We start from the raw sequence: 72,089 nt of genomic DNA, 5'->3' as shown, positions 1-72,089 counted from the left end.
ACAACACAGTGTTGTTACATATTCACAAAATAGACAATTCCTTTTACTGACATGTCAGAAGAATACTACTTTAGTAACTTGTCTACGAACTGCAATAACTGTCACAAGACATTTTAGTAAAAGAAATGTATTCCAGGTAATTGCTTTATTCTAATATATCATACTATATCATATTATACCAACAATTTCTGCAATGTTTCTAGCTATAGAATACTGTTACAGACAATTCCTCTATTGCAATATATTCTAGTGTACCATAGTAGTAATGTATTCTTATTTCCTATCTATCTCATACTAAAGGAGTAGCCAGTCATGTTTCTCTCTTTTTAATTTCTCCAAGTCTTGTGGGTTTCTAATACCATGACGGGAATGGACCCCATTCCTAAGTCAACGTACGATTATAGTTCATGAAATTAGTATTGTTTCACTCTTTGATGTTATCCAAAAGTGCTCTTCGCAGCACCCGCAATGTGCCCAGTAATGATTCCTTCTGCAATTCGTATGGTGTTACATGAATTGATAACATAGCTAAATATGACTGTGAATTCTTTTTTACAAGACCAGTTGCTCCTACTACTATTGGAACTGTCTGGGTATCTTTCTTCCATGTGCTCTCATTTCTGCCTGCAGATTGAGGTATTTTATGACTTTGTGTCTCTCTGTATGCAAGACACTGCAGTCACTAGGTGTGGAGATTTCAATGATCAATGCTACTTTTGTCTTCTTTTCTTGGATCACTATATCCGGTTTTCTAGCATCCATTTTTTGGACTGTTGGTATTGGGTGATCCCATGTGATGTAAACTTCATCATTTTCTATGGCTCATGTTTCCAGTGTTTTTCAGCTACTTCGATACCATAATGTTTGCACAATCTCCAGTGTAACAATCTCGCCACATTATTATGCCTTTCAGTATACAGTCCCTCTGCCATTAGAGAGTTGCAACCAGCAATAAGGTGTGTGACTGTTTCCAATTTGGTTCCACAAAACCTACATATGTATGTTTCTCCCACATGTTCAATGGACTTAGCAAATCAGCGTGTACGTAGCCCACTATCTTGGGCTGCCAGTATTAACCTTTCATTTCTTGATGTAAATTTACCTCTCCTTAAACATACCTGTGTTCGTTCTTGATCAACATGAGGCTCTTCCACAAGTTTTCTATACTTGCAACTATATTTATGTTTTTTCCACATTTCTTGCCTCATCTGGTCCTTCACCTTATATTCTTTCTTTTGTTATTTTTGGAACATTCAGTTGCTGCCTAGTTTTTATCCACTTCTGGTTTGATTTCCATTCCTGCTTGACATCAATATGCTTCTGCTAAATTAAACAGAGATGTCATCTTAGATTTATTCTCCTCATGTTTCAAAACTTTCACCACATTTGGATCTTGTGAGGTCAGTAGATATGTGATTATATGTGTTTATTTTAATACAAATTGTTTTATTTAAGTTACTTAAGTTATCCAAGATATTTAAGCATTTTATGGTTTTCTAAATTCATGTGATGTATTTTTTAAGTTTGTAAAATGTATATCATGTTTTTTTGTCTGGAGGGACAGATTCATATCCCAGAGGTTCCCATCACTCTGGAACAAAATCCCAATCCATGTTAGGCAGAGCCCCTCAATGACCCTCTTCAAGAGAAATCTTGATGAGTGGATGGGAGATCATAGGTTTACCCCTGGGATCTCTTCTATGTCCCTACTAGATAGAGGCACAGTAAACTAACCTTAAAAGGGCTATCTTCTGTGACCTACTATACAGAGGCTTAGTCAACTAATCTAAAAGAGTGGTGAAAGCCAAACACACTCTGGCTAGGCTTATAAATGCCCTAGGGCAGACAGCCTAGTATCAACCTATGAACATTTTATGCAAAGTTTTATGGTTAGTAGTGCTTTTTCTGCAAGCAAGGTTTTAACATGAATATTCATGAGGACTAATGATGTTTTAAATTGGATGTTTTTTATTGGATAATTTAACCTCCTAGAGGATTATAAAAGGCACTAATTGTTCTCTGACCCACATCTGATGAAGTGATTCAAACGAAAACGCTGGTTTTAATGTGTGCGTTTATGTGGTTTTGTGCTTAAATTAAAGTTGGATTTTAAAAAAATTCCGGCTGATTCTTAGGTTCATAGGTAGGTACTAGGCTATTGGCCCCTAGGGCCTATACAAGCCTAGCCAAAAAGGTACCCTGGCTTTCGCCACCCAAGAAAATTATTTTCCTGTGCCCCTGTCAAGCAGAACCACAGAAGTGATCCCCGGGGTAAATACCCATCCAATCATCAAGATTCTCCTTGAAGAGTGCTAATGAGGAGCTCTGTTTGACATAGATAGGTAGTCTGTTCCAGAGTATGGGAAGTCTCTGAGACAGAAATCTATCCCTCCAGCATGTTCTGTTTATTGTAGTGACAAGGTTTATGTCCCTAGAGCGTGTAGCTCGGAGGGATTGGGATTTCTTTAAGTGGAGCATGTCCAACAACTCTGGGTTTGACATAGCTTGGTATGTTAGGCAGAGATCGCCTCTGAGTAGGCGATATGTGATGGAGTAAAGCTGGAGTTTTTTGAGACGGTCTGCTTAAGGCATCTGTTTGAGGCCAGTAATCCCCCTTTGTGAGGTATTTTTGTGGCCTTTCCAGTTGTTGTAGATGTCTTGTGAGGTACATACTAAAAGGGGCGTTGTACTCTATAATGGGTCTAATGAGTGATGAGTAGAGGGGAACAATAACCTCTTTTTTCCTGGATGAGAAACCTTTTGTGATGAGGTGTGCCATGTAGAAGGATTTCCTGACCACTGTGGCAATGTGATTATCAAAGGAGAGACTACTGTCTACCTGTGTTCCAAGGTCTCTTATCACACTTTCGGTGTTAAGTAGACTACCGTCTATGTGGTAGTTCATGGGTACAGAGTTTTTACCAAAGGGGATGACAATGCACTTTTTGGCATTGAGTTTGAGACCATGTCTTTGACACCAGGCATCTGTCTCAGTGAGGCCCTTTTGTAGGATGTCCACATCATTAGGAGTTTTGATTATGGCTCCTAGTTTGCAGTCATCTCTGAATTTAGTTAGCCAAAGACCTTCTGTGTTAGCCTGTACTTCAGAGAAGTAGATACCAAACAGGGGAGGACCTAGGACTGAACCCTGTGGTACTCCACTTGTCACTGGTCTGAAGTCTGATTTGGAGTCTGCTACTTTCACAGTGTGGGTTCGGTCAGTAAGCCAGTTGGCAACCCATCTTGTGACATAGGGATTTATACCTAGTTTAGTGAGTTTATCTATAATTCCAGAATGGGGGAATGGTGTCGAACGCCTTGGCGAGATCTAGGTAGGCTGTGTGAACCACCTTACCCTAATCTATGGCTTTGGTGACTACTTCAAAAAAGTCTGTCAGGTTTAGGAGACATGATCTGCCTTTTACAAACCCAAACTGTGTGGGGTCCAGAGTTTAGAGATCTCCAATGTCTTTGTTTATGAGTTCCATGATGATACGTTCCATGGCCTTGCAGATGAGGCTCGTCAGGCTAATGGGACAGTAGTTCCCGGGGTCTGTTGTGGCCCACCCTTTGTGGAGTGGGATAACTGTCACAGTGCGCCATTCAATGGGCACAAAGCCTGAGGTGAGGCTATGATTGAACATGGTACTTAGGTGGGGTGCCAGTTCATACTGTAGTTCATGTAGAAGGCAGCCTGGGATATTGTCAGGTCCCATAGATGCTGTGTTCTTGGCTTTGGAGAGTGAGGTTTTTACCTGTGCAGCCGTGATTACAGGAACTTTGCATTCTTCCGGTATAAAGATGGGCCCTTTAGGGGGTGAGTGGGGGGAAAAGTTAGCTGAACCTATCTGCCAGGATGTTGGCAATATCAGTTGGTTCTGTATATTTAGTGTTGTTGTGCTGTAACTCAGAGAAGATCTGAGTGTTGCCATTGAGATTCTTGACATAGCTATAGAATGCTTTGTGGTTGTCTTTAGAATCAGTGGCAATTTTGTTTTCATAACTAGCTTTGGAGGATTTTATGAGGGATCTCAGCTTCTTACTGTGGCTGACCAGGGAGTTCCTCCAATCGTGGGATTTTACTCTTTTTTGCAACAGTTTCTTTCTTCTGTTGTAGAGTTTGTTTATGGCAGAAGACCACCAGATTGGCTTCCTTTTTTTGGAGGATAGCATCTTGGTTCTGTTAGGGATAGCACAATCCATGCACTCGTGTAAGTGCTTATAAAGTGCTTTTTTGTAGGATTCAGCAGTTGTACCTCTATTGTCCATCTGCATGGGTGTCGTGAAGTTTGCCACTTCTGTCTTAAGAAGTGTGAAATTGGCTTTGGAGAATTTTTTTACGGTTGTTTTCCTAATGGGGGGTGGGACTGGGAAGTTGATGCCTAGGGTGATTAGCTTGTGGTTGGATCTGACTAACGAGGAGCTGACCTGTGGTGTGGAACACCGGTCACCCATGTTGGTGATGACCAGGTCTAGGATATTGCTGCCCCTGGTGGGGGTGTGGATAAGTTGATCCAAGGTGCTGGAATTGAGGATTTCCAGAAAACATTGGTCCTGTGGTGCCTTGGATTGTCATACTGAAAATACTTATTAACCCACCTCATAGTGGCATGATGTAAATAGTGTAAATAGCCTTCAACACATTTATACTCACTGGCCAAATGTCTCCCTATTACTCAAACCCCCAACCAACTGTTCCTCCCACTCAAGCTCATAAAATAGTGACTTCATACCAGATAACAACATGTATTTAGATAGAAGGAACATGATTATTTACAATCTACTGTTTTTGTATATAGTTATTATTCTTTATATGTAAGCTCTCTAGCCAAAATTAATGTATGTTTGTACTTGTTCTTCCTTTTGCATGTTGTATCTATTATTGTTTGTTTATGTAAATCAAAATAATTGGGGGGAAAAAAGGAAACAATTCCTTCCCCTTATAAAACAACTTAAGAAAAAGCAGATAAGATACATTTACTGTTGCCAGCCAGGCTGAAATTTTTCCTTTCAAACGGGGTTACATTCTTCGAAGAGCTTGACCTTGCACTGTCATATCTACAAACTTAACAAAATTTTTTGAACAAACAGAGGATATGGACTGGTCCATTATATCCTTAAAAAGACAAATGGAGACAAATGGAAATGAGACAAATGAGAAAAAGAAGAGATTAAAGGGGAAAATAAACAGTTTTCCTTTATTCACAAAAGAAATAAGATGTCAAGGATTGTTTTTTTTTTCTTTTTATGTACACAAACGTAGTTTTACTTCTTTACATACCTTTACCTGGAAAACATGAAATGACAACATGCTTAACTATAACATCAATAGGAATCAGAAAATCAACACTCAATCTACTAATGTAAGGTAACTGAATTCCTTTCCTTTTTTCTGTCATATGCTTGTCTAATTTACAGATAATTAAGAATCATTTTTAATAAGTATGACAAAATACTATCAGTTTCCCCTTAAATGAAGCATGCAGCATTTATATTAGGATATGATCTGAAGAGTTGCATACAGAATTGATTACTCAGGAACTAATACTTTATATCTGAAGTAGAAAATAGCTGCAGTATAACACATAGCTGAATTAATTTAAAGTTGTTTTAATTCATACAAACTGCAGTTACATTTTAAAGGGAAATATGCACTATGAGTGACATCTCATACTTTCTTGTTATAAACAGTGTTTAATTAAAACTGTTACTTAAATGATATACTAAAAGAAATGACAAATAAACATCTTTACCTAAGTGTGGAAGCAACTCAATGTAATCATTAACTACAGTAACATTACTGTCTTCAAAACATTTTTTAGACAACAATAAATAAGGTGTGAAGAAAATCCAGCAAGAAAATCAGTTTCTGAAGACTTCATATTGATACTGTTTTGTCACAAGTTTTTTCAGTCATAAGTTTTTTTTCTGTCGAGTGCAGTCATGAGTCATGGAATGATGAACAAACTACAGGCTCTAGCTCTTAAGAATTACAAGCTCTTATAACTAGCATGCAAAAAATATCAGTTAAAATAGACAAACTGGAGAGTAAAATGAACAATATAAAACAAGAAAATAAGAAACAAATTGATTTACTAAATTAAATAATCAAGAAGCAGTCTGACCAAATCACTTTCATGAGGAATCACTGAAAGATGTAGATGGCAGATTAAATGAAAATGAAGGTCAAGTTGAATTTCTGCTGAAACAAAACACTTTTTACTTGGGAAAAGTAAATTATCTCAAAAGCAGGTCCAGAAGAAACGATATAAGAATATATATGGTGTTCCAGAAAAGAAGGAAACAATATGGTACCATTTTTGAATACGTGGCTTCCAAAAACCTTGAACTTGCCACAGTCACTTTCTTTTGGAATAGAAAGACCACACAGGTCTCTTTCAAACAGCTCTTCAATAAAAACCCCAACCACACGGAGATCTATAATTGTCAAGTTCATCTCAACGCAAGATAAAGATTTGGTCTTAAGAACAGCATGGTCTAATTCTTCAATTATTTTTAATGGTAAAACTATCAGATTTGACAATGTCTATACTTCCTCAATAATCTGTAAAAGGAAAGCCTCCAATCCATTAATTAAAAGTCTTAACAAATCAAATATCAAGGCTCAAATCTTATTCCCTATGAAAATCAGAATATTCCTGTCTGAAGGTCAAAAGACTTTTAATTAATTAGATGAAGTTCTGGACTTTACTAAGAGAAATAAACTCATAGACAAACAAGAAGAAATGGACTGGTCCTCAATGAGTTAAAAAAAGACATGCAATCAGAAATGGATGGTCAACAAAACAGAATAACAGTAAATAATTCAAAGGAAGTAAAAGTTTTTTGTTTGTTCATTTTCGACTTTATACCTCTGGTGATATACTTTATTACAATGTATATACATTGCTTTAACAGTCAGAAGCACACCAGAGTTCCCAACTTTCTGTTTTATTAAATTAAAAAAAAAACAGTTCACATAATAATAATGATACTTAAAATAGCAACATGTGCCTGCATAATAATATAAAACTTTGCTAAAACCTTTGTGCAGACTACAGTAAAATGTTATAAATCAAAAGGATATTTTTTCATTCATATAAAAATCTAAGGGCAGTTATTCAGATATTGACACACTGAGCTATTTTGATTAGAATAAAGACAGAAGATAAAAGCTTTGTTTTAGACAGAAGATCTTTTTAAATATGTACATGGCGTGAAATAGTGTTTCAAGTGTTTTGCTAAATGAGTATAAATTTTATAAATTGTTTAATTTCTTTATTTAAATAATGAGTTGAAGTGTCTTAATGCCTAGTAAACTATTTCAGTAGCTGTTTTTTATCTTATGGGTAACATTACCGCTCTTTGTTTTGTCCGTGGACATTTTTTAAGTGCTTAGATCGCATATTAGGGGTTTTGAGCATATTTATAGCATTTGACAACACTTTAACAGCATTTCCCGCTTTCAAACTGTAAAACTTACCTCATTCCATGGTTTAAAATGGAATCATGAGCCATACATAGCTGGATAAAAAGATCTGCGGCTATGCAAATCAACAGAAATGGCATTAAGCTTAAGGTGACCTTTGAACTCAAAAGAGAGCTTCAGAATGGAACACTGCAATGGAAAGAAATTAAACGATTGCAAAGTAACATAACATTTATATTTATGGATCTTATGGGAATGAAAATGTTTTATACATGTTGATTTTCATTGAAACAGGGAAGCTGAAAACAAAAAGGATACAAAAAATATATACTTATTGAAATGTTTCATTAAATGAATGAAACATTTAATAAGGCAGTATTAAAGTAGCAGTAAGAGTATTTAAAGGGCAATGCACACCTAAACAGTTTAAAGGAACCTGCATCATTTTCTATTACTATGCTCTTTGTAACGAGCTTAACAGTTGTTTAGAATTAATATTTAAAGCTTTATTAAATTTACAAGATGTTATATTGAGTTTCATATTTTTTAAAAATTGCTTATACCTAAGAAATGTATTTGAAGGTACATTATAAGAGGTTTGAAGTGAACAAATGTTAACAACAAAGATAAATGTGTATACTTGTTAACATGGAATTGAAGCACCATAAAATGTTTGTCTATATAATAATATATAAATATCTATATAAGCTGGTGTGTATTTTACATGTATTACACAATGCAAGTTTTCTTTAGGAAAATTAAAAAATGTGTTTTGGAAATTTGACAGAGGAAATAACTTGTTTAACAAAGTGTAATTTGGAACAGATGAAAGTATGTTGGTACATTGCATCTAAATCTAATCTGAACATGATGCTAATGTTAAAATGGTTTAATGGATTGTCATGAATTACACCTGAGATTACAAGGTTATATATAGACAGCTTACCTACACATATAACTATATGTATCTATTAAGTCTGCAAACTATATTTTTGATATGGTTTCTCCCCTTTTTAATTTCTCCAAATCTATTGGGTTCCTAATACCATGACAGAAACAGACCCCATTCCTAGGTCAAGGTACAATTAACGTTCCTGAAATTAGTATTGTTTCGCTCTTTGATGTCAGCTAAAAGTGCTCTTTGCAGCACCACCAATCTGCCCAGTAAAGATTCCTTCTGCAATTGTATTTATTGGTAGCATATCTAAATATGATTGTAGACTTTTTTTTTTTTTAAAGACCCATTTCTCCTGCTACTACTGGGACTGTCTGGGTATCTTTCTTCCACATTGCTCTTGCTTCTGCTTGCAAATCCTGATATTTTATGACTTTGTGCCTCCCTGTACACAGGACACTGTAGTCACTGGGTGTGGTGTTTTCAATGATCAATGCTACTTTTGTCTTCTTTTCTTGGACCACTATATCCAGTTTTCTAGCAGCTGTCTTTTGAACTGTTGGTAATGGATGACCCCATGTGATGTAGACTTCATCATTTTCTATGATGCTTTGTGACTCAAGTTTCCAGTGTTTTTATCAGCCACTTCAATACCGTAATGTTTGCAGAATCCCCAGTGCAACAGTCTTGCCACATTATTATCCCTTTCAGTATACAGTTCTTCTGCCATTAGTATGTCGCAACCAGCAATGAGGTGTGCAACTGTTTCCAATTCTGTTTTACAATACCTACATTTGTCTGTTTCTCCCACATGTTCAATGGACTTTGTAAACCAATGTGTATGTAGCCCACTATCTTGTGCCGCAAATATTAACTTTTAATCTCATGGTTTGAATTTGCCTCTCCTTAACCATTCCTGCATTCATTCCTGATCAACATGAGGTTCTTCCAGAAGTTTTCTATACTTGCAAATATATTTATGTATTTTCCACATTTCTTGCCTTCTCATCTGGCCCTTCACCTTATATTCTTTCTTTTGTTTCTGGGACATTCAGGTGTTGCCTGATTTTTATCTACTTCTGGTTTGATTTCCATTCCTGTATAATACTAGCATGCTTCTGCTAGATTAAACAGAAAAGTCATCTTAAATATATTCTCCTCATGTTTAAAAACTTTCACTACATTTGGATCTTGTGAGGTGAGCAGATATGTGTGGAGTCCCACGATGGCAGATCTATACATGTGATCAATTTCAAGGAGGCCCACCTCTCCTTTGGAATGGGGAATATATAATCTTGCTATGCACTGATTTTTATAAATCATTTGGTGAGCATGAAGCATCCTTCTTATTTTCCTAGCTAATCTATCCAACAATTTTTGGAGTCAGTCAATCACTCCAAAACCGTAAGTTAGGACAGGAAAAGCAAATTAGTTTATAGATTGGATTTTATTCCTAGATGTCAACGCTGTTTTCAAGATTAATTTAAGTCTTTTAATTCCTAAGTTTTATTCGCATTTGTTTATGTTTTATTGCTGATCCTTAATTAATTCCCAAATATTTATACACTCCCTCTTTCTCAAGTTCTTTTATATCACATTCTTGTCCCAAACTGATGTTTTCCTGGTGCTGCAGTTTTCCTGCTTTAAAGATTGTTTTTTCACATTTATCAAGACCAAATTTCATTCTTGTATCATCTGAAAAGTTTTAACAACCTGCAGTTGTGCTTTCAGTTCCTCATCTGATAAGCTTAATAGTTTTAAATCATTGACAAAGAGAAGATGAGAAGTTTTAATCGTTTTTGCTTTCTAGGAGCCAAATTATAGCCATGGCCTAAGCTGTTAAGTAAACAGATTCATGGGTTAAGGGCAAGGCAGAATAGCAGCGGTGATAGAGAGTTACCCTGGAATATCCCCTTTTAATTTCTATCCCTGGGACAATAATTTGTCCTTTATCATGGCTTAATTACAAAGTGGTCTGCCACTTTTTCATGGTCACTGCAATGTAGTCGATCAGTGTAGGGTGTATCTTATACATTTTTAAGCACTCTTTATCCATGAATGTGGGATACTATCAAATGCTTTTTTGTAGTCACTCCATGTCATACTTAGATTCTTCCCCTTTTTACAGTTCTCCACTATGACTTTATAACAATAAATGATCCTTTGCTCCATATGACTTTCTTGTATTGCCCTTTTGTTCTGCAGCCATAATTGTGTTTTCTTCTAAATGACTGTAAATTCTGTCAGCATCAATTCCTTTGTATATTTTATACGTTATCAGAAGGCAAGTTATTAGTCTATAATTGTTAGGGTAGCTTGCAGGTTCACTCTTAAGTAGAAGCATTGTTTTTCCTGTTGTTAGCCAGGTTGGTGTCTGTGCGGGATGCCCATATAAATGGTGCTTACTCATGGCTAAATCTTTGTGCAAAGATGTTAATACTTTCAACCAAAAGTTAGGTATTGCATCTGGGCCTGGGGTTTTGCAATTGGAAGCTTTTTTTAACTTTGTTACTTCATTCCATTTCATATCCTGTACCTTTAAACTACTTATTCTTTCTCTTATTTCTTCTACCCATTTAATATCTTTGTTATGTTCCACATGATCTTCATAGATACATTTTGGAGAAGCTATCTATTTCTTCTTTTTTTGCGATCTTTCAATTCCTTTTACCTTGTTTCCCAGTTCTCTATAAAACCTTTTTGGGTCATCAATAAATTGCTTATTTTGTACTTTTCCTTTATATTTATCTTCATATCTTCTAAGTTTTTCTCCCTGTTCTGAAAATTTTAGTTTGATATTTGAGATAATGCATGATAGATCCTGGTCTGTTCTAATGCTGCGCATTTCTTTTATCACATCTATTTTTCTTAGTATTTTTGTTGCTCTATTCCCTCTTCTATAGTTTTCTCACAGTGACACTTCTTGTCTTAATTGCTTTAGTTTTCTCTAGTCCATATTTCCATGATGGGTATTTGATTTCTCCCCTTTCTTTCTCTCACTACCCTGTGTTCTTTTGGTAGATTTAGCTGCACAGTAATATATCCTGTTTCCATCTATTATATTGCTTGGATCTCTACGGACAGTCTTAATTATAGTTTCGTGTTTTTTATTTTAGCTTCTCCAAATCTTTTGGGTTTATAATACCATGGCGGGAATGGAATGAATCTCATTCCTTAGTCAAAGTACTATTAAAGTTCATGAAATGAATATTGTTTCACTCTTTGATGTCAGCCAAAAGTGTTCTTTGCAGCACCAGCAATTTGCCCGGTTATGACTCTTTGTGCAATTCGTATGGCGTTACATGGATTGGTATCTTATCTAAATAGGATTGTAGACTCTTTTTTATAAGACCCCTTGCTCCTACTACTATTGGAACTATCTGGGTATCTTTCTTCCACATTTCTCTTGTTTCTGCTTGCAAATCTTGATAATTTATGACTTTGTGTCTCACTGTACACAGGACACTATAGTCACTGGATGTGGCGATTTCAATTATCAAAGCTACTTTCATCTTCTTTTCTTGGACCACTATTATCCAGTTTTCTATCATCTATCTTTTGAACTGTTGGCACTGGACGATCCCATGTGATGTAGACTTCATAATTTTCTATGATGCTTTGTGGCTCATGTTTCCAGTGTTTTTCAGCTACTTCAGTACCATAATGTTTGCACAATCCCTAGTGCAGCAGTCTCACCATATTATTATGCCTTTCAGTATACCGTCCTTCTGCCATTAGTATGTCACAACCAGCAATGAGGTGTACAACTGTTTCCAGTTCTGTTTTGCAAAGCTTACATTTGTCTGTTTTTCCCACATGTTCAATGGGCTTTGTAAACCAACATGTACATAGCCCACTATCTTGTTCCGCCAATATTAACCTTTCATCTCTTGCTTTGAATTCACCTCTCCTTAGCCATTCATGCATTCATTCCTGATCAACATGACGTTCTTCCAGAGGTTTTCTTTACTTACAACTATATTTATGCATCTTCCACATTTCTTGCCTTCTCATGTGGTCCTTCACCTTATATCCTTTCTTTTGTTTTTTGGCACATTCAGTTGCTAATTATGGTGTCTAGGTGGTAAGACGCATGTGGAAACTTCTGGGTATACATGATATTGTTCTATGTCATGGGACAGAGGGGGTGAATAAATGAATCTTAAGTTGCTAAATAGCTTATCTGTATGGACTCATTATTGAATAGGTGTTATCAGTCATTGGTAATGTTAAAGCAATTGGTTTGCTTTGACTCTATTACTTGGTAAAATTCTACAACAATCTATTTTGTCAGATGTTGAAAAACCTTAAATGTTTTTGGGTATATCACTTGCCTGTAAAAGCATGTAATTCTTTATTTTAAGATATCTAATAATATTGGGAGAATTTCACAATTGAATTAACATGCAGCTTTTTTACATTACTAGTGATACAAACTGAGTGGCTTTTAATTTGTAAGGCAGCCATAGATAGATATATTGTTGATGTTTAAACATAGTAAATTATTATAATAATTTATAGCGTATGTGATTATACTGATTCACAAAATATTAACAAAAAGTATGGATTAAGAAGAGTGATGTCATATACATATGGTTGGCTTAGAAATGTGAATGTTTATTTTAATGTTCATTTGAATTCTGATATACCAGTGGTCGGCAACCTGCGGCTCTTTGATCACGTCGTTGTGGCACTTCTTGTAAACTTCTGCATCTGTGGCCAAGCAGCCGAATTTCTGCTTAAAACCGTCTGGTGCAAAGAAAGAGAAGCTGCAACAGTTAAATGTAAAACTGATCATTTTAATAGCACTCGCTTTTCATCCGAACACAGTCTGGACTTCCTCAAACAGACAGTAAAAATGTTTTTAAAAACCAAGTTATTCAAGTACTATTTCAAAACATCACATGACATGAATTCCCCTCCTTAAAAAGTCAATGTATTATTAAATAATTAAATTCTCAAATGAATTAAATGAATACCAGCATCCACACTTCAACAACATATCAAACATGCAAAGATATACATCAGTCCCCTTCCTAAACACAACAGTGCTGGTTGCGAACATAATTCCCAATATTAAAAGCACTTTCTCATAGCAAAAGAAACTTCACATTTGAAATAATTCAGTCTGTGATGGCTAGTCATCCATTACATAAAAGCAGACTCTTCATAACATTACTAACAAGTGACGTTTCATTACTATAGTAAACACCAGAAACTTTTCCGTTCCGACACTAAAAAGCAGTACACTGGAACTCAATCTGTGAATACATTCATCAAGTTGGCATTACAGCAAATAAACATCCTTACACATCTTAAAGGGTTTTAACCCTGAAGTAGATGCAGCCATGATCGGCAAATACCTTACATTTATTCAGGTATACATTTTAGCAAAGGAACATACTTAAACATCCCAAAGGGTTTTAATCCTGAAATAAATGCACCCGTAATCTACAAACACGTCCCATTGCTGCATTCCTTTGCTGCACACCAAGTTCACGCAATATTTCATCAACTACTGTGTACTCATGGAAGCATGTTGAATACTATCAAAGCACACTCTAATTTTAACCATGAGCAAGTGGCTAACAGTAAACAACCCCCTGCATAAATGCCTAAAATGGGTTTGAATATCCTACAAAGAGGAAGAATAGGATCTAAATGATCCAGAAAGGTGCAATAAAACCCCACCTCACTTTCTAACCATGAGAATTATACCTGCACTGAACTAAGTCTGGAACCTCTCACCAGTCCTCATATAGAACGTTCATTCAAATGGCATTGGAGGTATCAAAGCTCAGTATGTATAAACTGGTCATTAAAAACCTCAACTTCTTGCCATTTGTAAAACCTTTTACATACAAAATGAGGGGACTAACATTCAATTGCAATCTCCTAAATATGTTCTGATGTTTTGAACTAGTACTTGAATAACGTGGTTTTTAAAAATTTTTTACTGTCTGTCTGAGGAAGTCCGGACTTTGTTCAGACGAAAAGCGGGTGCTATTAAAACGAACAGTTTAACGTTTAACTGTTGCGGCTTCTCTTTTTTGAATTCCCGCATTCGAGGCTAAGCAGCTGCTTGCCCTGAGTTTCTATAATGAGCAGTAACTTCCCATTCAGTTGTAGCAAGCTAAGACTGAACAACAGCATGCTTGCCCTGCGTTTTCTGCCTGGCAGTTGGAGGGAAACTTTAACGAGCTTTGGCAGCTAGTGTGGTCGCTGTATGTTTTATAACTCTCCAGCTGAACAGAGTGAAAAAAGGTATTTTATTTGGCAGCAAGGGTGAACTTTAATTGAAGTTAAGATGAAAAGTAGATGCGAAAACGTTTCTGCAGTAAAAAAAGTTTTATTTGTTCGTGCCCTTTTCGTTGATCTAATTTGGAAGAACTGTAAATCATTTGCTGACAACCTTTGTGTCTGATTTTGAGTTTTGTTTGTAAGCTTTTATGCAACATTCCGTCACATCTTGTTGAGATGATAGCTTGGTTTGACTTAAGGATTTTTTGACCTACAGTACAAGGAAGTTAAAATAGAAATGTTAACCCCTGAACTCTGGACAGTAAAAAAAGTGTTTTTCTTTTTTCAGGAGTACTATGCTTTAAAATAATGGACTTCTTGAGAAATGCATGGTTCATGTTGGCTTGAGACTGTATTTCTGTTTGATCATTAGTAAAGATTTAAAAGTTTAAATACCACATCAGGGTGCAGTGATCAAACAAGGAATAATAGTCATTAGGTGACTTTGTGTCTGACTTAGAGAAAAGGTATGCTGTATTAATGCCAGTCTGAAGTGGTAGAACATATTTATTACTTATTTTGAGGGGCCATTATCATGTAATTGTTCCATCTCTCAGAATAAGATGCCGCTAATACAGAGAGGTTAAGACGTGTACAATGAACACAAACGATGCTTTATTTCATATTATCCTCCTGCAGTTAGTGTTATCATGATGTAACTTTTTTGTCCTTCTATGTTACCAAGTGCATGCTTAGTTTTGCAGGTTTTGTTTTTCTGGCCAAGTAATAAGAAACTTAGTTCCTCCCTAAAACTTCCTGTTTTTTAATGTTGTTTTGTTCTTGAATATGTTTTATGTGAAGCATGCTTGTGTTTTTCTTTTTCTTTCTATATTAGTGTTCTGAACTTAATTTAAGGTGTTTGGAGTTTTAGAATGGAGGCATTACCACAAAAATGCCAGTTTATTTAAAAACAAAGTACTGCAAGTTGGATGCATTGCTAAATAAAACAAATATCCATATATACTTAGCAGCTTGGTTTAATATCACTGAGTAATCATATTGGAGATGCAACATGCTGAAGCACACTAAAAGCTTACTGTCTTCTGACACATTCTACAAATGTTCATTATTAACTGTGAATTATTAATGTTGCTGAACCCGACTATTACCATTTTCCTAAGAAAAGTACTGCTAGAGTGGTATTGAAGTGTGGTGACAGTAATGATTCATTTTGTTTTGTCATTTTCTCTTTTCTTTACATTTATGCAACTCTGAGGTACATATATAAATGTCAAGGGGCACAAGGGGCTCATCTTGCACATGGGAGTGCAGAAGAGCTTGCCAGTTTGCCAGGTTCTCACATTTTCCATTTATTTCTATGTAATTTGCTCCTACTGCTTTCTAAGGATCCCACGTCCAGTTCTTGTAACTCTATTACAATATCTGATACTTCAAATGCAGTAGGTTTATAGTAGGAGTGGTTCTATCAAGACTTTTTTAGTATTATTAATTAAACAGCCAGATAATCAGTCAGGATCCATGGAGGAAGTATTTTTAGTTTTGGTGAGCACCTTCAGTTGTTCTTTAGTGATGATTGGGGGGAGATCCTGAGAGAGTCAGGGATAAGCATACTTTGGATAGTCATCTCTGGGGTAAAATTCATGCTGAATTTGTTTGCTAGTATGTTGAAAATATTACTGGATCAGAATAGGTGGTGCCATTATGAATACGTTCAGAGCACTGATGGGTCTTATTTCCTAGCATAGCCTAGAACAGATTTTTCATTTACCAGCGGTATATTTTAAGAGGCTTTTGTTTTTTACTCCCACCACGGTACTCTACTGACGAGACTGCACCCCACATTTTGCAGCTTCCTGGAGGACCTCCACAAACTTAAATATGGCAACTAAGAAAAAACAGCAAAAAATAGAAGATGAACACCGTGAATTTAAAGCTGAATGGGAAGAAAATTATGCTTTTATGCAAAACTCTATGGGTCTGCCAACATGTGTAATTTGCAATGAAAAAGTATCTAATAACAAAAAAAAAATCCCTTGGACGTCACTTTTTAACAAAGCATGATGCATTTGCAAAGAGATATTCTGCTGGAGAAGAAAGAAAAAAGCGGTAACAGAATAAAATCAAAAAATGCAACAATCAACATCAATACTCAGCAGCTGAATACAATCTTCAGGTAATGTGACAGCAGCAAGTTTTGCTGTTTCTCATGAGATTGCAAAGCATGGAAAACCTTTCACGGATGGAGAATATGTAAAAAAAAATGCTTTTTGCATTTGGCCGAACATCTGTACTCTGACTTCAAAAATAAGTCAGATATTATTAAAAAAATTGAAGACACTCCACTATCTGTAAAAAGTGTTCATGACAGAACCATTAAGATGGGCAAGAATGTGACAGATCAACAGATTAATGATATAAAAATCGGCATCTGTATTTTCTTTGGCATGTGTCAAGTCCTGTGACGTGAAGGATATCGCACAAGTTAGCCTTCTAGAATGGTATGTTTCTGATAAAGGTATCCATGAAGAATTACTGGCTTTGCTGCCTCTTAAACGACAAACTCGAGGTGAAGATATCTCTGCAGCAATTTTGGAATTTTTGACTTGTTAGGGAAATTGACATCAATAAATTGGTATCTATCGCTACAGATGGAGCACCCAGTATGAAGGGTAAAAACAAAGGCTTTGTTACCCTCTTCAAACAAAATGTAGAACACAATGTTTTTATGTTCCATTGTATTATTCATCAGGAAGCACTACGTGCACAGGGGTCTACCTGAAAACGCCGACAACGAGAACACCGACACCGGAAGATCGACAACGGAGAAGACCGACAGTTGAGTATCCCGACACTGAGAACACCGACATGTTAAGGTAAGTGTGCGATAGGGACGGACGTTAGGGTCAGAGTGTGGGTAAGGTAAGTGTGCAATACTGACAGAGTTTAGGTTTAGGGGCGGGTTAGTTGAGTTAGGGTTAGGGTGTGGGTACGGTAAGTGTGCGATAGTGAGGGACCTTAGGGTTAGGATTAGTGCATAGATAGTTGTGTTTGTAAGGTTTAGTGTAGGTTTGTAAGGTTTTTGGTGTGCTTGTGTTGTGTGTGTGTGTTTTTTGGGAAAGGTATTTGTTTTGTTGTTTGTCGAGATTTTGGTTTGTCGGGCATGTGAAGTTTCATGTTTTTGAACTTTTTTTTTTCTGTGTTTTCATGTCGGTTATCTCGTTGTCGGCGTTTTCAGGTAGACCCGTGCACAGACATTTCCCATCAAAGTTGTAAAGGTGATGGATTTGGTAGTAAAAATAGTCAACCAAATAATGGCAAGAGGACTTAATCACCGACAGCTTTGTGCCCTTCTTGATGAAGTAAACGATCAATATTCCTACCTTCTTTTGCACAATAAAGTTTGCTAGTTATCTAAAGGAGCAGTTTTGAAACATTTCACTTCATGCCTTGAACATATTAAGACCTTTTTAAGTGAAAAGGAACACGAATATCCACAGTTAAGTGATGAAGAATGGTTACAGAAATTTTACTTTGCTGTTGATATGACATCACATTTAAACCACCTGAATCAGAAGCTACAAGGTAGAGGTAACACTGCAAATACACTTCTGGAAGCCATCCTTTCCTTCGAACAACAACTACTGTTGTTTGTGCAAAACTCGAAAAGTGGAAATCTATTTCATTTCAAAACTTAAAAAAAAAATCTGGAATCTACTGGAAGTGTCACTGATAGCAAGTACTTTCTGGCAGCTATTGCAAAAATGCACTACTCATTTATGGATCGTTTCAAAGATTTCAGACATGAAAAGTTCACTCTTTCGTTCTTGACAAAACCACGTGTGGCAGATGTCAATCAAATAAATTTTTTGCCATTTCCAACAGTTGACAGAGCTCTGTTTGAACTACAACTAACAGACTTAAAAAGCAAAGATATGCGTTCTTCAAAATTTATCTCTTTACAAGTGGAACTTGAAAATCTGGAAAGAGAAAAGGTGACTTTAGCCATGAATCACAAATGGACAGAACTTTCCAACTGTCAAAAGGAGGACCAGCTGATTTTTGAAACTTGGAATAGCCTTCCACATTGTTATCATCAACTCAAAGCAGTAGCATTTGGAATTTTGACGATTTTTGGGTCGACTTACTATTGTGAACAAATGTTCTCCGACATTAATGCTATCAAAAGCAAGCTAAGAAGTCAGCTTAATGATGTAAGCCTTGAAACCTGTTTAAAATTGAAGACTTCCGAATACTCACCGAACATGAAACAACTATGTGCAGAAATGCAGTGTCAAAAGTCTCATTAATTTGTTTTTCTTTTCAAGTTTTGTTTGTGTTAAATACATATGTACTCATTGCGGCTCTTTGTAAATCTTGGGCCAAACATTTTAGGAAAAAAATGTCTCTTTGCTCCAAAAAGGTTGCTGACCCCTATGATATATGGATGCTTATTAAAATTGTCAGTATTTTCATTCATTATCGATAGACAGACCTATTTCATTTGATATTAAATGATTATAAGTTAAATGTGAAATTAATTTTAATCTTAAATAGATTACTATAAATTGTCAGAGGGAGGCTGCTTGGAATAACAAATACTGAATGAATTTCTTCAGAGGTAGAAGCAGAAGAATGGATAGAGAAGCATTAAGGATATTAGTCGGTGATTTGAATGACTATGTCATCAAACCAGGAATGATGCATTCCATGTTAGGGGTTGTAAATATTTGTACCATATTGTTAATGAGTGTTTTCAATTTCTTGTCCATAACAAAAAATGTTAAACTTAAATACTGTCAAATTTCTGAAAATTATTATTTAAATTTGCTAGACTTAACACAATTTAGAAATGACAATATATAAATGTATTTCACTGAATGCAAATGGTTTGAATAATTCAAGAGATGTAGTTTAAGTATCTTAAAAAGAATAACGTTGATACAGTTGTTTTATAGGAAACACACCTAATAAAGAAGGACACTGACAAACTGACATGCAAACAATATTCACAAAAATCCCCAGGATCCACAACTAAGGCAGACAGTAGCTCCAAAAAGACCAAAATCGAGTTTACCTTGGCATTTCTGGAATTCTACTTAAATCCATTAGTACAAAGCTCTTGCTTTTACCTGAAAGACTTATGGGAATTTCTTAATAAAGTGTATGTTTTCCCAGCCATAACAGGAAATTGTACCTTGGTTACCTTAGACACAGTGCCTCTTTATACTAGCATTCCCCATCAGAAAGACATGGATTCTGTGGCTGATTACCTTACTAAACAAGCATGCCTCCCCATAGGATTAAGGCTTACATAGGCTTAATTAAGCTAGTGTTAGGGAATATTTCTTTTTCTCATTTAATGGCACCATTTACCAACAATTACAAAGGGTGAATATGGGTGCCAAAATGGCTCCAGCATATGCTTGCCTGGTTCTTAGTGCTCGGGACTCTTAACACAGCTTGAAGGCTTCCAGTATATTAGTCTGTACAAAATTTTTTGGATGGGGGCTCCCAATGATCTTGACACTTTTTTAGCCAATATTAATGACAACACTGATTCCCTTGAATTTACCCTCTCGTGTAAGGGAGATAAAATACATTTTCCACACATCTCCCTATCTTTTTACCCTTTCACTGAGGAATTTGACTCTTCCATATATAGAAAGGATACCTTCTGTAACAATTACCTTGACATCTCTAGCCAGTCTCCTAACTTTATGAAGAGAAATATCGTCAAAGGTCAATTTGTACGTATCAGCCGGATCATTAGTGATGACACTGTTTTCTTTTTTCCCCAAGAATGCTTGTACTTAATAAAACTTTTCAAAGACAAATATTATCCCAAGAAGCTAGTATTTAACTGTTGGAAAGAAGTTTCAGTTTGCAGGTAAACCAAGCACCCTCCTATTCTTTCAATAAAAGTAAGGGTAATACGTCCAACGACTACACCAGATTTCCCCTCCCAATCTGTTTGGCCTCTGAAGGTATTAGGGACATTACTGTTAAAAACTGGGGAATTATTAAAAGCAGTCAAGAACTTGTCAATGTCCTAGGGGCTAACCTATCTTTTTCATTAAAAAAATCCTCTAAAGACTGTTTTTGAAATCAATCCCACACAAGGTTTTTTACCCAGTGCTGGTTCCCCAAGAATGTTTGTTTACGGTAAATGTATTTGTTGTCACTACACTGCTAAGGGTGATAAATTTTACTATCCAATCGCATGAACATTTTGACTGTAACTCATCTAACATTAACATGTAACTCATCTAACACTGTTTACCTAGGAGTTTGTTGCTTTTGCGATGCTTTCGATGTGAGTAAGACCACTAGAAAGCTTAGCGACAGAATAAAAGAGAATTATCAAGCCCCAAGGAAAGATGATTGCAGGAACATTTTGACAAAATGAAATAAAGTTAGCCCTACTTGCTGTTCTTTCAAATTCCTTGTGTTAGAAAAGGTTTACACTTTATTTGGTGACTGCAATCCACTGCTTGAGGTTACAGAATTTAAATGGCAAGTCAGACTTCGAGATGGCATGCCCCCTGGCCTCAACGGTCATTAAATGTTAAATGCATTCTTAAATGGAATAGATAATTTATGATGTCACACATATGTTAATTGGTTAGGTTTATAAGGAAACCATTTTGTTTTTTACTGGTTATATTTCTAAAAAAGTTCAATGTTAAACTATTATTTATTTATTATTATTTTATTTTACATTTGTTGACCGGGCTAATCTAAATGGATACATGTCCATTTTCAGTAGAGGCCCGGGGAGATAAGCTCCAAGATAGAACAATGACATTAACAAGAATAAATATAAGGAAACATTGAACAAAAAAAATCATATTTACAATGCATATTACAGGTTATCACAGTAAATTCAGCAGTGCAGAATACAGGCATAACAATACAATCAAGATGTTCTAGAGGGGGATAGCATTACGGTTAATAAGGAAGGAATTACAGTTAATGAGTAGAAGGGGTAGGAACAGCAAAGTATTAAGAGATACATAACTAGTCAGGCTTAGTACAGGGGCGTAACCACTGTGTTCTGAGGAACACTTTCAATTTGTTTTTAAAGCATGATACTGAGGGAAGTGAGGAGAGTTCACTGGGGAGGAGATTCCAGGCTTTTCCAACAATATTAGAAAAGAGGGAGTCACCAGCCTTGTTGTTTGGTTTAGTGGTATGTACTAGAAGTCTCTGAGAAGACCTTAAGGATTTCAGGTTTTTATAGGGAGTGATGAGTGTGGATAGAATAGGAGTTTTGGAAGGCTTGTAAAAAGTGTTGTGGGCTATAGATAGTTGATGGAATTTAATCAGATTTTGTAGTTCAAGCCATACCAGCTGCTTTAAATTAATGCAATGGTGGGTTCTAAATGGGTTGGCTGTAGCAAATCTGGCAATGTTATTGTAAGACATTTCCAATTTGCTAAGATTATTTTTAGACAGATTAGTAAAAATGGGTGAGGCATAAAGAAGTGAAGAGATTAGATGAGTGTGTGCTATAGTGGTTTTAGCTGAAGGTAAGAGGAAGGATTTTACCCTATAGAGAGAGCCAAGTTTTTTGTTGACAGTTTTTATAGTGTTGTTAATATGGATATCAAAGTTCAGATTGTTGTCAATGGTGATACCCAATAGTTTGGTGGTTGGATCAGGTGATATAATAGTTTTATTGTTAGAGATAACTGAGAAATCAAGATGAGATGACTTATTGGTGGGAGAGAAGAGGAGGAGTTTAGTCTTTTTGGGGTTTAGAAGAAGGCATCTATGTGTGAACCATTGCTCAACTGTGTTAAATACTTGTTGGGTAAGAGATTGAAGTTCAGAAGAGGAGGTGGCTGAGCATATCAGTGTGGAATCATCTGCATATTGTATGCATGTGGCTTGGGGGATGGCAAGGTGAAGGTCATTAATAAATATGGAAAAAAGTAGAGGTCCTAGGATGGACCCTTGAGGGACACCAAGTTTAACAGGCAGGTGAGTGGAGAGAGACTTGTGCCATAGTACGGCCTGTTGTCTTTTATCAAGGTAGGACTGGAACCACTTTATAGAAGATGTATCTAGTGACAGGGATTTTAGTATTTTGATGAGAATTTGGTGATTTACCATGTCAAAAGCTTTAGACAGGTCAATAAATAGTGATGAAGAAAGCTTGTTAAGATTGCGTTTTTTGTTGATACAATCTGTGAAGGAAAGAAGGGCAGTACTAGTGCTATGTGAAGGTCTGAATCCATGTTGACAGTTGGAAAGTAAATTATTTTGGGTTACATGGTCAAGTAATTGTATGTGAATGCATTTCTCCATGATCTTTGCCAAAGGAGAGAGAAGGGCAATGGGGCTGTAGTTGGAGAGTTCAGTAGAGTGTCCACCTTTATGGAGGGGGATAATATGGGAGATTTTCCATAAAGTGGGGATATGACTTTCAGTAATAGTTCTATTGGTCAGAATAGAAATGGGATAAGCAATAGCGTTGGCTGATTGTTGTAGGAATTCAGCAGGTAGTTGGTCTGCTGAGGGTGAGCATGGTTTTAGTTTCTGTAGAAGGGTTAGAATATTTGTTGTTGGGACAGGTTGAATATGAAAAGTAGGGGGTAAGGTTGATTTATAGGAAGGTAAAGTGAAGTTATTAGGTGATAGCTGACTAGCTAGTGTTTGTATAGCATTAGTAAAAAAGGTATTGAAAGCATTAGCAGTATTCAATAGATTTTTGTGGTCATTACTTTGAGGATTTGGAGTAGTGGATTGACCTGGATGGAGTAGTTGGTTAATGCTAGCCCAAAATTTTTGTGGGTTGTTTTGATTAGCTTGTTGGGATTGTAGGTAGTTTCTTTTATCAGATATTATAGCTTTCTTGGTTTCATTTCTTAGCTGTCTAAATGTTAGTTGGTCTATAGGGTTTTTAGTCTTCCTCCATTTTGCCCAAAGTTTGTTTCTAAGATTTATTTTATGTTTGGTTTCTTTTGAAAGCCATGGAGCAGATTTGGTTTTAATTCTAATTAATCTGGTTGGAGCATGGTGGCTGAGAATGGCAAGGAAGTTGGAGTTAAAGTAACTAACGGCTTCATCTAAAGGGAGGTTTTGTAAGGGAGACCAGTTGCAAGCTCTTAGTTCCATTTGGAATAGTTCAGGGTTAAAGTACTTTTTAGATCTGATGTTTTTGACAGATATTGGAATGGGAGAGTTGATTTTATGTCTGATGATATAGGTAAGAAAGTGGTCACTTAAATCATTAGGGAGGGTTCCTGAATCATAAATGTGAGGATGACGGTTTATGAGAATCCAGTCTAATAAGCTTGATTTATTGTTAGATTTATTTATTTTGGTGGGGGAGGTAATGGTTTGGGAATACCCATATAGGTTAATATGGTTTGTGGGGAGGCTGCTGTAGTAGCAGCTCCAGTCAATGTTTGTGTCGCCTAGGATTATGGTTTCTTGGGGCAGGTATTGGGAAAGCCAGCAAAGTATGTTTTCCATGGTGGCAGTGTTGTTACCAGGTGGTAGATATATACAGATAATATAGATGGATTTGGAATTGTTAAGATGAAGTTTGGAGATAAGAATTTCTGCATTGGAGTCTATAGGTGGTTTACAGTTGCGAGTGGTTAAATGTAAGCTAGATTTATATAGGATAGCAACCCCACCACCTTTCTTGGATACTCGGTCTAGTCTCAGGATATTATATCCAGGTGGGATGATTTCATTGTCTTTGGTTACAGGTTTTAACCGTTAAGCAGAGAATATCAAAAGAGTAGATTTCAGTTAGAGCTTTGAGTTGAGTTACTTTATTGTTTATGCTACGTATATTAAGATGAGCAACTAAAAGGGAGTTCAATGGTTTAGACAGGGCATGAGTAGGTGATTCTTTGTGGTTGAGGAGAGAGAGAGGAGTTGTTGGTGGGCCTGGGTTAGGGTGGATGTCACCATCCTTTAAAGAGAGTAGTACACTTAGATAGTTTGGGTTGGGGAATCTGCTGTATAGAGGTAGGCCTTTCCTGGGGTTCTGATTGTTGTATTTTATGTGTAGTGTTCTATGGTATTTAGGAAGTATGTAGTTAGATGAGGATGTTATATTAGCATGAATAAAAAGGAGAGAAGAGTTTGGAGAGTTGGTTTCTTTCTTGGGTTAGTTTAGGTATGGGCCTAGTGGGTTTTCAAAGGAGGTGAAAAGATGGGTGAGGATCAAAGGAGGTAGTAGTGAGAGTGTGAATAAGAGTGGGACATAAGATGGGATGGGTTGTTTATACATTGTATGAATAAATATAGATTGTAGGTAGAAAAATAAATTCACTGGGTGGAGATGAAAGAAGGGAGTAGGGTGCGGTGTGATAAAAGGAGAGTGGTGAGAGGTTAATATTAGTGCAGTTGAGTAACTGGAGAGTGTTTAGAAAGTAAAGGTAGGAGGAAGAATGTGCTTGAAGAGTATTGGTAAGCGCAAGAGGTATGTAATGAGAGTAATGGTAAGAGGAATAGGTGTGGTTAGAGAGTAATGGGAAGAGGTGTGGTTAGAGAGTAATGGGAAGAGGTGTGGTTAGAGAATAATGGGAAGAGGTGTGGTTAGAGAGTAATGGGAAGAGGTGTGGTTAGAGAGTAATGGGAAGAGGAAAACGTGTGGTTAGAGAGTAATGGGAAGAGGAAGAGGAAGAGGAAGAGGTGTGGTTAGTAAGTAAGGGTAGGACCCCTGGGGTGGGTGGGAACTGGGAGTAGGTAATGAAGCGGAGTGAGCCCGCAGGGCGAACGGAGGGGGTAGAACAGATACTGAAGCAGTTAGCAAAAAACAATCAGCTAGGCTAATTCCGGTGGTAGGTTGGAATAGAACAGGGGCTAGAAAGCTGTCTGTGGTGTGTAGATATGGAGGGGGAAAAAAGAGAGGACTACAAAGGTGTCTGTGTGTTTACGAACAAGAGAGCCTAAATTTCCCAGTGGCAGCATCCAAAATCAGTATGCATCAGTCACTAGTATTTTTAACTTATACTCTGTGCAATAGAAGCAGCATCCAAAATCAGTATGCATCAGTCACTAGTATTTTTAACTCATACTCTGTGCAATAGAAGCCAATGCACTTACATTTAGAGACATACACTCATCTAGGACACCACAGTAGTTAAATCCAGCAGGGAAGGTTTTAGATTTAAAGATGGCTCCAAGCTATGCAAGTAGGGTAAAAAAAACTTCTGATCTGCTGTCAGTGGGCAGGCAAATAAAGAATGACAAAGTCTGAGACAATGAAATGCTAAGGAGAGCCAAATGAGGGAGGGAAGTAACTCACTTCAGAGCACACAACACTGTTAATGGGAGTGAGTCAGCAGAAACCTAAGATTACCCAAGTACAAATAAAGATTTAAAGTCCTGCAAGGAAAATGCAGGGGGGTTTACAGGTCCTAGACTGGGCTAAAACCTTTGGCAAGGATTTCAGGGTAAGTGGTAAAGATAGTCTATTTGGGCTATACTTGATTTCTGTAGCCAAATTCAAACTTTTCCACTGGGAATGACTGTAAAGGAAATTATTAGGCAGTGGGCATAACGGTGGGGTTGGCTAAAGAGCGTTTCAGGTGGGGACAGGGTTGGTCTGATTGCGTGTGTGCTACCCTACATATAAGGAAAGTTGAACACATACGCTGTTCTTCGCAGGGTAATGTTAATACAAGTAAGTCAGGAGAAACCCAAGATTACCCAAGTAGAAATAAAAATTTACAGTCCTGCAAGGAAATGCAGGGGGGGGAATGCAAGTCTCAAAATGGTAGTGTTGTCCTAGAGTGCAAGTCTCAAAATGGTAGTGTACAAAGTGTCAGGAATACAAAGATATTTAAATGTAAACCTACAAAGGGAGCTTGTACGACACCAGAAGATAAACTTTTAAATTATCCTGTTAGCAGCTTGCAGATAGGTCCAGAGAACAGGAATCAGCACACTGTCACAGTATAAATCTAAGTAGCTGGTAGGTAGAGTAAAGAGGGAGCTTGTAAGACACCAAAAGATAAACTTTTAAATTATCCTGTTTAACTGAGAGGCAGCTTGCAGATAGGTCCAGAGAACAGGAATCAGCACACTGTTGCAGTATAACTCTAAGTAGCTGGTAGGCAGAGTAAACAGGGAGCTTGTAAAACAAAGCGCTCAAATACTGTTTTATTATTTGTTAAGCTGGTGTTTGTATATTAAAGTTGGTTTGAGATTAACATTTCTAGTCTAATTCTTCCATTTGCAAAAGGTATTTTGAAGTTTTTATAGTTATTTATTTAACCATCGTTGGATACTTTTGTGATTTTTAATATCCAATACTTGTTGATTCACATTATAATGTTAAAAGGAAAGGCACCATAATACTTTGGAAGAAATCATTAACTATACCTAAAGTAATTGATTTTTACACTAATAAAAACGGTATGATGGGATTAGTTGGGCTTGAAATAGATAAGAAAATGTATACTTTTGTTAATGTTTATGGGATTCCTGAATTTGCTTCTAAAGTAGCAAAAATGTATTTGGACCTTATAGCTCTACATGCAAAAGGTGAAATCCTAACAGTAGGTGACTTTAATTGTATACTGAGAAAAAGATACAACCAAATATAAGAAACCTAAAATAACTGCTACTGCTAAACAGCTAAACAATTTTACAAATATGATGAACCTTAGAAATATTCAAGAGTTAAAAGTGGCAGATACCTTACACTATATTCACTATTCATATATTTTTGGCATTCAAACAAACATAGAAAAAATCTTTACATTTAATGGGTTATATTCAAAAGTCGACAAAGTATCAATAACATCTTGCCCTCTGTCTGACCATAATGCCATTATTCTTAAATTTAATCTAATATCAGCTTATACAGTTAAAAATTAAAGGTTTTGAGAATGTTTTTTTAAATGAATTGAAACTTTTTATAGAACTAATAGCAATGGTGTTGCGAAGTCTCTGGTGTTATTCTATGGGACACATTAAAAGCCTATATTTATGGTAGAATAAAGAGTTGGTATTTGTTTAAAAGAATGGAATGGGACAGTGAATTAAATGTGCTCCAAACAATAATTGATTAAAATTGAAACCCTTTGATAGAATACAACTACAGAACTAAAAACACTGAACCAAAAATACATAGAAATACTAAAACATAAAGTTGCAATAAACTTAGAGGAATGTAAGCTACAAATTTGTACTATAAATCCTAAAAATCTACATAGACTAGCAATAAGATCAAAAATATTAAATAACATAAATCATACTAAAGAAATTAAGTATCAAGTAGATAAACTTAAAACAGTAACAGATTTAAAAGACATTCTAGAAACTTTTAGGAGGCAATATGAAGAAATCAACAATAACAGAGATCTAACTCTAGATAATAGTGATATTACTGATAGCTTCTTAAAGGAAAACAAAGCAAAAAGTAACAAAAGAATAAGATGATAAGCTAGATAAATACATTACTCTTAGAGAACTAAAAGAACAAATAAAAAGTCTGAAAAATAATAAGGCTCTTGTTTAGATGGTTTAATCTCACAATTTTATAAAATATTTTCAAGTAATATATTACAAATTATAATAAAAGCATTTGATGAAGTCGGAAGTTCATTAAATATGCCCATATCAACTAGAGTGGAACTCTATTTACACTGCCCTGCTCACTTGGAATGATAAATTAAACTAGTTATATTAGTAATATTTAGAGGTGTTTAAGTTCTTAATCTTCCCCTAACTGGTCTGTTACATGTTTATTATAGCACCATATTAGTCTTTTCTACCCATAAATCTGTAAGTAGTCATTTTAAGAAGTATTGTCTCTCTTACTGCTATTCCTGTACTAATAGCCTCACTATTGTTTTTTTCCCTGTCTTCTCTGCATATACCAGCTTTGTGTTCCTGCCTGTCCCTGCACTTGTCTATCTGAAGTGCCCTGCGTGGATGAAACAGAACCACAGTGCTGAATTCCACCATAGCCTATCTGCTCTCTGAGAGCCAATTTTTTTCCCTGAAAGAACTTCCATGAAAGTATGTCCTGTAATGGTGTTTTTGCTTAATATTATTACATATATTGGAGTACCTCTGTTAGGTTAAGCTACCTTCCCCATCAGGTTAGCCAGCAGCCACATCCCGTTTTCCTAGCATTAACTTAACCCTAGCTCCTCCAGCCTCAAGGTTGCCCTAGCTCCTTGGTCCCCACCCCACTAATTGCCTAACCAGGATCGCTCCAGTCACTACCCTGGCCTGTTATCCCCCTCGGGGATCATTTTCTTTTGCATCTCTCCTCCTGCCATTAGTGTGTGGCCACTAGATGGCACCTTACTCATAGCCTTCTGGCCTCTTTCTTTCCTTTCTCTCTCATTACCTACTTCTGCTGATGTGAGTGTCTAGCCTTATTTTCTGCTTACCACTTGCTCTCCTCAAGTACTGTCCCCCTAGATTCTATCCATTTGCTCTCCTCAAGTACTGTGTCCCTAGATTCTATCCATTTGCTCTCCTCAAGTACTGTCCCCCTAGATTCTATCCATTTGCTCTCCTCAAGTACTGTCCCCCTAGATTCTATCTCACTCTGCACTCCTTGGACATCCAAAGTCCATCCCCTGAAAGCCTCTAAACTTTACCCACATCCCTACCTACTTACCTTCTAATTTCTCACTTTTACTGATTGTTTTCCTTGTCTTCTTTTCCACTATCTGGCTCTACACGCTCCGTTCGCCCTACGGGCTCACTCTGCTCCACTACCCTACCCCAAATCCCACCCACCCCAGTGCTCATACACTTATACACCACTGGCCACTCCCCTTCCCCTAATTATCTAATTACCTCATTATATACCACAGAACAGTAGAAACATACTCACCCATACCCTCACTATTCTTCACACTACTAGCCCTACTGTACTATCTCTCTACAATCTAGCTCTTTAACTCAACCACTTTCTCTCACTTCTCTCTTTCCTCCTTCCTACCATGCCCTCATTGCATCAGGCTAAACCTACAAACATGTTCCTCTTTTTTGCTACAACACACCTACTACTCATACCCTATATGCGTACTGTATATGAAAACCTACACCTCACTCCATCCCTCTCTCCACTAAGACAAACATCATCTTTCATCCAATCTACTTCCCACAACCATGCTAATATCACGACTACCTCAACCTACCTCTCCCCAAAGTATCACGGGCTAGCCCATATTACTCCCCAACAAGCCAGAAAATCACAACATATTCTCTACAAACTCCTTAGGCTCTCACTTATTTTTCAACAACACCCTTTACTTCACATAATAATAGCACCCTTCTAAATTCCCTCCAACCCGATCCAACCATTCCAATTACCCTTACTAAAACTGCAAACTCATTACTTATAGCCCAACTTAACATACAAAGCTTAAATAACAAAATCAGCCAACTCCATGCACTACTTGACACACATTCCTTTGATGTTCTGTGTTTAACATAACCCTGGCTCAAACCAGGAACGAAGGACAATGAAGTTATCCCCCCAGGTTATAATATCAGAAGATTAGACCGTATAACTAAAAAGTAATATCAGAAGATTAGACCGTATAACTACAAAGGGTGGAGGAGTAGCAATACTGTATAAATCTGAGCTAAGCTGGTCTGTAGTAGACCTACAAATACCCTTAGACAATAATGCAGAACTCCTTTGCACTATACTTCAGGTTAATAACACTAAATCTATTTACATAATCTGTTCTTACCTACCCCCAGGCAATAACATCAACTCCCTTGAAAATATTCTCTGCTGGCTCTCTTCTTCCCTCCCTCAAGAAACCATAGTACTTGGTGACTTCAATACAGACTGGAATTGCTGTACCTCTAACAAACGATCAGATCAGCCCATATAAACCTGTATGGCTTTTCTCAAATTATCACCACCCCTACCAGAATCCATAAACCCAGTGGGAAAGAGAGTACCTTAGATTGGATCCTAGTGAAAAACCATTCCCTCACTTATATAGCAGACACCCTCCCAAACTATATTAGCGACCACTTCCTAACCTATATAATTAGGCAAAACACTTTCATCCTTAACCTAACAACCTTTAAAACTACACAAAACAAAAAGCACTTTAATTCTGAAAGTTTCCAAGCTGAGCTACTAGCCTGTGACTGGTCCCCCTTAAAACAACTCTCCCTTGAGGAAGCCGTATCCCATTTTAATTCCAAATCTTACAAATACTAGAATACCATGCCCCTAGTTGGTCCATCAGAACCAGAAGTAAAGCTGCTCCATGGCTAACTAAAGACACAAGACACAGAATCCTATTAAGAAATAAGATCTGGTCTAAATGGAAAAACACTAAAAACTCAACTGATCACCAGAACTACAAACACTATAGAAATGCCACAAAAAATGAATTCTCCTTGATAAAAAAAAAAACTACTTCCTTAAACTCCAAGACAAACATCAGCAAACCCCACAAACCTTCTGGTCAGCTATTAATAGACTTTTACACCCAGGCCACTTCAAGACACCAACCCCCTCACGCCTCTCCTTAACTAATCCTAAGTAGATTGCTGACACCTTCAGCACCTTCTTTACTGAAACTGTACAATATATTGTGAGTTCCTTACCTCCTGTCAGCTCTACCTTCCCTTTCCCCATGACTAGCAACCCCCCCACCTTTCAACTAAATCCAGTGCCTACATCTCTCATCTTTACCCTACTGACTAAACTTAAACCATGTATCCCATCAACAGATCACCTACCACCTGAATATCTGCAAATCACATCTAAAGTACTCTCCTATCCTGTATCTATACTAATGAACAGATCCATTACTGAAGGTTCTATTCCATCTCTCTGGAAAATCTCTCACATAATCCCACTTCATAAGGGTGGTAACTCCACCGAAATATCTAAGTTTCGCCCCATAGCCCTACTCTCCCCTCTAGCCAAAATAATGGAAAAATGTATCCACCTCCAACTACTTGAACACCTTCTCCAAAATAACCTTCTATCAGATTGTCAACATGGCTTTAGGCCTCACCATAGTAATACCTACAGCCCTACTATCCTTCACTGACTGCATCAACATACATTGTAACAACAGGGTCTCCACAGCACTCTTCTTAGACCTATCAAAAGCCTTTGATATGGTAAACCATCAACTACTACTAGACATACTAAAACAACTCCCTCTCTCAACTCTCACGCTTTAAGATGGTTAAAGTCCTACCTAGAAAACAGAAAACAAGCTGTCCTCTGTGGCAATAACCTTTCCACTCTTCTTCCTATTACTCCAGGAGTCCCACAAGGCTCCATCCTGGGACCTCTACTTTTCTCTATATTCATCAATGATCTAAAACTAAATATTCCTCAAGCCACCTGCATACAATACAAAGACGATTCCACACTTGTGTGTGCTGCCACCTCATCTGCTGAGCTCCAAAACATTACCCGGACAGTATTTAACTCAGTTGAAACATGGTTCTTGCAACGTTGCCTCCTACTTAACGCTAAAAAACTAGATTACTGTTAATTACTCCTTCTCTAAAGTCTCCCCCTATTGATCTCACTGTTAAATCTAGCAATGGTACTGTAATTGTACCTGACCCGACCACCAAACTTCTAGGCGTAACAATTGATCAACATCTTAGCTCTGACAATCACATTAACACCACTATTAAAACAGTTAATAGAAAACTTGGCTCACTCTATAGGATTAAATCCTTCCTTACCTCTGAAGCCAGAATCACCATCGCCCACACCCACCTTATTTTAACCCTCCTCTAAACTTCATCTATTTACACTAATTTTTCCAAATCTAACCTAAGCAAACTTGCAACTTCTTATAATAACATTGCTAGATTTGCCACAGGTTCACCATATAGAACACATCACTGTATAAATCTCAAACAGCTAGGTTGGCTAGAACTCCAAAACCAGCTTCTATTTCAACAAGTTATAATCTCCCATAAAATACTCTTTCATCCTAACAATATTCCTATTCTCAAAAGCCTAATCTCTCCCTAAAGAAACCTCACTACCCTTCGCTCTGCAAATAAATTACAAGTAAACTTCCAGAAATCCTATAATAAAGCAGAGGACTCTCTTTCCTCTAATTCCGTGGGTAAGTTTTAGAATACACTCCCCACCTACCTACAACTTCTTTCATCATTGCCACTTTTTAAGCACCAACTAAAACTACTCATTAAGGCACAATGGCTATGCCCTTGTACTAACCCTGATTAACACTAACTGTGTAGCATACTGGCAATTTTTTTCTCCCTTCCCAACCATCCACCTATTAAGATGACTTAGCATCCTCTCAATAAAGGATCTTGTACATATGCCATCTAGGTTATTTGTGTGTGAATTTTGGTTCAAACAAAATAATTACTTAGGGTCATTCATCTCTTCCCTACCACTCCACAGAACTTAATTCAACCTATATACCTCAGTCAAATTGTTTCCACATCTAGCGTATTGCCACAGTCTGTAAACATATTTTTTGGATGCTACATTATATTTTGTTGCCTGTATCCACCTGTATGCTCAAGTCCACACAAGTATGGGCATGTAATTACGTGTGAGTTGTGCGTTCATGTATTATGTGTGTGTAGGTGTTTAAGCCTACAGCAATATTTTATTCAGTCAATTTTAGCTTGATGTGCATAGACTGTTTTTTTATGTTAATTCCTATTATGTTAGCCTAATGCATTATTGTACTACTGATATTAACATGTGCTATTTTAGGTCTTACATTTACTTTTTTAATGTATATTAGTTTAATCTTGGAGCTTTTCTCCCCGGGCCTCTACTGAAAATGGACATGTATCCAATTAGACTAGCCCGGTCAACAAATGTAAAATAAAATAAAAATAAATAAAATATTCCAACTTCATGGAAATACATTGATTTCACCTATTTTAAAACAAGATAAAGACCCTATTATGTACTTTGTATCATCCTATTTCCATATTACATAAACTTTGTATAATCTTATTTCCCTATTAAACAATATAATACCAAACTTGATTATTGAGGATCAAAGTGACTTTATCTTGGGAAGAAAAGTACAAGATAACATCATCAGCCTTTTATCTTTAATAAATCTTGCCAATAACAATATAAAAGAACTATCAACACTAAGTCTAGACATTGATAAAGCTTTTGATTCAATTAATTGGCTATATGTACAAAAAGTACCTAAAGAATATAATTTTTCTTCAAGCTTTATAGAAATAATAATAAAATTATATAATAACTTTTTCTTTTGTCAAAATTGGATCTTTTCTCTCTAGTTCTTTTAAAATATTAAAAGGAACAAAATAAGGATATCAATTACTCCACTACTGTTTGCCTTATCAATAGAACCCTTTGCAATGTACAGTAAAAATAATAATGAAATAAATGTTTTTTGTTAATAATTATAAAATACAATTATTTGTAGATGATATTTTGTTAACTACGAGTAATACTGAATCTTCATTAGAACATATTACTAAATCAATAAAATGTTTTGAGAAAATCTCTTGATTAAAAAAATGGAAACAATATTAATAAAAAAGCTACAACCACTTTAAAAATTACAACAAATTTAATTCAGAAAATAAACAACTTAAATATTTAGGAATTAATATAAAAACTAAATGGAAAGAAACAGCATTAAATTATAAAAGTTTAACTAATAGCATTTCAAAATTAATTGCAAACTGGAATAAAATGTTCTTCTCAATGGAAGACACGCTTATACTAATAAAAATGATAATATTACCAAAAATATACCTTGCACAGTCATTATTTGTATTAACCCCCATAAAAGTCTATATTATTAACATTTTTGTAGCATCTTCAAAAGACAAGGATATCTTATGACTGAATGTTTAAAGTTGGGAAGAAAATGCCATTGTTTATGGAATTGGATTCTCTAAGATAGCAGATTTAATGTAAAAATCAATATTAAACATTGTGATTCTTTTGCTAAACTCTACATATAGCTCAAATGAGAAACCCCTATAAAGTAATTTTATGTTCAAATATGGTAAGTGAACCAAATATTAATGTTTCATCAAACATTAATGCAATGTATTGGGTTCTAAAAGACTATTGTATAAATAATAGAAACATTGCTGTTTATACGTTTGGTGTTAAACATATTTTACATGTCTTTAATAAAGTAATAGATAATAATTATTTAGTTAAACAACTACTGTTCTTGATGTTTCCTATAGTTTATACTGCTGGTTGTTTAGAATCTTTCAACATAAGTATAATAACTAATCTTGGGAAAATAATCTAAAATTCTGGTATCAATTCTTAGACAGAAATAAAACAAATACTGCAGAAAAATGTTTAGCTAGATAAAATACAAATAATACTAGTTGGTTAGATATACAGATTCTAAGAGAATTTATAAACAATAACACTCTGCAAATACCATTAGCTATGAACACTAACCCATTCCTATAACATTAGAGTATAAAAATAAGTCATACTTATCAATAATTTACAGAATTCTAAGAACTGAACTTGTGGGTTTTGATCTCATTGGGAATATTCTACAAAAATAAATAAGGAAACATTTTCAGAGGTTAATAAAAAGTTGTATCTACAGTCTTTAAGCAACTCCACATCATACATTTATTGAAGAATTTTTACTTGGAAGTTTTTACATAGAAGCTTTTTAACACCATACAAAATAGCACTGTTTTTATAAAAAAGACAATTTAAGATGTTGGAGATGTAATAGTAATTTGGACGCAGACTGGGAGCATATGATTCTGAAATGTCAAAAGGTTGTCCCATTCCGGGAAGAATTCAGAAATTTTACTAAAGCCTTATGGTCAGACAAATGGGAGACAAACACCCCAAGCTCACTCACGAGGTAGAGGAAGAGGACGAGGGAGGGGTCATGCCCAAGGACAAACCATGAACACCAGAAGCAACCAGAGACGCTAAAGAACCAGCCAGAGCAGTATGAATCAGCATAAATAAATTCTGCAGCTTTTAATCTTACCAACAGAAATTTCAAAGCTGAACACCTAAAGGTCCTGAAGAGAGGTTTCACCTTTATACCAGCACAAAGGGTGAATCTCCTAAACCTTATATTAGACTTAAGACTGTACCTTAAGAAATTAAACCTCAAACTCCTGCTTGATAACAAAACTGAGGAACCCTCCAAGTCAGGATCTGTCATATTTCAACTCCCCCCCAGAAGGAAAAGCATCTACAATCCAGCTCTCCATAATACACTGCAGATTTTTTTAAAGTTTGTGATCGTGACCTACGTGAACTCCTGAAAAACAATAACATATAACAAATGGTTTAATCTCACCAACCGAATTTAAAGCCCTGCAAGACTTTGGCAAAGACAAGAACCTAACTATTATGAAAGTGGATAAAGGAACTGCAGTTTTACTCAAGGAACAGGAAGTTTATATGTCTAAGATCGAGGCAGCCCTGATCAACAATAAATTTTACAAAGTACTGGACCTGGATTTTATTGTTCACCAGATTAAAAACATTGATCTGTTAATATTGGATCTTAAGCAAATAACCGCTTAACTTTTGAAGTATACTTGTTTATGCTAGTGCCCAACCCCAGTCTTGGCAAACTTTTCGGCATACCAAAAATGCACAAAGATGCTGTAGACCCCCCCCCCTTTTAGACACATTGTGTCCAACAGAAAAACAAAAACAGAAAAGGCTGCTGAATATCGACTTTGTACTGAATCCCATACTGCAAGCAACTCAATTTTATTTAAGGGATTCCTGGGGTTTTTAAATGAACTTTTCTTCCTTAACCCAACAACTCCGACCAAATGCTGGTCACTCTGGACACTGAGTCATTTTATACAAACATTCCTCATATTGAAGGCCTTGAACTTGTATGGCTTTTTCTTTCCAAGCATACAACCTCCTCCAAAACCAAGACGGATACCATCTGCAGCCTTATTTCCCCAGTTCTTTCTAACAATTTTTTTCATTTCAATGGAAAAACCTATCAACAAATCAAAGGAGGCACCAGGAGTCAAAAATGGCCCGAGTATATGCAAACTTAGTACTAAGCATATGAGAATCTGACACATTAGAACAGCCAGGGTTTCCCTTTCTGACAGCATCAAGTGGATTGGTTCCACAGTCCAATTCCTACACACTGAGATCATGACGCTAACTCCTTGAATCTGGAATCCAATGTGTTCCACAAAAAGATCTACAGGAATAATTTTCTCAACTAGACGAGTCAGCATCCCCACTTTATGAAAGCGAACTGAGGGCAATTTATTAGACTGTCCTGCATTGTCAGCAATAATTCCATCTTCTTACAAGAATGTAACTTCTTGAGCGATCCTTTTCTATACAGAAATTACCCCAAGCAGCTTGTAGAGTGCATTTCCTCTGAGGTTTGCCAAGCAAGCACTATGAAATACAAACCTATACTTAAGTATGGATTTGAACCCAACACTAAACAGAGCTCTGAAACAAACAGAACTCATAGCTTCCCCTACCCATCAGCATCAATATGGTGTTGATTAGAAACATTATTAACAAAAACTGAGACATTATTACAGGTAGTAAAGACCTTAGTTTCATTCTGAGCAACAGCCCAAACTTCTCATATAAAAAGACCAAAACTCTTTGTAACTCATTTGAGCAAAATGACATACCATTCTTAGTTAAGGAAACTGAAAATAAGGGCAGGCCTCCTGGCAAGTTGCCTTATGGCGGATGTGCTGCATGCAGACACATTTGCAGTGGCAAAGATTTTATATTCAAACACTGTAACTTAAAAGTTGTGTTCCACAGCCATTTTAATTGCCACAGTACTAATGTAGTTTACGCAGGTATTTATGACACATGCAAGTCCTTCTATATAGGTAAAACTTACAGAAGGTTATCTGACTGCATTAAACAACATAATGCAGCTATCAGATTTAAAGATCAAATAATTAATTCTTGTTTCTTATAGGCTGTTAACTTTTTAAATACAAAGCATGGCACAATAATTATTATTACTTTTTCTGATGAAGTTCTTGATACAACAAAAAGAATGAAAGTGCTCAAAGCGCTCAACACCTGTTTGGCTCCGTTCTCTTCTTCCTCATCCTAAACATTTTTAGTTATTTAGTTTTAGCTCTTCTTTTTGGTACTTTTTTGTTTTTTAGCATAATATAACAGACTCTTTGATTTTATTTAATGCTCCAATTCCAGTCCTTCTCCTAAAACTCAAGTGCCTCTCCTATGGTCTATCCTAGCTATTGCCAGAAATAACCATTTCATTAAACTGGAAGAGTAAAAGTTTCCTCTTTTTTAGAGTTTACTTGTCTAGCAATAAATGTATGTAATAAAGAATTACAAACTTTGCATAAACTATAAATGTTACTCATAATAAACGATCTTGGCAAAAAATTTAAAAGATTTATTAGAAAAGTACCAATGCTGTCATTTAATGTCAGTTTTTGTTACGGACAGTTTTTGTTACAGATACTGTATATATTTTTTGTACTGGCTTTCTTTTTTGTTGCATTTGATTATTGAATTTTGTAATTTAATTATTTTAAAAAAGTAATAAAATATTAAAAAAAAGAAAGAAAAGCAGTTTCACTAAAACTAATACTAAAACCTAAAAGCTACCCGTATTCCTAGTTCATAGATTTAGATAATATGTTACAGTTCTATTTAATAGTATGATTTATGATGTGTTGGATTGGGGGAGGGGGTGATTGCAGTTACTATGGATATGCGTTTTGATGTTGCTTAACAGTGGAGAGATTGTGAAGTATTAAATGCCTTTGAAATAGTCTCTGTACATAGATGAAATGTTCAGGTTCAATATGAAAGATGTGGAAATTGTTGTGACTGATGGGTTGACCCTATGTGAGGTGCTTCTGTGGTAGTTAGATATGAACCCCTCTCTTCATAGCTTGAGCTTTTTTAACTTTGTTTAGAATACATGAAGCTTTTTCTGGTAAACAGCTAGAATTCAGTTGGAATTCCTGCCTAAATAAGAGAAGAGAGCTGTTCATGTTCACAGATTCTGACTGACAGGCAACATTAGAAGGTTAATTTGATTAATAGACGGAACCTTTTAATTATGGACTAGCTCAAATTTCACTGACTCTACAGTTAGACATACGAACTTGCATTGAAGAAGGGAAATATATGTGTATATGTATATGCATATACATATATGTATACATAGATATACATATATAATGTTAAAGGCTTCATTATTAGAGGCTTGACATACGTGATGTGAATATGTTATCAATACACTTGAAAGTCTCATAGATAAAGCAAAAGAAGCAATAAACTGTAAACTTCACAGAAATAACATAGAAGCATACCTCTCAACCATACCGAATTCCTCGGTAATTAGTGTGTTTGAGGGCAAAATAATGTGGTGCCACGAATTCCCGTGTGGCCCCTTCGATTTTCAATTTTTTTTTTTTAATTTGTAAATTAAAAGTTGTGGCTGATGTCATCACACATCACCAGTGTATCGTGCAAGGCATGCGCGATGACATCAGCTTTGTGCCAGCCTGTCAGAGACTCAAACATTCGTTGGACTGTGTTTCTTTACTTCCTATTTGGACTGATAGACACAGTACAGCAGTGAGTGGGGTGGAGCTGTTATTTTAACTTAACTTTGTTGCTCAAAATTCAAATTCAACAGTGCATAGAGTGAATGAGTCCAATCCGCCCAGTACCTGCCGCCCAACCATGTCCTCCTCAGCATTCTTCTCCCTTCCAGGATGAAAAACATTACTTTTCTCTGGTGGTAGGCAAGTAAAAAAGAATAAAAAATAAATAAAAAGAAAAACATGTAAGTATGCATTTTGTATGTCTATGCCTTACTGAGTTATGCAGACCAGTAACCTAATAGACTGGCTAACATTAAATGTTGCTTGAACTCACATTTGCACTTTCTTTATCAAACTGTTTTCCTACTCTATACTCTTACAACACTTGTCAAAGTTAAAACGTTTTGAATTTTGCACAGCCTGAGCCTTCCCCTTATTTAAAAAAGTCCATGCTAGCTAGCTAGTCTGATTGTGGCATCTGCGCTATTTGTTCCTTATTTTAAGTCGGAGCTCTGAGCTGATTCACAAAGCATATGCATTGCATAACATACCTGTTTATATTTATATGTTTGATAAGAAAGAAAGACATACTGGCAAATATGCCTCTTTTCTTGGACAATCTCAAAATAATGACTGGTTAATTGACTTTCTCACCACCACTTGCCGCACAGTCTACAAATGGAGAGTAGGAGAAATTGGAGAATCAAGCATTCACTACTTTTTACACACTGAAACATGCAAATGCAATGCAATACCCAGTCTTCAGTTAGTTAGTTAAAACAGTAATGCAAGTTATTGTACTTTTCTGTTGTCCTGGAATTTTGTGACTGACTGCGTGTGTATGTGTGGGGGGCAAGAGGGCAGTGAGATAAGATAAATAGGTACTTACGTATTATCGCAACCAGATTTTTGCGATCGTAAAGGTTGCTTCCCGATAGTGAAATGTGTCCGGTAAGATTTTAAAAATGGGACACAATGTGTTTTCTTTGACAAGGAAGGGTCTTTTATGCAGGGTTATGAATACAAATTAGAAAAATAGTGAACTGTCTATGCATGCACTTCCCTGGCGGCAGCATGTCATTGCATCTTCCCGGTTACTGAGATCACTTCCATGATTACACGTAGTAAGAGCACTTTCCCAAAACATCTCATTGCCGGACAATGCTCTCTTCTTCTTCCTGTACTTTGTGGCTGTTAGCAACCGTTTTTTTTTTTTTTTTTTAAATTTTGACCTGAAGATGTCTTTACAAATAGTACCCCCCCCCCCAAAAAAAAAAAAAGTGACCAAAACCACCATCATTACAGGGTCTGCCTTTGCCTTCTCTCAAGGCTGCTTCCTTCCACACTGTCAAAATAATCCGTTCGTCAGAACAACAGCAGGCATTCTAATTCAAGCGTGCGTGTGTGTAAGGCACTCTGAAAACACGAAGTGGGTTTCCTCAAACGTTTGTCTTCCCCTTCACACAGACCCTGTAACGGAAAGGTAGTCCACAACAAATAAAACAGACCCTAAATACCACCTTACAGTGGTTTGTGGCCTAGTTTGTACAGAAGTATTGTAAATTCGCAACCGCGAAAATCTGGTTGCGATAATACGTAAGTACCGATAAATATTATGTGTTCAAAGTAAACACTGGGGATATACCAGATGTAAAAAGGATTACAGCAAACTGCTGTGTTTATTTTCTTTTAACAGGATGAAACAGTTTCTCGGCATGATTGTAGGTGTATAGGAATGTGGTGCCTATTCAGACAGTAGATTAGCAGAAAATACCGTGCTTGGAGTGAAAGTTATACTGCATTAACCTGATGTATATGTTCCACAGATTACAAGCACTAACAGAATTAACTGTATTTAGGGTGCAGTAGCTACAGATAGTGATTTTATAACAGTGACGTCATGTATCTCATTGGATGATGGGAAGGGTTCAGATTCAGAATGAAAGACACTCATCTGGCTGTCTGCCATTATAATCTGGCAGTTAGAGCAGAGAATTATAGCTATGAGTTTTTTACAAGCTGCTTCCCGTGAGTCATCATACTGTAAGTGTCCCAATTAAATTTTTCTTGCAACAGTTATATCAATTATATTAAGTTGGACTTTTCAAGCATACTATGTGCATCAAGACCTCCCATAAAATACAAAACCTAAAGCAAAAAACAGTTAAACATTTTAACCTCACAGAAAGATCCTGAGTGGTAAAAGCTTGTGAGTACACATTGGAATTTGGTACACCTTTGAGAGGAACAAGTTCAGTGGCTTTCTTTAAGGGTGTGACGGGGTTTGTTTTTCTGTGGGTTATTGTTCTTCAAATGAGACATGAATTGAATCCAGACACTTTGATTTGCAGCTAGAGTGATACTTTCTGCTTAGAATTAACTATTCGAAGAACCTGTTACAAACTTAGATGATTAGAAGTTGGTCACATCTTAAAGTGGACCTTTCGTTTGCTAAATGATGTCCTTTTTGTCCCACAGTCATTTCCTTGCATTCTTTTTTTTCCTAAATTTAAAATGGCACACACAGCTTTGATGTTGCCAGTTTAGCTATGCAAAGTTATTGTTAATTGTTTAACCAGTTTGTTGTGGGCTAGTACTGACACATGCACTCAGTGGTGGTGAATCTGGTTTACATTACTTAAACTATTTCTGTACTTCACCCATCTAGTATCCTTCACTTTACTTTCAATTAGTGGAGGAGCAAAAGAGGAATTTCTGAAGCCAAATAAAGTTCTTAGATATTCTGGAAGGCATTTTTAAAAGTGAAGTTTCTGTTAGAGTTATCCCAAGACTTTTTCTTCTGGATTAATGCAGTATATGCATTTCTTGATCTTTCCTTTTGAGTGAAGTTCTGACTGACCGAAATTTCTTCTCTAAGAATTGTGGACATTTTAATATAAACTCACTGATGATGATTAAGGATGCTTTAAAACTTATTTCAGTGTCCACTGCTGGAAGTCTTTTTTTATGCTCAACTCCTGATAGATTTGCTTGGCTACAAACATCTGCATTACAAGCTGAAGCTAAGTGAAACTTGCAGTAGTGAATTTTAGTCTTCTGTTAAGTACAGACTTGCAGTTTTAAAAGTGCTGTATTTTCATTTTTCGTTTCCTAATTGTGTTTCTGAACAGTGTACTGTGTGTCATTATGCAGTTATTTTGCTATAAGAGGGGGTGCTGGTATCACTTCTTTGTTATCTGATATTTAATAGCCTAGAGGGATTCCTCTGTACTTTACGTGCTAGCCACAAAGTCTGAGAAATCATTTTATGCTCAACTCCTGAGAGACTTGCTTGGCTACTAAAATCTGCATTACAAGCTGAAGCTAAGTGAAACTTGCAGTAGTGAATTTTAGTCTTCTGTTAAGTGCAAACTTGCAGTTTTAAAAGTACTGTATTTTCATTTTTTCTGTTTCCTAATTGTGTGTTTCTGAACAGTGTGCTGTGTGTCTCTCTACAGTTAGTTCCCCACCCTCCTTCCCTGTTCCTGTGTTGGCATTTGTGTTGGTGGCTCTGAAATTGCCCGCCCCTCCTGTAAGTCTGTATTAGAACACTCACCTGGGCCCATCTCATTTGCTCACTTAACTGAGTACAGTTAGATCATATTCTGAGTCTAATGTTCACTCTACTTAATACAGAGAGAAGATTTGAGAAGGCCAGCCCACTTAGGTTCTTCCTTCCTCCCTTCTTGCACTTAAAAAAAATTTTTTTTGCACTTTATTCATTTGCTTTTACTGTATTTGTGTTTCCTCCTACTTTATTTTGCTTTTCTTAAAATTACTCAATTTTATTTATTCTTCTGCATTTATGACTGCTTGGTCATAGCCTGATTAAATTGTAACTGTTATTCTAAGTCTTTTGGTTTAAGCACTTGGGCTTCATATAGGCTGTTTTACATTAAGAAGGTTTGTGGTCTGCACTGTTGTGGCAGGACAGGTAGCTTACATCCTTCTAAGCTGGGAATTGCTGATTGAAGGCCCAGTGTCTGCTATTCAAAAAGTGTATTAGTTCTGGCTTAAGCACTTGGGCTTCAGGCCAGTTATTCTACATTAAGAAGGTTTGTGGTCTGCACTCTTGTGAGAGGATACGCTGGATTCTGCCCTTCTGAGCTGGGAATTTTGGGTCATAACCTTACTGTGACTGCTTATTTGAAATGTTTCTTTCTGAAATTGGTGTGCCTTGCTGCTCTAGCTTAGACCAGATTCAAGCCTGCTGAATCTAGCTTTGTTTGTATAACTTGAGCACTGATCCAGGCCATCTTTTTTGGAGAAGGTTCCCCTGCACCCTAGTAAGCAGGGGTGTACACTTAGAACTTGTGATTGAAGACTGCTGGAAAAGGGCTCAGTTTTGAGCTTTTTTTCTGGTTAATTGGGTAACTTGTTTAAATCAGTTTGTTCATTTTCTATTGTTTTATATATATATATTGCACTTTATTCATCTGCTTTTACTGTGTTTGTGTTTCTTCCTACTTTATTACTGGGGGCATTGACTACAACTCTGATCTGCGATATATAACAACAAGTATCCTTTTCTGTGCTTTTAAACAGTTTTTTTAGTGTATCTGCTTTATTTTCTGAAAAATATATATATATATACTCGTTCCCTGCCTTTCTAAGCTAGTATAGTCCAGTTTTCAGGTTAGTACTGAATTCAGGGCTGTGTTACAAATCTTTGTGTTTGCCCATACCTTACTTGGATAGAAGGAAGTTTCTCAGTTCACCTGTGAGAGAGGGGAGCTTTGAGCAGCCTATCTGTCCTTGGAGTAGTGGTTTCAGCCCAGTAATTAGTAGTTTATTAGCCATTTTGGGCTAATTTCTATCTCTTTCATTTCCCTGCTATAAATACGGTATTTGCCCGGTTTTGCGCACCGGGAAGATCCGGTTAGCTAGGGTAAAACTATTCCTGGCTCCACAAGGTCTCCTCTTCAATTTTTCCCTTGGAACTAGACAAACCTTCAACTTAAGCACTCATGCCATTCATTCCTCAGCCCGGCACTTGCTCAAAACTTATAGTAAGCACTTATAAACCCTAGTACTTAACAGTCCTGCACTGTACAGGACAAGGTTGTCTATTCGACCTTACCAGCCATCCAGTAAAACAGTTCACTGTACCTATCCGGGCATGTCCAAAGGGCAGTTTCAGGTGTACTCTCCAGTCCAACTGGTGAATCTGGGCATTTTGAGGCAATGTTACAACTGCCTCATGTACACAGACAACCCCCTCCTCCTACCACCAAACACTAATATATGCGAGAGATGCAGTTATACAGCCAAACTAGAGGCTAAGCTCTCTCAACCCAAGACTGGATCAGAGAGTCAAGAGGAAAAGGGAAATAATTGCATCACACCACCAGTCTTACACAGACCCATTAAACCAGCACTGGCAAAAAACACACATAAATACATGAAAACATACTTGGAGGCACTAAATAAAAATCTGCAAAACCAACAGAGACCTCCAAAGCAAACATCCAAGCAACCTCTACCCCCAACACAAACCATGAAACACATACTTCACAAAACCAGTGTGCCATGCAATCACAGCCCTTAAGGCAAAACAACATACCCAACATACTAGTAATAGATGACTCTATAGTCAGGCACACTGACGTCCCACTCACTAGGCTGAATAAGGAGAAGGTTACTGTTAGATGGCTGTCGGGTGCCAGGATCTGCCACATAACACAAACACTCAGGTCACTCCAGAACAAGTACAAATATGACTCTGCCATTGTCCATGTTGGTGTGAATGACCTGAGCAGTACCTCCCTGGACTACATGAAAAGAGACATGGAAGAGCTCTCTGATCACGTAGTCCAGGCCGGTATGACCCTGACCCTGAGTAGCATCCTGCCCTCACCAAGAATGATACCACGGTATAAAGTAGAAATTCTCGATTTCAACGACTGGCTGTTTTTGGTGTCATACAAAGGGGATCCAGTGTCTGTCCACCTGGGATGACATGCTCGACAAGCCACGCTGCTGCACTAGAGACGGCTTGCACCTGTCACCCTTAGGCTTTTGAAAACTTGCCAAAGCTCTTGCCACCCCATAGTGCCTTTTTTAGGCAAGGCTCAAAAGGCAAAGCCACCGCCGTAAATAGCACAAGTAACAAAAAACTGAGGGTAATGCTACTCAATGTCAGAATTCTAACCCTCAAAAAGCACGCACTCGAGGCTCTCCTCAGTATGGAGAAAATTGATATATGTGCAGTAACAGAAACCTGATTTAAGGCTCCAGAGAGCACCCCAGCACTACCAGGCTACAACTCATACCATATATTTTGGCCACAGAACACAAACCGAAATACAAAAGGCGGGGGCATATCCATATTCATCAAGGATACCCACACCTCCAGGTTAGTGGCACAGCACGATACTTCAGAGATCATCCACGTGCAACTAACAATGGGCAAAACTGCAGTTCAAATTGTGGCTTGCTACAGATTACCCACCATGTCCCAGGACCCCCATTCCGCGTTTCTGGAAACACTGGGAAACATAAAGGTCCTACCAAACACCCTAATATTGGGTGATTTCAATTACCCAAACTAAAACTGGGAGAACTACTCAAGTACTAACTCCCTTGCCCAACTCTTCCTGGAATTTATAAACTCAAATGCCGTGGTTAAACTGGTCAACACTCCCACCAGAGGTGACAACATATTGGACATGGTCATCATCAACATGGGCGAATGGTGTTCCACACCGGAGGTCAACCCTCACTGGTTAGATCTGACCATAAACAAATCACTTTGGATATCCATATTCTGCCCCCACTCCTGGACAAGAAAGCCACAATGAAAACTTTTCAAAAGCAAACTTCACGTTACTTAAGACAGAGGTGAAAAGTTTCAAAGCCCTCATGCTGAAGGATAACACTGTCCAAGCTGCAAAATCCTTTACTAGTGCATTCTACGAGCAGCTACAAGAATGCATGGATTGTGCCATCCCAAGCAAAACCAAGACTCACTCCTCCAAGAAAAGGAAACCAGTCTGGTGGACTTCTGCCATAAACAAGCTATATGATAGAAGGAGGAAACTACTACAGAAAAGAGTAAAATCCCAAGAAGGGAAGACATCCCTGATCAGTATCAGCAAGAAACTACGATCCCTCATAAAATCATCCAAGGCGAGCTTTGAAAGAAAAATTGCCGAGGACTCCAAAGATAACCACAAGTCATTCTTTAACTATGTCATGAATCTAAGTGGCAATGCTCAGATCTGCTCAGAATTAGTGCAGAATGGCACAAAGTACACTGAACCGACCAATATCGCCAACATCCTGGCAGACAGGTTCAGCGCAAACTACATCCCCCTCTCACCCCCAAAAGGGCCCATAACCATACCAGAAGAATACCATACCAGAAGAATGTAGAGTCCCTGAAATCACAGACACTCAGGTTAAAACAGCCCTCTCCAAAGCCAAAAACACAGCATCAATGGGACTGGACGGTGTCCTAGGCTGCGTCCTACACAAGCTCAAAGACAAGCTAACCCCTCACCTAAACGCACTGTTCAAACTCAGCCTCTCCACAGGCTACATACCCATAGAATGGCGCACAGCAATGGGTATTCCGCTCCACAAAGGTGGAGCCACAACAGACACCGGGAACTATCACCCTATAAGCCTGACTAGCTTGGTCGGCAAGGCTATGGAACGCATCATCATGGAACTCATTAACAGAGACATTGGGAACCTCCAAACACTGGACCCTTCCCAGTTTGGCTTTGTTAAGGGCAGATCATACCTCCTAAACCTGGTGGACTTCTTTGAGACAGTTACCAAGGCTATAGACAAGGGAAAGTTGGTACACACAGCCTACCTAGACCTCGCTAAGGCCTTCAACACCATTCTCCATTCTGGTATTATAGACAAGCTCACCAGCCTGAACATAAACCCCTACATCAAGACGGGTTGCCAACTGGCTCATGGACAGAACCCACATGGTGAGAGTTGCGGGAGCTAGGTCCGACTCTAAACCGGTTACAAGTGGCATTCCCCAGGGCTCAGTCCAAGGACCCCTCCTGTTTGGCATATACTTCTCAGAGGTACAGGCAAGCACAGGAGGACTATGGCTGAACAAGTTCGCAGATGACTGCAAACTAGGGGCTATAATTGACTCTCTGGCTGACACAGACATCCTCCAAAAGGGTCTCACTGAGATGGATACCTGGTGTCAAAATCATGGCCTCAAGCTGTCAAAAAGTGCATAGTCATCCCCTTTGGAAAAAACAAAGTACCCACAAACTACCACATAGGTGGTAGTTCTCTAAATACAGAATACGTAATAAGGGATCTGGGGACCCAAGTAGATAGTAATCTCACCTTTGATAATCACATTGCCAAAGTGGTTAGAAAATCATTCTACGTGGCCCACCTAATCACAAAAGGGTTTGCATCCAGATCAAAAGAGGTCATTGTGCCCCTCTACTCATCACTCATCAGATCCATCTTAGAGTACAACGCCCCATTTGGGATGTACCTTACTTGGGATGTACCTTACAAGATACCTGCAACAGCTGGAAAGACCACAGAGGTACCTCACCAAGAGGATCAATGGCCTCAAACAGATGCCCTATGCAGCTCGACTGAAGAAACTGCAGTTGTACTCGGTTGCATGCCGCCTACTCAGAGGTGATCGCTGCCTGACATACAAGGCCATGTCCAACCCAGAATTGATGGACATGCTCCACCTAAAGAAAACCTTATCCCCTCGAGCCACATGCTCTAGGGATCTAAACCTCACCACAACAATAAATAGGATGTGCTGGAGGGATAGATTCCTGTCCCAGAGACTTCCCATGCTTTGGAACAAGATCCCAATCTACATTAGGTAGAGCTCCTCTCTAACATTCTTCAAAAGAGGCCTTGATAAGTGGATGGGTAACAGAAAGTTTACCTCGGGGATTACTTCAGTAGCTCTGCTGGACAGATGCACAGGGAACTAATCTAAAGGGGCGGTGAAAGCCAATACGTTCTGGCTAGGCTTATAAATGCCTTCGGGCAGATAGCCTAGTACCCACCTATGAACCTATGTCTGCTTTTGAGACTTTTTTAAGTGTAGCTGTTTTGTAGCTTATTGACTGTGGATATGAGATCTCCAAAGGTTATAGTCTCTTAAACTTCATTTTCAGAGTGTCTCCTAGAGTTCGTGTTCTAAGAAGCAATGCCTGGGGTGGGGGGGGGGGGGTGGAAGATAGTGCTGTTTTATAAAATGAAACATTTATCTTGTCACTAGTTTGGAGGGGTGGCAAGTCTGTAACAGTTGCTTTAGCTTTTCTTTTGCTTCAATGATATAAACATTATTATATACACATGGATTTTAAAGTAAAGTAAGTTATTTTTGTATCTATATCATAATGAATAAAAGTGCAATGTAATGTTAGCTTTCAAGACAAGTTCAAAGTTTGATACAAGATAAAATATTAATATAAATAAAACATCAAATTGTAGTGTTTATATTTTGTGTTTAGTATTTTAAGATAAAATATTAATATAAATAAAACATCAAATTGTAGTGTTTATATTTTGTGTTTAGTATTTTGTCTGTTCAGTTTGCATTTAAAAGTTGGTATCCCACAATTCCACTGGAGTGGGTGGGGTTAAATAATTATGCATGCACATTCTATGTTAACCAGTGTACAGATTTTTATCCAGTTATACCTATTTTTCATAGGCCTTTGTTTAGATTTTTGATGATTCCAAGTTGAGAGGTATGCATAGGAGGCTTTAATTTAGAGTAATAAAACACTGAACTGACAGAACCCACACTGTAAAAGTAGCTGACTCCAAATCCAGCTCCAGACAAGTGACAAGTGGAGTACCCCAGGGTTCAGTCCTGGGACCACTCTTGTTTGGCATCTACTTCTCTGAAGTATAGGCCAACATTAAGGGACTCTGGCTAACAAAGTTTGCAGATGACTGTAAACTGGGAACCATTATTGAATCCCCAAATGATGTGGATACTCTACAAAAGGGACTTACAGATACAGATGCTTGGTGTCAGAGCCATGGGCTCAAGCTCAATGCCAAGAAATGTATAGTTATCCCCTTTGGGAAAAAACATGTACCCGTGAATTACCACATAGGTGGCAGTACACTAAACACCGAATGTGTGATAAGAGACTTAGGGACACAGGTAGACAGTGGTCTCACCTTCAATAACCACATCGCCAAAACAGTCAGGAAATCCTTTTATGTGGCACACCTCATCACTAAGGGCTTTTCATCCAGAAAAAAAGAGGTCATTGTCCCACTTTACTCATCCCTCATTAGAACCATTATAGAATACAACGCCCCATTTGGTATGTACCTCTCAAGACATCTGCAACAACTGGAAAGACTGCAGAAATACCTCACTAAAAGAATCACATGCCTAAAACAGATACCCTATGCTGACCGCCTTAAAAAACTCCAGCTATACTCTGTCGCATATCGTCTACTCAGAGACGATCTCTGCTTAACATACAAGGCCATGTCAAACCCAGAGCTGTTGGACATGCTACACTTAAAGAGATCCTAATCCCTCAGAGCAGGGATCTAAACCTTATCATCACAATAAACAAAACATGCTGGAGGGATAGGTTCCTGACCCAGAGACTGCCAGACTCTGGAATAGACTGTCCATACATGTCAAGCAAAAGGAACCTTGACGATTGGATGGGAGAAAGGAAATTCACCCCGGGGATCATGTCATTCGCCCTGCTAGACAGGGGTACAGGGAAGTAAATAGTGTGGGAAGAAATAGCCAGGGAATTGTTATGGCTAGGCTTGTATAGGCCCTAGGGCTGATAGCCTAGTACCAACCTATGAACCTATAAACACATAATGACATATTGTTTAAACATTATAGAACAACTATTCATTTACTTTAATATAATCTTGCAAAGAAGGAATACAGCAGTCTGAAAGTACACCAGTTTTATGGTGGGACACACCACAAAACACTTTAAATTGTTGTGCAGCAGTCTTTCATATTTTATTCTACTAGTTGATGAATTTCAAAACTATGCATAGATAAGGAACAATAATAAGAAATATAAGCATATCTTACTTTAACACCTTAATGCATACGTAAAACTGGAAAATGTTTATGTTAAATAAGTTAAGATGTGAAATAATTGTTCTACCATTATATATTAACAACGCTTTAAAGGATACAGGTTTATCTTTATTTTACTGTTAATGGCATCATATTTGACTGTAGTAGAATAGACTGTTTTTTTTTTCTTTTTTTTTTGTCATAGTATTAGATGGATGTGTTTGCTTGGATGGTTAGATTATTCAAGCAAAGAGTGTTAAAATCCATGAGGGGGGATAAAAGGGATTTTAAAAGCAAATTTTTAATGATAATTATATTTTGCAGCTTTTTCAAGTTCCCACAATAGTAACTATTTTATATCTAATCAAACCTTCAAATACTAATGCTCAAATGATGATGACGAAGCAGTTCTTTACTAACGGAGTGTCACATTATCTATGAGAAGTACATGTACACTTTGATCAGTAGGAGAAATGGCATTTATTAACTGTATTTCCATAAATGTCAATGGAATAAATAACGAATGCAAGAGGGGTAGTTTAAACAACGTTGTTTAATTCTCTAGTTATTTTTTTTACAGAAACACACTTATTAACAGAAGACACAAAGGCTAAATACTAAAAACTATACTATATTGTCCACTTCACAATATAATAAAAGCGGAGTTGCTATATTATGGAGAAATTCACCCCCTATGCCTACAGTTATAGAAACTTATCAAGATGGTAAAGGTATGCTTTGTATTGCAACTATGAAGTATAGTAAGAGGATAGTAACTCTTGTTAATTTGTATTGGATTCCTGGAATAGGAATTAAAACAGTTGACCAACATCTAGAAGAAGTAATTCAAAACTTGAAAAGAAGCATCATTCTAGCAAGAGACTTTAATTATCACCAAGAGATACTAATACAATAGATAAAAGGAAAATACAGGCATCTGCAAAGCATTGTTAAAATTTACTGATTGTTTCATCTTAAAGACATAAATGAATTTTCAAAACCAAATTCATTATTTTTTTTACACATTATTCCTTTAGACACAGAACACAATCCAGAACTGACACAGTTTATGTCTCTAATGACCTGATTGATACACTAGGCAAACTCAAAACAGTAACCTGTCCGCTTTCAGATCACAATGCAATTACCTTTGAGCTGTTGTTGAAATTGAATAATAATGTTAAAATCAGAAGTTAACCAGCATATATAACTTGTTTAAAAGAATTTAAGGACTTTTTTATTAAGGAAACCCTTTCCTTCAAAGAAATTAATAATATAGAAGATACTTCAGAAATATATTTATCACGTCAGTCACCCTGCTAGACAGGGGTCCAGGGAAGTAAATATTGCAGGAAGAAATATCCAGGGAATTGCTATGGCTAGGCTTGTATAGGCCTTAGGGCCAATAGCCTAGTACCAACCTATGAACCTATGGTATGCACTAGAAGCATATTTTTTGGTAGAGTCACTAATTGGCTGTCAAATAAAAAACAATTGGACAAAGAATTACATGAATTACAAGAAAAACCTGATAAGTTAAAATTAGAAAATCAGACAAATAAAAATAATACAGAAGAGATTAATAAGCTAAAAAATAAATACTTGGAAATAGAAAATCAGACAAATAAAAATAATACAGAAGAGATTAATAAGCTAAAAAATAAATACTTGGAAATCTTAAGCTATAAAACTAAAATCCACCTTGAGAAGTTTAAAATGATTAACTTCTCTATTAACCCAAATTCTATGCACAATTTAGCCACAAAAACAAAATTACTCAGTAAGTCCAATCACACAAAAGAAGTCTACTAACATAGAAAGAAAAGTAACATAAATAGAATATATTCTAAAGGAATTTGAATATTATAATAAAATCAATCAAAATAATATATTAATAGATCCAGAAGAAATAATTAAAATATTCATAAATATATATATATATATATATATATATATATATATATATATATATATAAATAAATAAACTAAACTATGTGATGACCAAATGAATTAATTGACAAACCGATCTCTATGCCTGAACTTCTAAGTCAAATTTCTAAACTGAAACCTATTAAAGGTAATAATTATAACTTCATAAGCTGTTACCCAAAGAACCCCTAGACATACTAAACAAGTTTTTTTTTCATAGTCAAGGACCTAGCTAAAGTTCCTTTTTCCTGGAAATATACCCGTGTCTCTCCAATTTTAAAAACTGAAAAAGATCCTACTGAATGCTCTTCATACAGGCCGATTTCAATTTTAAATGTAGATTATAAATTGTTCACGGCAATTCATGCTAATAGATTAAAATATATTCTACCCTCCATGATTGATAAAGATCAAACTGGCTTTATCTTAAACCAGATATTAACAGAATAATCAAAGTAATTGACTACTCAAATAAAAGAGAACTTAGCATTAATGAGTCTTGATACTAATAGTGCTTTTTTTCTTGCTTGTTTTAGAAGAATATAATTTCTCAAGTAACTTCATACATTTTATTAATCTTTTTTATAATGATTGTTTTGCATATGTTAAAATAGGTACTTTTACTTCTAATTCAATACAAATTTTGAAAGGAACCAAACAAAGGTGTCCTCTTTCACCTCTGCTTTTTACCCTAATTAGGGAACCATTTGTAATTTTCTCAGATCAAATATAGATATAAAAGGTATTAACATAAATGAGAACTCAAACTCTATAATTCAACTGTTTGCTGATGACATGTTACTGACATTAAATGACAATGATGATTCTCTACCCGCAGTTTTGACAATGATGATTCTCTACCCGCAGTTTTCGTAGCAATGGATGTTTTTCAAAGAAATTATGGTCTTAACATGCAACAATGACAAAACAAAAATCTTACCAATAAATACAAATAACAATAGAATCAAAAATAAATTCATTAAATATATGGTCAAAGACAAGAAAATGAATCAATTAAGAGTAATTATAACAGATAACATTAAAGTTATAATAAATCATAATTATACTAACAGCATATACAATATAAAGAATCTAATAGACAAATGGAATAACATTTTTCTTTACGATGGAAGAGAGGTTTTATTTTTTGTTTACTGGGAAAGTCCAATTTTCAGTGGAGGCCTGGGGAGAAATACTCCAGACGCATGTCTTTGTAATGTGGGAGGAAACCGGAGAACTCGGAGGAAATGCACACGAATGCAAGAAGAATATACAGACACCACACAGAAGGCACCCCAGCCGAGAATCGAACTGGAGAACCACTTGCTGTGAGGTGACAACACTACCGCTGCACCACTCCTCTGTATCCCAGTAAACCAAGAATTGCTTTAAACCAACATATGAGAGACTGGGCAGCAGGAATTAATAACACACAGCTAGTAGGAAAGAGTTTTTAGAAAATCTTTTTATAAACTCTAAACACATTAGATATTCTAATAATTATCTCATACTAGGTAATCCAAAAAACACACAGAAACAAAGCTGTAAAAACACTCAAGGAAAGCAGGAAACCAAGCTAGATCCACAAATCTGTTTATTTAGCGCTTTCTCATATCTCATACTAAATAACAGTCTACATTGGTTATTAATGGATTACCTTATAGGAAAAAGTCACCAAACAATTTACTCCTATTTTACTTCTACTATATTTAGCATCTTTATTAATAACTTTCACACCACTCTCCCACAATGCTCAGTAATCCAGTACGCTGATGACTCTACAATAATATGCACTGCAAATTCCAGCTCTGAACTCCAGCAAATTACCCAGAATGCCCTCACATCTACTGAATCTTGGATGCTTAACAATCATCTTGCCCTAAATCCAAAAAAAACCCTAAACTAGTAATTTTTACTCCTAGGAAAACCACTCCATTTGATAAAAAACTCTTCACTATACAAGCCCAAGGCAATACCACTATAGAATTTGTCCCACACACTAAATTACTAGGCATTATTATAGATGAAAACCTTAACTTTGACCTACACATAAACAATAACATCAAAAAACACACCAAAAGCTTGGTATGCTCTACAGGCACCAACAATTTCTTAGCCTCTCTGCTAGACAAACCCTTGCAACTACCTTTTTATTACCCTCTTTCCTTTATGGTGCCCCTCTCCTCACTAATATCCGAAATTCTACAAAATCCAAACTTGCTATGTGTTACAACAGAATAGCAAAATTTGCCACCAAGGCCACATTCTCATCCCACTGTAAGTCACTGAAACAATTAGGGTGGCTGGAACTCCCCTACATTCTCATCCCACTGTAAGTCACTGAAACAATTAGGGTGGCTGGAAATCCCCCACCATTTCTCATTCACCCAACTAACTACTGTGCACAAAATAATCTACAGACCCACAGACTGTCCTGTTCTCTTAACTCTACTTGCCAAATACCATTCCAGCAGGCATCTAAGATCTGAAAATCATCTACTTCTAAAAGTATATAAGCCCAGCTTACCTGCTGGTCAACTTCTCTATGCCTTCACCATCGCCAAACTATGGAACTCACTTCAGCCTTCTATAAGAAACACAGGCAGCACCACCACCTTCAAACAAATGCTGAAAAATCATCTCAACTCTTCCTGGCTATGTTCCTGCTCTATAACATAACCTCTTCACTCTCCTTATATGATTACTAAACTCCTATGTCTTTTGTTACTAGTGACTGATGATATTTTCTCCATATTTATTTTTATCTTCACTTGTTGATTCTGGTACAATAATACTGATCTCTGTTTATACCAATCTGATTGAATTAATTGAATTCTGCTTTAATGTATATTTTCTGTATATATTGCTGTAATCAAACAAACTAGGTTCCTGCTTTTATGTATATATTCTGTATATGTTACTATATTTACTATCTGTAACACTGTTTCTGCTTCTGTACTAATTAATGTTCATATTTTTTCTTTTTCTTGTTGGAGCTTTTCTCCCCGGGCCTCCACTGAAAATGGGCTCTTTTAGGCCCAGTGGACTTATCCCTGTAAATAAATAAATAAATATCAAGCACTTTTAAAAATGTATATATAGAAACCTGGCATATAAAGCATGGCTCTTCCTTATATTTCCTATGGCATACACCCAAAATAACATCTCCACCTCAAAGTTAGAAACAATGATCACATTTAAAGAGAAAAAAACGCTATATTGGTTTCAATTAATGAAAGATGAAAAGCTACATTCTCTTGATTATATTATGAACAAATAATTTAGATTAAGATGTGTGGCTAGATGTACAATCCTGCAGGAAACATGTAGAAGGGGAAATGAAGTTAATGCAACGAAGGATAAGAGATCATAACCCAAAATTAATTGAATATCCAATATTCTTAATGCAACAAAACGCATTGGAATAGGGTCTCTTATCTAAATTTATATAGAGTTGTGAGGTGAGAAAAAGTTGCAATGACAATTTGGAACTATTTTACCCAAATTAATAATCATCCGAGTGAAGAAGATAAAAAAAATCATTCTAATATCTTCTAAACATACAACTGCATCTCTTAGATGGAATCTTTTACTTGGAAATGTTTGCATAGAGCTTTCTTCACACCACGTAAAATGTAGTTAATGTTCAAGCAGAAACTTAAGTTTTTTTGGAGATGTAAATAGAACTTAAAGTGGATTGGGAACACGTTTTTCGACTGTACTGTTTTAACACCTTGTTGGAATAACATTAATCTCTTTTTACAGGCTTTTTAAAGATAAATTTTGTTTTATCATCCTTTTTAACAAAACTGAAATATTGCATTTTGTGGTCTATACTGTCTATAGCAAAAAGGTTATAACTTAGAACAGGAAGAACAAATCTACGCCCTCCTTCAAAGAATTTATAAATATTGCAACTGAAGTCTGTCACCTGGAAGCATTACAATTAAGTCAAGAACAATCAGGATTACCTCTTATACAGTGCATGGACAAAACTTAGAGATCTGCAGCAAAGATAACTGCATTTTAGATTTAATATAATATATAATGACTTGTATGACTTAATGGTTAATGGACACTACTGCAAATAGTTTTTTCTTTTGTGTGTGAGGTTTAGTTGAATTTTTTTCATTTAGTATATTCTCAGATCTCCGACTGTTAATATTATTTTACATATTGAAAATCAAATAAAATCTTAAAAAAATAACATCTTCAGATCCTAAAAGCCTTGACAACTACTGCCCGGTTTCAAACCTTCCCCTCTTGGAAAACATTCAAAAGGCTATCTATTATCAATTCAAAGCTCACTTTATAACCAAGGTGCTCATGGTTCCTTTTCAATCCCAGTTTCTCATTGACCTTACTACAGAGGCAGCTCCTACCCAAGTGCTTCCCTTATGGAACAAGTACAACTTGGTATGCTATCTTTATAGACATTTTCAAAGGAATCAACTTCTCATCCTAGGTTTACTATTTTAAAGAACAACCATGATGTGATATAATTGTATATGTATTTTGATATATTTTTATTCATCAATATATATATATATTTTTACTGCATTTTTATATTAGTGTAGAATGCCTGAGTTCTTTAAGCTTATTGGTTTTGTTAATTGGAACTATTGAATGGTTGGTCTGTATATAAAAGAAATGCATTGTTCTTATGTTTTAATGCACTGAAGAAGAGTTTTAATTGAAAGATCTGCATTTTATTTGTTTTTTAAGTCGTTATTGCTTCTATATTAAACAGTATACTGAACGGTGGACTTCTGTGTTTTTATGTACTACTGTGGATTTGGCATACTTCAGACTTCTTCAGCTGTCTAGCAGAGTTATTTGGGTTGTTGGTTGTATTTGCTTTATCTCCTTGAAGCACTTTCGTATCACTTTATGGATTTACAGCCAGGACATTATTTTACAGTTGCTGCTATGGTACATGCTGCACCGTGTACTTCAAATGGGACTGACAAGCTAAGAGAATTTTTAATGGTCGGTTATAATCCATTCTTGAATATTTGTGTTGGTTCTCTAGAAACTCAACCATCTGTTTATAATAATACGGAGTCATCACGTTTGCATCAAACTTTAAGTCTTGCAGTTTAAGGTTGAGCACTATAAAAAACTGCAATGGCAGAGGTTAAGTTTCAATGCATATTTACAACTTGGCATTGTTCCCAGGGGGCTTGGAATTACTAAGACATCAACATATGGGAACAAATACCAAGAGCTGCTTTTGAAATGGCAAAAGCTTAATTTACAGCTTAGTGCCGACTATATGCAGCTCATGAATGACTATTTTTCTAAGAATGAGACTGAATTAGCTAGAGATCGAAGCTTTAGAAGATAAGTTATTGAATGCTTCTGAATTTACCGCTGTCGCAAAAGACTATGACAATATACTTGAATGCCTTAGAATTTTTGAGGATAGACTTATTGCCACTAAGAAACGCAAAATTCTTTGGGATTTGAATGATTTAAAAAAAAAAAAAAACATTTTCTCTTGACCTAAAACAACTAATCCTATGACAGAATGAGTTTCCAGCAGTAGTCACCAATCATCTAGTGGACTGGAACCTAAAGTGCAAGCTCCACCTTCAGCTTCCTCTCAGCCAAAGTGCAGTGAAGCTGTTAGTGATTTAGACAGCTTCACGGACTCATCTAAACAACTTTTGGAGTGCAGCAAGTTGCTGAAAGAGGGAATGCACTTAATAACTCTTACAGTTGTTTGCCAAATTTGGCATTGAACGTTTCATCTAATCTGAGAGATGAAACTACTAATAAAGATCCTTTTTTAGTGCAAACCCGCTTTCAATTACAGCAGCTGATAGCGGTGAAAGAAAAGATAAGGGGATGAAACAACAGCTGGAAGCGAATAATGACTAAAGAAGATGATGAGCAGACGTTACAAAAACAACACAATAAGGTAGACCAGGAAAAAATGAAGATGTGACTGTAAGGGAAAATAATGTGCTTAATTTAACTAGTTATGTTTTAAGCCCATCTCAAATTAATCTGCTTGGTAAAGGACTTTCCTTTATTCCGTCCTCCGCTGGAGACTTGAATGATCTATTAACAGAACTGAGACTTTTTGCTAGGTCGCTGGATTTGAAATTATTATATAAGAATAGTTCTGGCATTGATAGTCTTTCTTTGAAATTGTCTAGTATTTCTGTTCCTTGCAACACCCCCACTGTTAAAGCAATTTTAAATATGTGTGAACTACAGATTTATGATGCTTTTTTTCTAAAGCAGAAAGGAGACAAATTTTATAATCTTAATAGTGATGAACATGAAGCACTTATTTCTCTCTGTTTAAATAATGATTTAAGCCAGTGGACAAAGGTGGTATGATAGTAGTAATGAGTGTAAGTCAATACAATGGCTGTATGGGTGAATTCGTGTCTGATGAAACACCTTCCTTGAGGTCAATAAGAGTTTTGAAAATTATGCTATTGTTCAGGTTAAAAGGTTACCTCTATGATTTGTTAATAGAGGGTATGTTAACACCAGAAATGTACAACTTCCTTTATTTAGCCAATCCAGTAACTCCGTTCATTTACAGACTTCCTAAAATTTATAAAAGTTTACTGACACTGTCTATGAGACCCATCATTTCTGGTAAAAGATGGGTCACTACAGCAATTTTTAAATACTTAGATAAGCAATTAGCCCCTATGTTAAGCTTTTGTAGTAGCTTTATTAAGGATACTCAGAATTTCCTACAGAGTCTTAAAGGGGCACTATCTCGTTTCTGAAATTAGCTGTTTGCCTGAGTACTTTGTTTACATTTTAGTGCTATGTAGGTCACATGTTCACACAGAGGCAGGATTTTCAGATAAGCTTTTTTGCATACTACAGGTCAGCCTTCACAAACTTCAGCGGGGGAAGTGCTAACAGTTTGTCCTTTTGTATTTTCCTTCCCCCACCCATAGGCTATTAGATTAGCTAAATGATTTAGCCTCAGCCAGAGATGCTATCTACTCACACTCAGATCTGCAGCCTTTGCAGTAGTGAAATTATATCTTCAGTATGTGCTTGTTTTTTTGTAAAACTTAGTGGAATGATTATCCCAGCTACGCAACTGAATTTTTTTGTTTGTTTTTGTTTCAGCCTTGTTGCTACATGATTTTTCCCTTAGCTGGTATTCATTTTTCATATGGTCAGAAATAGTGTTGCTTATTAGTGCATGTACTCATGCAGACATACATTTATAAGACAGTTTCTCTCATTTCACAGGACAGCATTCCTTTGGACAGTTGCATCTTGGCAACAAACCCAAGTTGCTAGTGTCCTAAGATTCTAGAAGAATAAAATCTTATAACTCTTATAACGTTTCAATAAAAAACATGTCAGACAACTCTGAACTTGAATCTTACTAGCGTACTAAAAGTATTTTCCCAGTGAATGACACCATTCAGGAATGACACAGTAAATGTCTATATAACACTGATTCCATCCAAATGAATTACTTTTCTTCTCTGCATTGTGGTAAAATGTTTGGCTCTTTCACTCCTTTCCTGAATACTTGACTGCAGTAGAGTTACACTGATTACCTTTGAAAACTAAGGCAGACCTAGTTGCTATATTTCCCTTTCCTATCTGTGTGCGTAAGTATGTATGTAATATGTAATCTAAGTTAAATATATTCATGCAGTTGTAAAACCACAGCCTTGCTATTTCTTACTGACTGGCTTACAATTCAAGGTATTTTTGAATGTCTGTCAAATTTGTATATGCTGGATATATGATAATGATTGTATTTTATTAAAAGTTTGTATGCAGTGCACATAATTGTTTTAGTGGTGTACTTCACTGTTAATACTGGAATTCTCATAACTTTTTTCAGACTTGCCTCTTTTGTGATTCCGATGGCTATGTTGAAGAGACCACTTACCTCCTTATCAAGATAGAAATTGAAACTAATTTAAATAAATGAATGCATGTGTCATGTATGATGTTGACTTGACCACTTATCTCCCTTATCAAGATGGAAATATATAATAATTTAAATAAATAAAAGCATGTGTCATACGTCATTGTATGTTTATCATATGTATTGCTTTGGTTGTTTAAAATGTGTTTCCTGTATATATTTATGTCTTTATACAGCCACATATATTTGCATGTCTACACACACATAAATGTATGTATACACACACACACACACACACACACACACACACACACACACACACACACACAACCTATATGTGTTATGCGTTAGTGGATATATACATGCACGCTCTCATACACTGACATGCAGGAGGTATTTTGACTAAGGTGATAGTATAGCTTCTCCTAACAACATTTGTGTCACTGACCCTTTATTGCTAGTTTTACAAGTAACAGTTTTTTTTCCCATTTGTCATATGCCACTTGACAAGAGTATTAAAAGTGTGACTCAAACTACAGAAACCATTGACCCGTAAGCTTACCCAGCATTATCTGTCAGGCCATGGAACAAATCATCATGGACACAGGTGATCTCCAAACCCTTGATCTGACACAGTTTGGTTTTGTCCAAGACAGGTTATGCTTGTTAAACCCAGTAGACGTCTTCGAAAACTTCACCAGAGCCATAAATGAAGTCAAATCTGACTTAGCAAAGGCCTTAGACACAGTCCCCTAGCCAGGCATCATTGATAAACTCTCCCAGTAGAATATCAACCCTTATGTTATCAGCCTGATTGCAACTGGCTCACTGACAGATTGCAGTTAGTCAGTGTTGGTGATTTTACCTCAACCAGCAGACATTTCAATAGTGGGGTTCTACAGGGGTTAGTGCTGGGTCCCCCATTGTTTGGAATATACTTTTCAGAGGTTCAGGTCAAAACAGAGGGGCTGTGGCTAGCTAAGTTTGATGATGACAGCAAATTAGGTGGAATCACTGAATCCCCAAATGATGTCAGTATACTTCAAGAGGGCTTATACAAACCAATGATTGTTATCAAATCTATGGACTCAAACTCAGTGCTAAAAAATGCATTATCATCCACTTCAGTAAACATGATATCCATGCAAACTATCATATACATAATTGCTACATTACAACTCAGTAGTGAGAGACTTGGGAACACAAGTTGACTGTAGCCTAAACGTTGACCCATCACGTGTCTACTGTGGTAAGGAAGGCATTCTGCGTGGCTCACCTCATTAGCAGAGGCATTGCCCCAAGAGTGAAACAGGTCATAACTCCCCTATACTCGACCCTCATCAGGCCAATAACGGAGTGCAATGCTCCCTTTGGTATGTATCTTACCAGGCACCTATAGCAACTCGAGAGACCTCAGATATTTCTAACCAAGTAAATTCAGGGTCTCAAGCACAAGTCATATATTGACAGACTGAAGTTACTGTCACTGTACTCAGTAGTGAACACACTATTTAGACGAGACTTATGCCTAGCCAGCAGAGCAATCTCAGATCCATACCTAATGGAAATGCTGCACATCTGCAGGTCAAATGTGATAAGGGTCACTTGCTCTAGGGACCATAACCTGGCCTGCGACATAAATAGGACCTGCTGGAGAGACAGATATGTCTCTCAGAGGTTGCTACTCCTCTGGTGTAGGCTACCAGTTCACATCAAACACAGCCTCTGTATGACCCTGGTTAAGTGCAGCCTGGATGGGAAACCATAAGTTCCTTGCTGGGGATTTTACCTATGACCCTCCTAGATATGGGCAATCATTGCTAACTAAGATCTTGAGTATAGGCTGGATCCTTTATATTGGGTTTCTGTAGTATTATATTGGGTATACACGGCTAGGCTTATAAAGACCGTTGGTTCAGTAGCCTAGTAACCACCTATAAACTTATCAAGTAGCAAGAATATTCTTGCCTTCAAGCATCTACATTTTTAGAAATGATAATCATACTTGTGTGCTGGCACCAGTCATGGGAGTAATATATTACAGTAGGTAATATACTACTGTAGTATATTTAGTTTCTAGTAAATAGTAATATAACTAGTTACTTTGTCAAAATAGTAAAAAAATTAATAGCACTATATTCATTTTTTAGTAACTAGTAACTTAAATGTGCGTTACTTTTGAGTTAATTTTGCTTAAACCAGTGGTTTTCAACCTGGACGATATCTCCCCCTAAAGACAGATGGAAAACTTCAGGAGGCCCTGGATAGTATGGACAGTAATCAGATGTTAGGAGGTAACAGAGACTTTGAAGAGGCAATTCGAATGAAAAATTATGATATAATGTGGGCAGAACTCATACCACATAATATTCATAATAGATTATAATTAGTCTGGAGCAAAATTTACTTAATTTTTTAGCACTGCAAGGAGGTGCACGCTAATGACGACCAGACTCTGGCTCTCTCCTGGTATTATGAGACTCTCACCCACTAAAACTTTGGGTTTGAATTTTTAGTTGCTGAAAGTAGAGAAAATGTGATAGTTTGTTATAGGTCTTGTGCTGATGGCTGTGTATGCTTTGGTTTAATTATTATTTGTGACTCTGTAGCTATAAAGACTAGTCGTCTTCTCCTTTAAGCTGCTCCCATTAAGGGTTACCATGGTAGATCATCGATCCGCAGAACAAGGAGCAGTAGAGTTTTACAGTGTGGAGTTGCCAGCCCGGCACTTAAACTTCCTCAGAAAGCACAAGCACCCACACAAACACCTAGGGCCAATTTATAATGTCCAATTCACCTGCAGCATGTCTTGGGAATGTGGGAGGAATCCGGAGCACATGAAGGAAACTCACACTGGACATACAGACTCCACACAGAAGGCACCCCTGCTGAGAATCGAACTGGAGGACCTCTTGCTGTGAGGTGATAATGCTAACTGCTGCACTACTGTGCCACCTAGCTATAGAGAGTAATCTGCTGGAGTTTTTCCAACTGTTAAATGCTATTCATCATCACTGTAGCATTGTGTATACAACTTTAATAAGACACTTATATGCATGTGCTTGCTTGTATGAGGAAATTTCAATATTATAATTGATAACCTACACTTATCTAAAAGTAACACATTACTTTTGTAAGTATTAATAGCAATATATAACTTTTTTAGAAAATTAATAAGTAATAGTGATATATTACTTTCATTGAAAAATAACTAGTAATGGTAACTTATTACTTTTATAAGTAACTAGCACACACTCGGACTGTGCTGCACTTTTTTTCTGGAATAACTGTTGCCATATCCCTAAGAATTTGGTGCGGGGAGTACATAGGGTGAGGAAAGCTCAGCAGCAGGTGGCCAAGACTAATTACATGGAGACATTAATTTGCCATTACAGAGCTGTAGTTCCTCCTGGATATACAAAAATAAGGCAAACAAGGTGCTCCCAACTCAAAATTGGGCAACATATGTATAGTCAGGCAGGGTGCAATTAACAAAAAGCATGAGGTGAAGAATAATTGGACATTTTACACTATGTTGCTTTCACAGTGGGCTCAACTCAACAGAGTGGCACTGGAAACAGCATCAGTACGAGTGTGGGCACAAATTAATTTGCAGTATAAGTGGATGTGTGAGAATAATGGGTAATAAACACTGTCAGTACAGGTAATTAGGTGGCTTACAAAAGGGTACTGCAGCAGTTTAGAGATACTAGTAAGGTGCAAAGCTGTCCAGCTGTATGGCTCATAGCTGTAAAACAATGGAGTGTGCACACTCTGCTACTGTTAGAAGCTGAGAAAAACAAGTTTAAGGCAGCGTTACATTTGGCAAGCTATTAGCTGGCTACACAAAGCCATGGGGAGGCAGTGTGAGCCTTATGGGGCAAACTCCAAAATATATGTCATCAGTAATACAACAGATTTTTTTCACAGCCTGTTTATCAGCCCTATGTGGAGTGTTTAGCTGGTAAGAATAAGAATATTCTAAAGATAAATAGGAGCAACCTCAGACTGATCAGGTGAAGTACCAATGGCTGGCTCCAGATTCAGGGGCACAGAATGGAATGCAGTACAATGCCTACAACATTACCAAACAGTGTCTACAGCAAAGAAGTCCATTCACACTGTTTCATCATAGACTGGCACATAAGAAGGAGCAGATTTCTGCCATGATAAGGGTACCCTGCTTATCTAGCTTGAGGTGAGGGTTGTACTGAAGAAAACAGTGGAGTGATGAAGCTTAGATCCCATATATATATATATATATATATATATATATATATATATATATATATATATATGTCTACCTGAAAACACCGACACGTGAAAACACCAACAACGAAAAAAACGACACCATAAAACGGAAAGTTCAAAAACACGAAACTTAACATGCCCGACAAACCACAATCCCGACAGTCAACAAACAAAACAAATCCCCATCCAAAAAGCACACACACAACACAAGCACACCAAAAACCTTACAAAACTACACTAAACCTTACATACACAACTATCTATGCACTAACCTTAACCCAAACCCTAACCCTAAAGTCTGTCACTATCGCACACTCACCTAACCCACACCCTAACCCTAACTCAACTAATCTGCCTCTAACCCTACTGTCCGTCACTATCGCAGACTTACCTTAATATGTTGGTGTTCTCAGCATCGGGATTTTCAACTGTCGATCATCACCATTGTTGATCTTTCGGTGTCGGTGTTCTTGTTGTCGGCGTTTAGGACTTTCAGTGTTTTCAGGTAGACCTATATATATATATATATATATATATATATATATATATATATATATATATATACCATGCTCATTTAGCATAACATCAGCTTCTCATGTGCAATGGGCAAGGACATCATTAGCGAACATTAAGAAATTTGGAAGATGTAAGAACAACGCTTATGAAAGATAGTTGGGAAATAACGTCTTCTACCACACCTAACATTGTTGTCTTTTATTTGCACAACCTGGGTAGTACCTGTAGAGACAGACTGCATCTTCCAGCAACACCTTTTGCTGACTGGAGCTTCCTGCATGGTTGCTCGCATGGTGCCTTGCTGGTGCTCTTCCATGTGAATGGAAACCCCTGTCTTATACATCACCTCCTGTGACGTATTGTGGTACCTAACATATAACATGTATAATTTGTGTTAAAGCCGAAATTATGATATTTGCACTGAGACCATACAGTTTGCTCAGCTGTACACCCTTCCACAATCCTTATTGTTGCCCATACCTCTCAACCTGGAAACATCAAAAATCTGGACAAGGCCCATGAAAAATAGGTACAAATCTGTATGCTGATTAACATACAATTTGCATACATAATTACACAACCCCACCCACTCCAACAGAATTGTAGGATACCAACACAAACTAAAGGACAGACAACCAAAATATGGCACCAGAGTCCCGCTGCAGCCATTCCAATGTCCCATTACCTGGCTATTTTGTTACATTTACCATAAACACTAATATGCATACTGTTTTACTTTTACAATGATTATTTGGATTTTATTTTTACATTTTATAGCACAATGCACAAACACTAAGCCATCTGCTAAACAAAGCAATACGGTTTCACAATGAACCCACAATCTTCTGCATCAAAAGCAAGTATTAATTTCTCGTTGTTGTGCTACTAACACCACAAACAGATTTGGCATAACCATCACTAACCTTCTCTGCCCCATTAAGAACTATGCAGCACAAGAAATCTGGAAAAGTCAAAATATATTTGAGGGGTGACAAAAGCCCAAAACAGGGACACATTTTAAACATTGCTTTTATAATCGTAGAAAAGTAGCTGGAATAAAATGTTTTATTTTACCATGCATTTCCTGAAAGATAGGAAGACTGAAACTTAAATGGCTATCATTATTTAGTGAACTCAGTTCAACTTCTCACTGATTTGTTAGAAAACCACAAATTTTAAGAGGAACAGACCAAAAGTATGAGCCAAACATTCCATAAAACTTTGGACATTGAGAACTATGGTTATCTCCTTAAATTACAAGTGGGCATTTACACACGTGCACTTGGTCAGAACCTCACCCATTAAACTAAAGCACAGTTTCCAACTGAACCAGATGCAGTACATGCCCATTACCAACCTCCAACCCCTGCAAAAACATTTTTTAACATAACAAGCATCAAAGATGGTGCTAAAGATCCAATTTACAGTTTCAAAATGAATACACTAAAAGAAATTACTTAACTGTGCACTCAATTTAACATATTAGTAATGCTGTGGAAATCGGAATATTACATGCATGTCAGACTGCTCCATGTTAAAGTTTTCATGTAGTTGGGAAAAAAATAAATAAGCTCTGCTGCATCTATTGTTTGACTTTATTTTTTCCTGGACATTCTGAAAATGCAATTATCTAACTGCTTAAAGTGTTTTGTCTAGAAGGGTTTATGGCTATAATACAGGACAATTATGGTGCACACACACACACACACACACACACACACACACACACACACACACACACACACACACACACACACACACTTTGATTCCTTACCTAATTCCCCCAAGTGCTTTCGGCATTCTCGCCTGCCATTAGTTCCCCGAGTGCTTTCTCCGTTCTCGCCTGCCATTATATCCTGCAGTAATTCAGTGATGCCTGTGGTTCTCCGTTTACATGTTGCCTAGACAAAACTGCCATCTGCTGCCATTACATCCTGCTGCAAAAAAAATGAGCATTTACTGCCGAAATATTAGGCGAGCATTACTGACTGCCATTACATCCTGCTGTTTGTTAGTGCTGCCGTTTAAACAATTCCCGCTTGCAGTCAGCTGTAAATGATGACGTGAGCTCCTTGAGCTCAATTCCAACTGGATGGTAGCCCTGACAGAGCTGACGTCATCTCGCACATGATGACGTCAGCTGTGACAGTGAGATCATTAAAAAAATATATATATATCAGAAATGAATGGGTGCCACTCGGGAATCATGGCACCCCTTCATTTGGACCCCAAAACTTGGTAAAAAACGAGTATTTTGGTATGGTTGGGAGGTATGCTGTTGCCCACTATTCATGGTGATACTTATATCAAGGGTTCACATGGCATTTTTGAGATATGCAGCACTTATACTGTATGCCATTCTTCAGCAGACAGACTGTTGTCTATGTGTAGGGAATGTGGCTTATTCTACCCTGCTCAACCTGTTACAGCTATGCAAAACACACACCATCATCAACACCCGCGACAAAGACTACAGTCTTTTAGAGGCACAGAAATAGAACATGGCTGGCACAACAGACTTCTATCCCAAGGAATCCTACACTTACTGAATAAAACTTCCTATGCATGTCAAGCAATACTATGCATGGACTATATTCAGTAATGTTCTGCATGAATAGCCTGGAAATCATAAATCCTCTTTGGGGTATATAGCATGGTGCTTCATGACCATGGAAATTAACTCACTCTACAGTGCTTGGGCATAGCTGGCTATGCTTTTCAATGGTCTTTTGAACTGCATGCCTAGTACATACCTATGAACTTACCAACCTAATATATAGTTACCAAGTATCTTTCCTGCCTGCCTGCTGCATATAGAATATATATGAGACAAAACATTACTTTATTAATGAATGTATTTCTATAATCATCTCATTTGATGTTCTTAATATGGTCATTTGTATATACTACAGACCACACCAATTTTCATACTACCATGACTGTGATACAGGCATCTCTGAATTGCACATGTCCTGCATGTCAAAACTGACTACGTAGTATAGCTTTACACACTGTGCTTTTTCTTTCTGAATACCCCTTACTGTGTTTTTATGTCCTGTAAGAGTACCAACTATATATACACACATAATGTACCTGTACACAAACATTTAATTGTATTATTTTAAAAAGTAATGAAAACAACAAATAGATGCACGCTGTACTCTCCAAGGTACCATGAATTAAACTTAACCTCAGTTTGAAATCATTTAATTTATTCCCCTTATTTACTTAGTTAGCTGCTTGCTTGTTTGTTTATTAATTTCAGCTTGATAACTATGTAAGTGGGGGGCTGACAGACCATTTTGAGTCACAACCTGAGCTCCAGGTTGCAAGAGACAAACAGAAAATTGTAAATAGAATAAAGAATTATTCCTTTGTCTGACAGAATGTCAAACAGTGGCAAAATGCAGAAGTGGAACTCAAGCACAACAATAATAGTTCATAAAATAGAAATGGAAATGAGGTCCAACTATAACTACAACTTTGCAGGCAAGAAGGGCATTGTTGCTCACACCTGAAATATTAGTATGTGTATACATATGTAAAATGTATAAATATAAATAAGCTGTTCAATATAGTGGTTAAGTAGAGAAGGATCTCTCTGTTTTTATTATTTTTTTGTTTAATGTACAGTTATGTTCTTTAAACTAATGAATGTGTATTGTAGATGTCTTGCATTGCCGTGATTCATTAGCAGATTATCTCTTTGCAACAAAGTGCCGATTTACTTTTACTTGCAATTTACACTGTTCCACTGTAGCCATGTTACATTACATCAAAAATATATATGCTTAGATATCATAATTATGAATAGTTATGAAACAGTCAAATAAAACCATGACTTCACATGGAACCTGTGTGTCTGCTTGCTTGTTTATTTATTTTGTAAAATAAATGAAACTATAGTTTCACATGGAATGTGTGTCTGTGTACTTTTTATATATGTAAAAAGTTGTACTGGCTAGTTCTAATTAGAAAAAAAAGACTGTCTAGTGTATAGGAATATACATGCAATAAAAGCCATTAATTTCTTGTGATTTCATGACATTTCAGTTATAACTGAAGGCATACATCTCAACCTTATAGAGCAGAGAGAAAAGCCTTGACAAACTTTTACTTGGCTGAAGTAGTTACTAATGTCCAAGATAAGAGTAGACAGCAACTTTACTCAAAAGTGTTACACAACAGCAATAAGGAACAAGCATAAGACAGTCCATATGACTCAAAGATGGCTACCTACTCCCCCAGAAAATACTCTCTACCACTTTTTCCCCACTATTACTAAAGAACAGGTCCTCAGTGTGCTCTCCAGAGCTAAACACACTTCAGCAATGAGCATTGATATAGTTTGAAAAATGACCCCTCAGCCCAATCGAATGTCAGTCACAGCCTCCAGACAGGGTTCATCCCAAGGGAATGCAGAAGTGCAACGGTCATTCCTCTACATAAAGGTGTCCCATCAACAGTCCCAGGGAATGGCAGACCCATAAGCTGTACTAGTCCCATATACAAGGCCATGGAAAAAGTTATCATGAATCTAATACATAGGAAATCTTCACACACTCGACCCATCCAAGTTTAATTTTGTCAAGGGTAGGTCACACCTACTAAACCCAGTGGACTACTTTGAGAAGGTCACTTGAGACATGGATGATAGGCAAAAAAGTGCATATTGCATATCTTGACCTGTTAAATGCATTCAACACACTACCTCACTTAGGTATTATAGACAAACTCAAAAATGTAGACATAGATCATCTCTGTGTAACCTGATGGATCGTCAAATGGCTCATGGATAGGACACATGAAATTAGAGTGGAGAAATCCACCTCCACCAATAGGCATGTTACTAGTGGTGTTCAACAGGACTTAGCCATTGGACCTCTCCCATTTGGAATATACTTCTCTAAATTCATAGCAATTATAGAGGGTCTTTGGGTGATCAAATCTGCAGATGACTGCAAGTTGGGTGCAATCACTGATTTCTCCAAAGATGATGATATGCTTGAGTAGGGTCTGAGAGCCAAGTAACTAGTGCCAGAAACATAGCCTAATAGTCAATGCCAAAAATGCACATTTATACCATTTGGGAAGATGACCACCCCTGAAAATTACAACATTGATAACACTCTCTTAAGAGTAGACCCAGTGGTAAGGCACTTGAGAACTCTGGTTGACAGCAAGTTGAACTTTGATCACCATGTGTCCAAGGTGGTGAGAAAATCCTTCTATGCAGGGCAAATTATAAGTTATGGAATGCCATCCAAATCTAAGGAGATCATCGTACCACAATCCTTAACCATCATTCGACCAATAATCAAATACATTGCACTTTTCAACATGTAGCTGGCCAGGCATTTACAACAACTATAGTGGCCACAGAGATTCCTCATTAAAAGAATACAGGGTGCAAATAAGTCCTATGTGGAAAACCCAAAACCCTTGTCCATATACTCAGTCTTATACAGACTACTGAGGGGCAATCTATACCTAGCCTACAAGGCCTTTTTAGATCCAGCTCTGATGGATATGCTACACATTCACAAAACAAACAGCACAAGAATTATGTGATCTAAGGATCTAAACCTTGTCTGTGACATAATAAAAGCATGTTGGAGGAACAGGTGTGTGTCTGAGAGATTACCCTTTTCCTAGAAAAGACTCCCCCATTTATGTGAGACAGAGCTCTTCTTTAAGCCTATTCAAATAACATTTGGACCAATGGATGGGAAAGCATTAATTCATACCACCTTGTCCCCTGTGGCCTTCATGGACAGCAATAGCTTGTAGATAGTCTAAGTCACAGGCATACACCAAAGACTTAAAAGTCTTTGGGCATCGACAATTACCAAAACTGGGGCATGACTGGCTAGGCTTAAAAACCATTAGCCTGGTAACCCGCAATGAGGATTTCTTCTAGTGAGTTGGCAATGCATGAAATTGCCTTCCTTACAAATTTGTGTACCAAGAACATGTTGGAATCCAGAAATACATACAATAACCAAAATCAGCTATAGTGGAATGTAGTAAAAGGTAGGATATTAGTTAGCAATGAACTTCTAATTAAATAAGCCAAATGCAACTGTGTATGACAGCAATGTATACAATGTGTTTTATACAGCATGTATCATGGACAATAAAAAAGACAACTGGGTACACAAGTCCCAAGATAAAAAAACTGCCCCATCCTCAAATATGCACTGGTTCCAGGACTGTACAACCTTCAAGACACAGAAACATTCAAACAATGGGGGTTAGCCTAGGTTCAGGGGAAAGAATACCACTACCCCATTGTAGAAGTAAGTAGTAGTCCACAAAAACTGATAGACCAGATAAGAGTCAAAGATGGTAGAGTGGACTAGTGAGGATAAGAAAGAATGTATCTATTGTTACTATTATACATGAAGTCCAGAATTTCCAGATAGAAAATATTCAAAAAGATTGAGAGAAATCAGAGGAAAGAAAAAAATACTTGCACAAGAAAAAACTGTCCAAACCTTCAAACACATTTTTGTGTTCATTAACACAAAAGATTCATGAAAAAAAATTATATATATATATATATATATATATATATATATATATATATATATATATATATATATATATATATATACTCAAAAATGATGGTCCGTTTGGAAAAAAGAAGCAATCAAGGAAGTGCACAAATGTAAAGAACAAAACCTAGAGATTTTTTAAAGGCATGAAAAATAAACATGGACATAGGTTGGTACTAGGCTATCGGCCGTAGGGCCTATAGAAGCCTAGCCAGTCAGCTACTTTTACAGTGTGGGTTCTGTCAGTAAGCCAGTTGGCAACCCATCGAGTGATGTAGGGATTAATGCCCAGCTTAGTAAGTTTATCTATGACTCCAGAGTGGGGGATGGTGTCAATGACCTTGTCAAGGTCCAGATAGGCTGTGTGGACTGCCTTACTCTCGTCCACGGATCTGGAGACTGATTCGAAGAAGTCAATCAGGTTCAGGAAACAAGATTGGCCCTTTACGAATACAAACTAGGTGGGGTCCAGTGTTTTAAGGTTGCCAATGTCTTTGTTTATAAGACATGGGAAAGAAAGAGAGATTTGATTTGCTGCAATATTTATACAAAGGAGAAAGATAAAGTAATCAATGCCCGAAAGCATCTCCAAACAAATTTGTAGAGAAATATAGGTAAAGTATGTAAACTTTCACAACCCAAGAAATAAGATCATAAAGGGGGGGATGTAAAACAGAAGATGAGCAAAATAGAAGGTAAACAAATAGAAGTTGAAGTTATGGAATACTTCCACAGTGAAGTATTTAGTGTAGAAAGTCTAACACAGTTTATGTCACAGCATGATGGAACAGTTAGTCCCCAAAGTAAGG

The sequence above is a fragment of the Protopterus annectens genome, chromosome 8.part0 (genome assembly GCF_019279795.1).
Source record: "Protopterus annectens isolate FY-2018-M chromosome 8.part0, PAN1.0, whole genome shotgun sequence".
Lineage (NCBI taxonomy): Eukaryota > Metazoa > Chordata > Ceratodontiformes > Protopteridae > Protopterus > Protopterus annectens.
Note: the sequence above shows the minus strand (reverse complement) of the source record.